The following is a 68,252-nucleotide window of genomic DNA, read 5'->3' on the forward strand; positions in this document are numbered from 1 at the left end:
ATTTAGACATCCTAAGAAAGTGACTAAAATGCTACTTCTCTATGACTAAGAGTATATGTCAAAGGCAGAAAGGTCACATTTTTATCAACATGATCATAAGCAACATTTTTTAATTAAAAAAAAGAACTGGAAACAAATTAGATGTGCATCTATTTGGAAACATCTAAGTAAATTGTTATACATAAATATAATAATGTTACTCTATTGTAAGGAAAGATAAATATGAAGAATGTAGAGAATTATGGGAAGGTTTATATGAACTGTTGCTAAGTGAAGTTAAGTAGAACCAGGTAATACACAACACACAAATATACATGTGGGTACAGAAATGCTTAAGTGTGTGTACTTACATGGCCTTGTACACAACAGACACAAACACACACACACACACACACACACACACACACACACACACACACAAATGAGTCTGTAAAAGACCAAAAAAATACAAACTGGATTTTGTGTAATTATAATGATCAAGCTTAGTCCCAAATTAAAGAAGAGAATATGTAACTTCTTTAAGAAGGTAGGAATTACAAGTATAGAACATTACGAAATCATAAGAATTAATTTCATAGAAATGCTTTATTAAAAAAAACAATTAGTGTTGGAGTATAAGTCAAGTCATCTAATATTCATCATTATCATTATCACTTACAGCCCAGGTTTCCACAGCTAGTAGGAATCTGAGGCCAAGTTTGAACTACAGTCTTCCTGAGTCGAGGTCCAGTACTCTGTGCTCTGTGGTTCCCTCTAGCCACCTAGACTATTAAGTAGAAGAAATAGTGTTGGAACTCAAAACATTTGACTCCAGACCTAGGGCTCTTTCCATTATGCCACACTGCCCAGATCTTAACTTTGTTTCAATAATTTTGATGGCTAGTAGCTATTTCCTTTTCCAAGATTTATTTCAATTTAATTATGTATTTATCTTATAATGATATCATTTCTCAACAGTTCTCCCCTCCTCACCCACAAAGAACATGCATCAACATAGAGCAAATAAGAAAAACTGATATGCTGAGCACCTCCAGCTACACATGCAAAATACCATATCTGTAGTCCACCACCTCTCTATGTTTCAACATGAATCTTTTGGGCTATAAATTGCATTGATAAAAATTCTGATGTCTTTCACTGTTGTTCATGTTCATTCACATTATTAAGGTCATAATGAATATTGTCCTTCTTGGTTTACTCAATTTTACATCAGTTCATTTAAGTCTTCCTATATTTCTGTAGATTATATCATCCTTACAGCATTCCCCAGCATTTATATGCCATGAATTCCCCAGTGAACAGGAGCTTTGTGTCTAGTTTTTTGCTACCATAAAAGGTACTTCTTCAAATTTTTTTATTGTTTTCAGTTGGGTCCAACTCTTTGTGAATCCATTTGGGGTTTTCTTGGCAAAGATACTGGAAACGTTTGCCATTTCCTTCTCCAGTTCATTTTACAGATAAGGAAACTTGGGCATCTGGGTGAAGTGACTTGCCCCAGGTCACACAGCTAGTACGTTATTTGAGATCAGATGTCAGGAGGAGAATGTCATCTTGAGCACAAGAGCTGATTCATTTTTGCCTTTGTATCTCTAGTACCTCACACAACGAATGGCCCATTTGCTGAGTCTTCTCAGTCCAAATCTTTATGACCCCATTTGGGGTTTCCTTGGCAAAGATGTTGGAGGGAGGGGTTTGCTATTTCTTTCTCCAGCCCATTTTGCAAATGAAAAACTGAGACACAGAGTTAAATGACTTACCCGGAGTCAAACAGCCATTAAGTGTCTGGTAGCTACAAAGGAGGTACTAAATAAATTGCTTGTTTAATTAGATTGGATGTCAGGAAGACAAATGCCTGCCTTCCCCGTCTGAGCAGGAAACCACCAACCATGTACAAGTTATTTTCATGAAAAACTAATACTAAAGTCAGAATCATGAAGCATTAAAATAGTAAGATCAATCCATCAGTATACTTTTATCCAGTGCTCACTATGTGCCCGGCATTGAGCTAGGCTCTTGAGATTCAAAGTCAAAAGTGAAAGTTCCTGCTCTAGCCCAGGGAGACAACACATATATACACCACCTCCTTCACCACCTCAATACAGATGATCATAGATTTAGAACTAGAAGGAACATCAGCAGCTGTCTAATTTGTACCCCTCACTTTTATAGAGGAGAAAACAAGGGCCCTGGCAGGGGAGGTGACTTGCACCAAATATTAGCCCCCAACACATTTCTTTTCCCTTCCTAGTCAGGGGCAGGGGGGGAGGTCAGGAATGATTTATTGCTATAGGAATTGCACGAATGCAACAATCCCTTCCCTCAAATCTGTCTTGATGAAGCTCAACATTATCCATTTCTGTTTTAGGGAGCTCCCTTTAGGGCATTGAGGAGTTAAGGAAATCACCTAGGATCCAACAGCCTGCCTATTGAGAGGCAGAACTTGGAATCTAGATCATCCTGACTTGAAGGCCAGGTGTCCACCTAGGGCCATGTCAGTGAATCTATGGCATGTGTGCTGAAGGGGGCTGCTCCCCTCAGGACATTTCTCCTATTACCCTCCCCTCTGCTCAGCAGCCCAATGGAGAGCTTCCTCCCTCCCCCGTCTGGGATAAGGTGGTGGCTCACATGCAGCATGAGGATTGCGATTTGGGCACTCAGTCTCTAAAAGGTTTGCCATCACTGATCTAGGGCATCAGGCTGTCTTTCTCCAATCAAAAGTAGCTTTTTAAAAATTGATTCAATATTTGTTGCATGGGCTTTGTTCTTTTTTTTTTCTTACCTCAGAGGGGAGGCAGGAAGGAGAAAAAGCAGGTGCTTGTTTGTTTATTTTAATCACATTTTATTTTTCCTAATGACATGTACAAACAATTTTTCACATTCCTTTTTTTAAAATTTTGAATTCCAAATTCTCTCCCTCCTTCTTACCTTCACTCCCTCCCCTCCCTGGGATGACAAACAACCTGATATAGATAACAAGTGCTAGTCAATTGAAAAGAATTCCATTTTAAAAACTGGCTGGGGATGATTGCCATTTCTAGGAAGAGAAACTGAGGTAGGCATTAGAACTCCTGGCTTTCTGTCCCCTTCCTTCTTTTCAATTTACTTGTCAAACTCACTAGAGCTCAGGCTTGCCCAAGAAGAAAACTGTCTAATGAGACTGATAAAAATTCACATCTCCTTAATTAAAAAGGAGATTTAAACAGCCCCATTCTTACATAATTATACCAGGTGCTTCTGGCTTATTCCATATGTGGGGAGGGAGCACAGGAGGATGGAAGCCCCAGAGGGCTACCCAAGCCCATCACCAACTACAGAGCAATGACAGATGAAGCCTCCAGGCCATAGCAAACAACCATCCACCTGCTGTCCCCAAAAGAGCTTCTTTCTAGTTAATTACTACAGCTCATTAATAAAAAGGCCAAACCTTGCATTGGTATAATGCTTCTAACCTCCTCAAAGTACTTTTAAGCTAGCAATTATATGGCACTTAAAGGTTTGCAAAGGGTTTTACATAAATTCATTCCGGTGGTCATCAGGATAACCCTGTGGGACAGATGCTGTTGTGACTTGGCCAGGGTTTTACAATTAGTAACTGAATGAATCAGAATTTGAACTAAAATATAGACTCCAGCTCCAGGATTCCCTTCATCGTGTCTGTCCCCTAGCTGCCTACATGCTAACTATCTCAACTGAGACTCGCATCTCCCTAGGAAGAAGAGCAGATGTTGATATACCTACCAATTTACCCAGAAGTATGCTTCATGTTGGCAAAGATGATGCCGGTCTCCTCTGGACTGCCCACAGCTCAGCACATGTAGCAAGATCACAACCTGAGAGCAGGAAATGATCTCAGAGGTCATATTTTCACAGGCAAGGAAACTGAGTCACAGGAAGAGCATGAGACCAAAAAATCATGTATCTAGAGTAGGAAGGACATCAGAGATCTTCTAGGCTACTCTCCGTATTTTACAGGTATGGAAGTTCAGGGCAAGGGGAATGAAGTGACCACAAACAGAATAAACTCAGAGGTATAATCTGAACCCAGGTTCTCTGATTCCAAAGTTAGATTTCCCATTTACTGGGCTGCCTCTTTCTCAATCATTCATTTGTTAAATAAATGAATGATAATCATTGACATTTATATAGCACTTGAAGGTCTGCAAAGTTTCTAAGTAATACAAGTGTGTGGAGAGAAAGGGGATCAAGGTGGAATGGTGGGAAATCAAATATTGATTGATTGATTGATTGATAAGCCCAAAAAAGGCCAAGTGACCTGCTGAGACAAACAGTTAATAAGTGCCTTACTGGGAATTCAAACTCATTTCTTCCTGAAAACAAATTCAGAGCTCTATCTGCTAACCAGACTGCTTCTAAGGCATATATCATTCATTCAGTCAAATGAACATCATCAAGTATAATATCTTGCCGTTCAGTTATTTCAGTCATGTCTGACTCTTCCAGACCTCATTTGGGCTTTTCTTGGCAAGAATACTGCAGTTTTCTCATTTCCTTCTCCAGATGATTTGACAGATGAAGAAACTAAGGCAAACAAGGTTAATTGACTTGCCCAAGATCATCCAGCCAGTAAGTGTCTGAGGCCAGATTTGAACTCAGGAAAATGTCTTCAAGTTCCATACTTATAAGACTCAAAACTTCACATCCTGACTCCCTCCCAGTTTCAGATTCTTTCTATAGTGTTCTTGAAATAAAAAAAATGCCAGTAGCCTTGCCAAGGAAACCTCAAATGAGGTTTTTAAAAGATTTTTTTTCAGTTACATGTAGAAAACTCAGAATTCTAACCAATTCGATCCTATATAGATCTAGAAACTGGTCCTCTAATCTAAACTCGCTCATTTTGCATAGGAGTCTGCACCATTCTGCCCTAAAATTTCACTGTATAGAAATGGCCAGCTTCCTGGGATTCAGAGTTGGAAGCAACCCTAGAAAACAGCTCAGCCCAGTCCCTTCATTTACAGATGAAGAAACAACATCCAGGAGAAGTGAAACAACTTGTCACACAGGAATAACGGATGAGAACAAATCATTCTGCCTTGCTATCTTACTGTCTTCATTCACAGTTTCATGCAATTTCAAGCTGGAAGCATCTTTGGAAATCATTTGTGTGTCTGGTCCTTTCATCTTACCAAAGAGGAAGAGAGCTCGGAAAGGGGAATGATTAAAAAAATAATAATTAACATTTTTAAAGCATTTACTATGTGCCATACAGTTTGCTAAGCACTTTACAAATGTCATCTCATTTGATCCTCATACCAACAACCCTGGGAAGTAGGTGCTATTTAGATCTAATTCAGCCATAAGTCAAGACCACTCCATGATGTCACTAGTCCTCTTTGAATCTAAGGACAAATAATCATAATCTCCATTTTACAGTTAAGGAAACTGAGGCAAATTGTGGTTAAGTGATTTACCCAGAATCACAGCTACTAAGTGTCTCAAGCCAGATTTGAATTCAGATCTTCCTGACATCGGGTCCAATGATCCACCTAGCTGCCTCTAGGTTAAGTGACTTGTCCAAGAGCACACAGGTAGGATTTGTCCCCTGAGCAGCCCAGGCTTTAAATTCTACGTTGCTTTTCCCATGCTCCTGGAATAATGTTCTTTTATTCTCTGGTAATAAAGATGATGGAAAGATTTCCTTGGGGGAAAGAGAAAAACAAAGTTCACAAAAGCAACATAAAAGGGAAGAGAAGATGCTCCAAGGAGAGAGGAGAGGAATGTTTCCTGGGTCTTCTCTCAGGATGTTTTGCCTGGAGGTTAGCCTAGTTCAATGTCAATGTGACTGGGGGAAAGGCTTGACTCCCACCATGCTGAGCCAGCCTCTCCACCCTCCCAAGATGTTGCTTAATTATTGACTCGGGTTGTCTGATCTGATTCTTACAGTTCCTGAGTCCTTTAGAAGTCAATAGATAAGCCCCTGAAATAAACAAAACCTTTGTCACTCGCTTGCTTACTCACTGCTACAGCAACATTTTTTACCCAAGGGTGGCCAAAAGTGATTGCAACAGGGACCTTTGGACAGCATGAACCCTAAGCAAAGTGATCTGTTTAGAAGACTGTCTTTGTCCAGCCATATCACTGCTGGGTTTGTTCCCTAAAGAGATCATAGGGAAAAAGTCTCGTACGAAAATATTTAGAGCCGCGCTTTTGTGGTGTCAAAAAACTGGAAAACCAGGATATGCCTGTCAATTGGGGAATGGCTGAACAAACTGTGGTATATGCTGGTGATGGAATACTATTGCGCTCAAAGAAATAATAAACTGGAGGAATTCCATGTGAACTGGAAAGACCTCCAGGAATTGATGCAGAGCGAAAGGAGCAGAGCCAGAAGAACATTGTCCACAGAGTGGTAAAATCGAATGTAATGGACTTCTGTACAGGCAGCAATGCAAGGATCCAGGACAACTATGAGGGACTTATGAGAAAGAACTGTGGGAGAAGAAATACAGAAGAAAAACATGATCAATCATGTAGTTCAATAGGGATATAATTAGGGTTTTGATGTTAAAAGATCACTGTACTGCAAATATTAAATAACATGGAAATAGCTTTTGAACAATGATACACGTAACCCAGTGGAACTGTTTGTCGGCTTCGGGAGGGGGGAGGAAAGAGCAGAGGGGGGGGATCATGAATTATATAACCATGGAAAAATATTCTAAATTTTAAAAAAAGAAGATTGTCTTTGCTTCCCCAGAATGCAACAGTAATTAATAAAATACAGTAACTCCAAAACTGTCTCCCAAGATATCTCCTCCTATCCAGCCCACAACTAGTGAGGAAGGAATTTTCTAATCATGTCTTCATCCAGAGGAAAGATAACTTACCCCGGCAGCAGAGAGCCTGGTTTCAAATCTCTCCTTTGTCATTTTCTGTGTGACCCTGGGCAAGTTGCCTAATCTCCCTAGACTTCATTTTCCTCATCTGAAAAAAGGCAGGGATGGGCTCAAGGACCTCTGAGGTCTAGTCCAGCTCATGTTTCCATAAGATTTTTTAAATTTTACTTTTATTTTTATTTTTAAATATTTTCCATGTTTCCATGATTCCTTATTTTTCCCTCCCCCCTCCCAGAGCTGAAAAGCAATTCTTCCATAAGCTTTTTTTTTTAAATATTAAAATCCTTACCTTCCATCTTCCAATCAATACAGTGTATTGGGTCCATGGCATAAGAGTGGTAAGGGCTAGGCAATGGGGGTTAAGTGACTTGGTGTTTTGCCCAGGGTCACATAGCTAGACTGTGTCAAAAGTGGGATTGAATCCAGTTCTTTCCATTCAGAGAACAACTTTCTACTTCTTCTCTTGCAGGCTTCTTTTTTTTGAGTTATTATTTTTTGAAGCATACTGTGTGAGCATCAATATTTTTCTTTCCCCTATGAATTTTTAATTCCCTCCTACTAAATAATGTGACATTTACCCCAAAGAGAAGATTGTAAAATTCTGGGAAGATGGCGGCTTAGATGCAGCAAAAGTCCAGATCTCCAAAGAGAAGGTTGTAGAAATGCATTTGTGGTGTAAGAGAAAGAACTCTGAATGTACCATCAGGAAACATGGCTTTCAGTTTGAGATCTGTCACATCCTAGCTATGGGAAACCAAACAAATCGTCTAATTTGTGTGAGCCTCAGTTTGAACATTTGTAAAATGGAGACCCTAACTGTGTAAATGCTTTAAAAGCTTATGGAGGGGGGCAGCTGGGTGGCTCAGTGGATTGAGAGCCAAGCATAGAGATGGGAGGTCCTAGGTTCAAATCCGGCCTCAGACACTTCCTAGCTATGTGACCCTGGGCAAGTCACCCATAGTGACTTAAGTAATTCATTAAGACAAATAATTGCAGCTCAGCACAAGTAGAGGGAATGGCCTCATCTGGAAGTTCCCCATGCCAATTAAATCACAAAGAAAGACCCCATAAAACCCCAAGCCAATGATTGAGAGTTCTTCCTGATTAAAGCAAAAAGGGCCAACAGGTGCTTTCCAGACACCAATCATCCACCATGTAACAGATATGAAGTTTATATCTACATCATCAAAGGCAAACCGCTCCAGCTGGCAGGTTCCTTCAAAACTGTGAAAGTAACACAGAGAAAGAAAAAAAAGGTTTTGTCTAAACCACCCAAACAGAGGCTTAGCTGAATGGTTTAGCTTATCAAAGTTAGGGGAAAACTCTGGCTTTAGAGTCCAAGAATCTGGATTCAAATTCTTCTTCCAGCACATACAACCCATGTGACTTTGAGGAAATCACCTAAACTCTAGGAGCCTCGGTTTCCTTATTTATTTAAAAAAAGTTGGACTTAATAACTTCCAAGATGTCCTCCAGCTCAAAACTCTATGAACCTGTAAATGCAGAAATTGGGCAGCCTGGCCAAGGAAGGTCCAGCTTTGGAGCATTGTCAGTGAGTGTTCTAGACACACACTGTCTGTCTCTGCCTCTCCGTCTCTCCTTCCCCACAACCCATGCTTGCCGGGAACTCCAAATGAACACGTGCCAAGATTTGTCCAAGATTAGCAAGGCAGGACTGGACCTCAGATCCGATTCTCTGCCCACTGGGCCACCTTGCTTCTCAAGGTAATCTCCAACTTCCCCTTCCACTGTAAAATTCTTAACTCCACTCTTTTACCGTAGCTTTACATGTGGAAACCCAGAAAAGCATCATGGACTTCAATCTGATGGGAACAAAGGGAAATAGGGACGGCTAGGTGACACAGTGGACTGAGTGCCAGACCTAGATTCAGGAAGACCCTGGATTCAAATCTGGCCTCAGATACCTCCTAGTTGTGTTACTCTACACGAGTCACTTAGTTCCAGTTGCCTAGCCCTTACCATTCTCCTGTCTTAGAATCGATACCAAATATAAGACAGAAGGTAAAGGATTTGTTTTTGTTTTTAAAGAACAAACAGAAATACTATGTGGTAGAAAGAGTACTAGACACAGGAAGACCTGGGTTCAAATTCTGTATGACTTCACCCCTCTGAAATTCAGTTTTTTCATCTGTAAAATGGAGATAATAGAAGCACCTACCTCACAGGTTGTTGTGAGCATCAAGTGAAACAACACATCAACAGCTTGGCAAACTTTAAACTACTCTAAAAATGTGCAGTTTATTTTATTATTTATTAATTAAATCAATTAACCATCAGTTATTTAATGCTTGTATAAGAGTAATAAAGTTGAATGAGAGAAGGAAGATCTAAGAGTCATGTTTTTGTTCTTTAAATCCTCACCTTCCATCTTGGAGTCAATACTGTGTATTGGTTCCAAGGCAGAAGAGCGGTAAGGGCTAGGCAACTGGGGGTTAGGTGACTTGCCCAGGGTCACACAGCTGGGAAGTGTCTAAGGCCAGATTTGAACCTAGGACCTCCCATCTCTAGGCCTGGCTCTCAATCCACTGAACCACCTAGCTGCCCCCTGGGGACCTTGCAAACATGGATCTCCCAAATTAAATCTACTTCATCCTGGAGAATGTTGAAATCCTGAAAAAGCAGAAACAGTAAACAGCAGGGCTTGGGGTGAGGCATGGAAGGTGGTTCCCCAAACCACCGACTTTTCATTTCCATTCTGCTAGAAATGAAATCAAGAAATTCTAAGGAAAAGGGTTATCGCTCGTTGGTGAAAAGTCATTAAGAAATGTGCTCTCCCCTCCAAAAGAATCCTCAACGGGAGTAAGTGGAGATGGAGGACCACAAAGCCAGAGTCATCAGAGAGCAATCAGGAAAACCTCACATTATCCTCCGGAATATTAAAGATTGCTTTTGAACAGCTTTGAGACCAACCACCAACCAACGCTCTCAAAAATGAAGCTGGGAAAAAATACTATGATTAAGTGAAAAGGCTCCGATGGCTGGTCTTGCTGTGTGTAATCATGATTAGCAGCTAAAAACAGAAGAGGAATAAGTACCATTAAAAGGAAAAAAAATGTTCTTTTAGTAAGAAGGCTTACCTGGGTCTTAGGGCTATTTATTCATAGTACTTCCTCAACCTTTCAATTAACTCTCCCCAAGGACTTTCTCATTATCTTTGTGGGGGGTTTCCATTAATGTTCACTTCACATTGAGTGGTCAGTTATAGGAAAGGTCTTGACAATTAAAAAATAGAGTTTCCTTTTCAACCCCCAAATATGGTTGTTAATCAGGCCTTGGGAAGAGAAAAAGGAAGTGGAATGGTTCTCTTCTGCCTGAATAGCTTAAAGTATCTCAGATCATACCCCCAAATCCATCAGCCTCCCCTTTGGGCTGTAAAAGAGACAGAAGGCAAAGAATGGTAAGAAGAGGAGGGGAAAAGGAAGGTGAGGACAAAGAGTGAAGAAAAAGGATACTAGATAAGAAGTCAGGAAAATACAGGCTCAAATCCCATCCCAGGGCATAGGCTCATGAATTTGCTTTGGAAGGGACCTTAAATATCTACTCCAAACTATCCATTTTACAGATATCAAAACTGAGCCCCAAAGACTTTAGTGACTTGCCTACAGTCAGTCAATAAATAGCCAAGCCAAAACTTAAACCTAGGTGCTGGAAAAACAAACACGCGACACTCCCTTTGGCTATGGAGATCATTCATTTTTTTTAATTTTTTTTTTATTTTAAACCCTTAACTTCTGTGTATTGACTTATAGGTGGAAGAGTGGCAAGAGTAGGCAATGGGGGGTCAAGTGACCTGCCCAGGGTCACACAGCTGGGAAGTGTCTGAGGCCAGATTTGAACCTAGGACCTCCCGTCTCTAGGCCTGGCTCTCAATCCACTGAGCTACCCAGCTGCCCAAGAGATCATTCATTTTTGCTGTCTCATGTACATCCCCTTGCAAATCTTTAAAGTCTCACCACTGGCAAAGAGGGCTCCAGGCACAGTCTCTGGCTCTCAACCTGAACTTTATACCAAAATAAGAACTCTGGCTTAGGCAGCAGCCAAGACCAATACAGAAAAACATTTTAACGACATTCCTTCCTCATCTCCTGGGAAAGTGTGAGCCTGGTTCAATAGAGAGGTCAGTTCCATTTGGCCTGTAACACAGTTAGGGAGTTGATGCTATCCATTTCCAATAAGGAATGGGGAAGAGAGAGTTCCCAAAGAGAGAAGGATGAAAAATGGGTCCCTTTTTTTTCCAAGTCTCCGCAAGTCAGACTTTTATATCTACACATAACTAAAACAACTGCTAGAAAAGGAAGAGGAGGAGATCAAACTCCCTTTTGACATCATAGAAAACCTCCACCAAAAATAATTAACACATTTTTTTAATTCAATTACCCCAATGAGTGTGTACACAGACATAAAATAACAGCTCACATTCCTAGAGGACGTCAAGGTTTACAATGCACTTTACGTGTATTGTATTATTCGATCATCACTGCAAATCTGAGAGGTTGCTGCTCTTATTCTCCCCAGTTTACAGATGGGCTAACTCATAAGATCTATGATTCAAAGGAGGGGAATACACGGATCTGGAAAGATAGGAATCTGAGAGGCGTTTGGTGATTCATCCAGAGTAATTAGGTTAGAGAGTGTCTTTGGGCAGAATTTGAACTCAGATCTTTCTGATTTCAAACATGGAGCTCTATGTGCTACTCTAATTAGCTGCCTCTTAAAGAGTATATAAAGTTATCCTATAGACATAGTATATCAGTTATATTCAAGTGCTTTGAATTCCCCAAACCACAGCTATCTTTTGTTGTTGTTTAGTCATTTTATAGTTATATCCAACTCTTTGTGACTCCATTTAGGGTTTTCTTGGAAAAGATACTAGAGCGGTCTGTCATTTCCTTTTCTAGCTCATTTTACAGATGAGAAAACTGAGGCCAACAGGGTTACATGAGTACCCCAGAGTCATATAGCTAGTAAATATCTGAGACTGAATTTGAACACGGGTCCTCCTGACTCCTTTGTCAGCACTCCATCCACTTTCCTGCCCCTCAGCTATCTGCCTAAATTTAAATGTAAATGCCAAAAAAAATTATATACACATATATATGTACGTATACATGTATGTATACATCTTCAAACTCATTCAAAATTATGTTTTTATACTAGCTGGGGTTATGAATTAGCTGCCCCCTTGTCCTCAGCAGGGAGAAGGCTGCCTCTGTCCATGGTTATACAATCAGTACTGAGATAAGACCATAAATTTGGTTTGGAACTGCCCCACGATTCTCTATTAGTCTAATAATGTTATCCTGAAAGAATTTATTATGCATGTGTGTGTATATGTACGTGCATGTCATTAAATTTTCCTTCAAGATAGCATTTCCCCTGTCATCTTTTTCCCTTTGTTCTCCCAAAGCATCCTTCCCCTCCTACCCATTCTTTTGGGCTCTGCCCTCCTTGCCTGGATCTATGTGTAGTGGCTGCCTACTGGCTTCCCTGATTCCAGATTCTCTCCCATTCCAAGCTGAATCACGCCCCGTCTTCTAGTAGGAGGGTCTATCTGGCTATGGCTGGAGAGCTGCTCTCTGTTCATTTATGAGGGCGTGTGGAACCTCGTTGGAACCCGCTTTGGGGAGCCGTCTTTTTCCATTGGACTACATGAGGGAAGAAGTGAGCTCAGAAATCACATAAGAATTCGGGCAGATCATCCAGAAGCACTGGGATGGCCCAAGTGAGCCTAGCCTCGCCCAGTGCACCCAGAACCTTAAGCGAGAGGATCCAGGAATGTAAAATGGGGTGAACTAGAAATTCTTGCATCTAGGGCAAAGGCATTGAAGGAAAGGGCCACACAAAGAACAATCCACCCCAAATGCATTTGTCCTCAGAAGAGAGAGAATACATCTCCCAGAAGGAATAGGCTGGACCAAAAGTTCCTATCGCCTCTCAATCTTGGAAAGTAAGGGTGGGGTAGGGGGTGCATCTAGGTCCCTGAGGACAAACCTTTTCATGACAAAGCCATTTTCAATGACACACGGCCTCATACAGTAAAGTACGGGGCCGCATGCCGAGGATGAAACATTTGTTGTAGTGTAGTGTAGACACTCTGTGCCAGAGATCTGTAGGCCAAAACAACTGTCACTAAGCAGGTAAGTTAAATAATTAGTTTTTGGTTTATTAAATAGAGTTCTATATTACAATCATACATCTTTGTTACTTAAACTATAAATATTGTGAAATTGTTTTTTTTTTCCTTGAAGTAACACAGCACCGGAATTATGCTTGGGTTTTTTTGGTGAATTTTGACATACCAAGCTCAAAAGGTTACCCATCACTGATCTAGGTCCCAGAAAAGTGAACCAAAGCAGCAGGATGTGGAAGGAGGGTGGCCGTGGGCTAGGCAAAAGAGCAGGATGGTAGGCAAGACAGTCACAGTGAAGACAAAGCACACTCCCTGGAGGAAAGTCTTTTGAGACAAATCCCGGGTTTACATTACTGGTTAGGCCTGGGATTGGAAGAGCTGGGATTGAGTGATCTGACCTAGAAGGGGCCATGTGTGTTGGGAACAATAAGGTAGCCAGACACTCCCAACCTAGAGAGGACCATAATGGGCCAAGCTGGTCCTAGAGAACTTTAACTTAATCCTCAATTTACAAATAGGCTAACTCCTAAGATCTATGATCCAAAGGAGAGAAATATGGAGATCTGGAAAGAGATGAGGCTGAGAGGTATTAAGTAAGTTATTTGTCCAAGCCAACAAGGTCATACAAATAACTTAAGAAGCTGGAGTGCCACCTTCTCTTAGAGGAGGTAGATTTCTTTTACATGTTAATTGTCTTATCCTGTTGTATTACTTATAATTTATTCTTCTATTTTCTCTTACAAATACTTCAAAGACTCCCAATTCCACTGAATGTGTGAATGTCCTCCACTTACACAGACTGTAGATTCCTTCAAAGACACAATCTTAGAAAATGGCCAGAGGAACAGGCAGTAAGTAGCAGAGGGGAGAGTTGAACCCAGGTCTTCTTGACTTAAAGCCCAGAACTAAACCTAATGCCCCTCTAAAAACCATTCATACAGGAAAATAAATTTCAGTGCTCTGTGTTAAAAGGATGCTTAAGAGGCAGTTAAGTGGTACAATAGATAGAATACCAGGTCTGGAGTCAGCAAGACTTGAGTTCAAACCCTATTTAGATGCTTACTAGCTATGTGACCCAAAGCCAGTAGCGACCTTTGTCTGCTTCAGTTTCCTCATCTGTGAAATGGGGATGACAGTTCCTGCCTCCCAAGAATGTTGTAGGGATCAAATAAAATAATATTTATAGTTTAGAATAGTAAGCACTATGTAAATGCTTATTCCTTATCTTTCTTCTATCCCCTTCCCCAACACTCTCATAGATCTAGCCCTGGAAGGGATCTCAGAACTCTCTAGTCAACCCTCTCATCAACCCTATAATTTTACAGATAAGGAAACTGAGGCCTTGAGAGATATAAACAATAGGATCATTGATTTAAGGATCGTTGATTTAGGGATAGAAGGGATATCTGAGGCCAGCTAGTACAATTCATTCATTTTATAGATGAAGAAACTGAGACCTCCAGAAAAACAGATAATAAAATAATAGCTTTAAAACTAGAAGATTCATTCAAAACTCAACCACCTTATTTTATGGATGAGGAAATGAGGTCCACAGACAGGAAACATCTTGCCCAATGTCACGCAGAGAACAAAACACAGAACCTCCTAACAAGTTTGCTTTCCACTGTAACAAGCTACCTAAGCGCCAGGGCTGCATCTTTTAACCTACTCTGATAATCTTTTCTAAACACTATTTTCACTACCTTAATCATCTAAAATACCTACTTATAATAGATCCTCAGAGGCCATTTTGTCCAACACAAACCTGACCAAGATTTCTCTCCACAATATTCTTCACAAGTGACCTTTTGGCTTCACTTAATGGCCTGCAGGTAAAAGCCTTTCAAGGTAGTTTTTCTGCTTTTGAATTAATACCCTAAATCTAAACTCCTTTTCTTGGTTTTCAAGGACTCTCATAATCTGATCCTGGGCAGCTAGATGGTGCAATAGTGCTTCCTGAGCTCATATCCGGTCTCAGACCCTAACTGTGTGACCCTAGGAAAGTCACTTAACTCTGTTTGCCTTGGTTTCCTCATTTGTAAAATGAGTTACAGAAGGAAATTGCAAACCATGCGATTATTTTTGCTAAGAAAACCCCAAGTGGATATGATTGGGGATGTAGACTCTAAACAATGACCCTAGTGCAAATATTAATAATATGGAAATAGGTCTTGATCAATGATACACATAAAACCCAGTAGAATTGCTTGTTGGCTACAGGAGTGGGATGGAAGGAGGGGAGGGAAAGAACATGATTCATGTAACCATGGAAAAATATTCTAAATTAATTAAGTAAATAAACTTAATTTAAAAAAAAGAAAGAAAATCCCAAATGGGGTCACACATCAGACATGACTGAAAAATGGCAGGATACTACCTTTTGATTCAACCATACCACTGCTGGGTTTATAACCCAAAGAGATAATAAGGGAAAAGACATGCACAAAAATATTTATAGCTGCGCTCTTTGTGGTGGCAAAAAATTGGAAAAGGAGGGTATGTCCTTCAATTGGGGAATTGCTGAACAAATTGTGGTATCTGCTGGTGATGGAATACTACTGTGCTCAAAGGAATAATGAACTGGAGGAATTCCATGTGAACTGGAAACACCTCCAGGAATTGATGCAGAGTGAAAGGAGCAGAACCAGGAGAACATTGTACACAGAGACTGATACACTGTGGCACAGTCAAACATAATAGACTTCTGTACTAGCAGCAACGCAATGACCTAGGACAATTCTGAGGAACTTATGAGAAAGAACGCTATTCACATCCAGAGAAAGAACTGTGGGAGCAGAAACACAGAAGAAAAACAACTGCTTGATCACGTGGGTCAATGGGGACATGATCTGGGATGTAGACTCTAAACAACCAACCTAATGCAAATAATAATATGGAAATAGGTCTTGATCAATGACATATGTAAAACCCAGTGGAATTACTTGTTGGCTATGGGGGGGACAGGGTTGGGGGGAGAAGGGGAGGGAAACAATATGAATCATATAACCATGGAAAAATATTCTAAATAAATTAATTAAATAAAATTTTTCAAAAAGAAAAGGAAAAATGACAGGACAATATAATCTGACCCACTTAGCTGCCCAACTTTTTCCCCAGGACTCCCTAATAGGTACCCTCCAGTCTAGAGTTCTTACTGTCCCATTTATAGGTCTTTGTTCATGCTGCCCCCTTCCCTTGCAATCCTTTCCTTTCTTCTCATTTCCTATTCAAATTCCACCCTCTCTTTGAGCAGCCAGCTCAAGTTCAATGTCCTCCATAAAGCATTCTTTATCTACTGGCAGGTAGAGGACCATGGTGGGAAAAGTGATGGATCTGGAGTCAAAGTATCTGGGTTCAAATCCTGACAGCCATTCCATTTATGCCTGTGAGACCTTGGGAAAGTCACTTTAACCTCTGTGCCTCCGTTTCCTCAACTCTAAATTGAGCAGTCAAAATTCGATGATCTTGAAGGTCTTTTGCAGTTCTAAATCTATGATCTTATACTAACTTTCATTATCTCTTCCTTTGGTAAGCCAACAAGGTATAATGGAAAGACCACCAGCCCTGGAATCTGAGGACCTGGGTTCAAATGCTGCTGACAATACTTACTTGACATTGGTCAGGTTATTGAATCTCCCTGGGCCTTTTTCCTCATCTGTGAAATGAGTGGATCAAACTCTGTGCTTTCTGAGGTTCCAACCAGCTATAGAAATATGATCCTATAAATTCTAGCATTTAGTTATTCTTGTGGTATCCACTCTTATTTTATGGATGTGTATGTGTTTGGTGTCAGGGAAAGTGTCTTCCCAGCTAGATTGCAAGTTCCTTAAAGGTAAGGACAGTATCATATTTCTCAAATCCTCTCAGTGCCTAGCATGGTAACAGACTCCTGATGGGTGGCCATTAAGTTTTTGATTGAAATGAGGATGATTTGGGGGCTATATATGACAGAAGCATGTTATAAATCCAAAAGAATTGGGCATATATTTTTAATCCTTATTGTGGTAATTTGTTTGTCTATTACAATATCCATATGATGTTTTTTCTTCCATGATATTCCACATTTTGGGGAACAATATACTATTTCAGAATAGTAAACAAATTTCTAGGAATTGCTCCCTAACTCCCATGCCCCCTCTACTTCCTAATAATGATTAAGTATCTTACCAGACCCCCAATTTAATTTTTTTAAGCTTCTTTTATTCCCCTATTACCACCACCTCAAAAACCTGCCTAGGTCCAAAATTCTATAATGTCATTAATATTCATTTGTCATCTCCCCTTTCCTTAAATTCTTCCTGATTGCTCCAGGACATCTTGTTCCAAATGAACGTCTGTGAACCTTCCTTCCCGTCTTTGTAAATGTAGAGAAATATAGGTAAGAAATATCACATAAACTGTAGTTCTTAATTCTTTTGAACTGTTTACTCCTTCTTTATTCTTTGATAAAGGGATTCTTTTCTTAACTTCATTTTTTTCTTTTTCTTTTTTTAAACTCTTATCTTCTGCCTTAAAAGCCATCCTAAGTATGTTAAAGGCTAGGTGAAAGGTCACTTCGTCTCTGGATTTCACACATTGAAAACACCTTCTGCTCTTCAGCCTTTCCCTTTGATTGAGCAACTCCCCCAGAATTTCCATTTTAAGAAGAAACTTAGGTTAATCATGTCTCCATTCCTCTCCCAAACACTCTCCTGACTCTCTGGTTTTTCTCTACCATTGTTCCCCTCCTCTTACACATACCAGGATCCCCACCCCTCCCACTTCACCTTCTTTTATGAGTTGTTTTCTTCCATTAGAATGTAAGCTTCTTGAGGTCAAGAACTGTCTTTCTTTCTGCCAGGCATGCAGTAATCACTTAATAAATGCTGGTTGCCTGACTGGCTAGAAGAGAAGACAAGGATATATTCATAAATGAAAGTGATATGAAAACAAAGAACTTTTGCACATGAGTGGTCATACAACTGGCCACCATATGGAAAAACATGGCCAAGCAAGTAGACGGGACAGATACAAATATTATCATCTTTCCAATATATTCATAGAGCAAAAGACATCACACAAAAATGTTTCTTAATTTTTTAATACTACTAGTCTAGGTTTCTGTAACAAATTGTGAGATCCTAAAATGAGTTTGTTTAAATGAGATTTTGTCTCCAAACTTGAGATTCCTATATGTATTTCAATGATTTAGGTGATTGATGAGGACAACGTTATATTATGGCCCTCAACGGAACCCTATGGAATATCATAGGATTAGAAAAAGAAAAGTTTCATCTCGTCATTTATTGTTCGAACAAAACATAAAGTATTTGAAACCATAAATTACAAAACTTTTATCAGGAAAACAATACTATTTTTTTTATTTGTCACAATAAATTGTCTACAGATGTTGAGGGGTTAAAATAATACAGCATGCTTCATTTTCACCCTTAATACATCCAAGGATGGTTGTCAATCTTAAAGTTGCTAATGACGATGAATATACATATGTATTAATGATATGGAGCATTAATTCATGGATATTTAGCCCACTATGTCAAAAAGACTTTCTTTAAAACATTCTATTTCCTTTGGTGCAATTTTAGAGACCAGAAATGTGGTACAAGTTAAATTCTGAACTAAAGGTAAACATCACCTTTGGCCCCTCAGGATTATACTTTTCTTTGGAAAATAGAAATGGAATTTTAACCAATAATAAACATGAAAGTTCTTTTATTTTTAAGTAATATACCTCTTATGACAACACAAAAGTCTTAGAAGAAACCCTAGATAGAGTATCCATTTTATTGCCTTACAAAGTCTCCCTGGGTGAAAGACTCCATCATGTTAGGTGAGCCATTAACCACACGTGGACAGGAGTTGAACAAGATGAGAAAGCATGGCTAGGTTACATTTGATCCTTTGGGAGAGAATTCTTACAATTAGTGAGATGGAGAAAGTACGTACAATTAGTGAGATCAAAGGTCTATAAAAGCACAACCACACACATGTCCTCTAGAAAAAGTACCAGTTAATGTTTTCCAAGATGATTAATGTCTTGTACATTAAACATCTTCATGTAATAAATTAATATGTGTGATTACTGTGCCTTTAAAGTTTTCTGGAAAATGGTTGTTTTATTTATTCTGCCTATGTGAGATCTTTCCTGGTTCCCTCAATTAATAGCAGTGGTTTTTTTTTCTATATTTATTTATGTACATGTCTTATCTCCCTTATCCCAACTGTTTTCATTTATGTCTCTCTATCCCCTGTGCCTAGCACACAGTTGGCTTTTAACGATGGCTCACTGAATTTAGTTGACTGACCAAATGTTTATTTTAGAAATCAATCTATGATCTTCAAATTAGAATCATTATAGACAAAGTGTTTCATATGGGATTTTGCTTATTCCATTTGTTCTTCTGTTGAGCACCCAGCAGAACAAATTGAAGAAATAAAATTTAAAAAGAGAGGAACTTTGAGGAACATCTCACCCAGGGCAGAATATAAAGCTGCCACTCAATGTGTCAAATCCATGAACTTTTCTTTTTCTTTTTTCCTAAACATCTAGGGCAAGGGGCATTTGTTCAGATAATTAATAAACATTTAAGTGCCCACTATTTGCCAGGCACTATGCTGAATGCTTTGGATACAAAGAAAGCAAAAGACAGCCCTTTCTGTCAAGATGTCCAGTGTAAAAGGAGTCATATTCCCTTTGTCATATCCTTGAAATGATGAAGAGGTAAGGTAGGCAGAATATCTGGGCTTTGGTTCTTTACCTTTTATCTTCTGCCACCATGACGCTCAATTTCCTGAGCAATTGGCCTCCTAGATTGATAAATCTCCATCTCTACATAAGCATCAGAATCTTGAAATCTGGAACCCATCTGAACCTGTCTTCAACTCCAACTTTCTTCTGAAAGTATGAGTCCTACCACTCAAAAGTTGAATACTAGCATATCAAATAACCCTTGTCATAAACTGAAGCTAGTAGGATAGAGTCTAAAACCAATTTAGGGGATAAATTAAGTCCCAGAACAAAACCAACACCCTAACATCATCCCAAATATCCAGGGAATCACCTAATCTCAGAGTTGTAAGTAACCTTTGAGTTTCTGTTGCACCAAGAATTCCTTCTACAATAAACCCAACAAGAGGTCACCCAAACTTTGTTAAACATTCAAGCGAGGGGAAACTAACCTATTCCCTAAATAAAGTAGAATAATTTATTAAAAGAAGGAATCAACCCATTTCCTACATAAATAATGGGCAGAGTATTCCAAAAGACTTAGTGAAATTGGAAACCATTAAATCTTAAAACTTCACTGAGACTTTTGGGAGAGCATATATATATATACTCAGAGAGTCAGAGCAGATCTCCATCTATCTAGGTTTATTTACATATTACATAATACCACATTTATTTGGGGAATAGGTTAGACTCTATTATGAAGGAAGGAAGGAGATGAAGGAAGGAAGGAAGGAAGGAAGGAAGAAAGAGAGAGAGAGAGAGAGAGAGAGAGAGAGAGAGAGAGAGAGAGAGAGAGAGGGAGGGAGAGAGGGAGGGAGAAAGGGAGGGAGAAAGAAAGAGGCCAACCTATATCCTAAATAAATACTAGAGTAGGCCTGTGATTTCATTGGCATAGGGAATATCTATTATTGGGAAAATTCCCTCTACCAATGTGGATGGATGCTGGCTTTGCACCTTTAAGTCTTAGAGAATTCCTGGGGCAATGAGTGATTGAATGACTTTATTGACATCACAGAGCTAGTGTATGTTAGAGGCAGGATGGGAACCCAAATCTCTGAAGATTCAGAACAGATCTCTATCTGCTAAGCCATGCTGCCTCTTCACCACGCATTTGGCCCCATCTCTTCCTTTTCATCCTTTCCATATATATAGCATTTAACCTCTTGGCAAGATCTGCTAGGAAGAAGTCAATAGCTATGAATGCTCTACTGGCTGGTTTTATGGTGTGAGGAGGCCTGGGTTGATGAGATGACTGGATTTTTTTCTTACACTAGGAATCATCTGGAAAGTATCCCTCTTCGTACTGGTAGGATATCTGCTCTTCCTCATTTACTGTCAGTCCCCTCTGCCCTCTCCATTCCTGTCGCTGGATTTCACTATTCTGAGTGGTTGCCCCATAGGACATTTTCTTCCTTGGACAAACAAAGGTCTCGTGGTTCAGTTCCATCTCTTCCACCAATTGATCTTGGTCAATGATGCCACACTTTTCCTCACAGAGGTTCTCTGGATCGGCCCATTCCTGTTTTTCCCCAGAAGCAAAGACACCATAGAAGATCACACCACTGTAGTGTACCAGGGCAGCTATGAGGAAGACATTCTGCCATTCTTCCCGAGTCTAAACAATTATATTAAACATTGTTAGATATTTCAAGCCAAAAAAAAATCTCCATTAACAAGTTTCTACTTTTGACACTTCTTTGGTATATGACCCTGGATGAGTCATTTAACCCCATTTGGCTAGAGACCTTACACTTCTCTTAAAGATGTTACTAAGATAGAAAGCAAGAGTCTTTTTTAAAGCAATAGTTTCTATTTTCCCTGCTATTCTTTGTTTTTGACACCCCAAAAGGTAAGGCAGTGGGAACTCTATATTGTGAACGATAGGGTACAGGGAAAAGAGCACAGACGTCAGTGTACCTAGGTTCATCTCCCAGGGCTTTCTATCACAACTTTCACAGAGCCATTTTTAAACTGCACAATGCAGAGCTGGAAATGGGCCCGAACTTAGAGGTCACTGAGTCCAACAGTCTTATTTTACAGATGGGGAAACTAAGGCATAAAAAACTCAAGTGGCTTGCCAAGGTTATATAGCTAGTGTGTGATGTTACATATATATATATATCTCCTAGCTATCCTCAAATCCAAACCCAGTTCTCTACTATATTTTGTTGGTCCCCAGAGGTCATCAAATCTATTTCCCTTAATTCACAGACAGGAAACCAAGGACCAGATGATAGGAGAAATTCGATCAAGGTCTCTCAGAAGGGCAGTGAAAGAGCTGGAACTAGAACCTCTGTCTTTTAACTCCCACTCTGGTGGTTTTCTCATCTTCCCATCCTTGTTTCCCAATCTAAGGATAAAGGAAAGAAAAGGTATTTTTGGCCAGTCCTTGGCACACCAAGGACACTCACCTTGTGTTTGGTCATCGCACCAACAATAAGGGGACAAACCATTCCAGAAAGGGTTCCCACACCATTGGAGATCCCCATGAGAATGCTGGCGTAGCGCGGGGCAATATCCAAGTGATTGACATTAAATCCTAGAACAAAACCAACACACCCAAGTCATATGTCTATGTGAGGCCAAACACTTAAGGAATCATAGAATCTGATTTGAAAGATAAGTCTAAGGCCATGTCATCAAGTCTTTTCCTGAACAAGAATCTCTTTGATCTATATATCCCACAAGAAGTCAGTCTAGACCATGTCATACATTCCAAGGAGGATGGAACCAGCTTCCTCCAGATTGAGTCCATTCCAATTTCAAATACCTCTAATTGACTGGTGGCTATAGAATGTTGAACTCAGAATCAAGAAGACATGAGTTCAAATCCCACATCAGATGCCAACTTATATAGCTCTGGGAAAGTCATTAGAGACAGGTAGAAAGCAAAATAAATAGAGCATTGGATCTGAAGTATGGAAGTCCTGAGTTCAAATGAGGGCTCAAATACTTAATAGCTCTGTGACCCTGAGTAAGTCTCTTCACCTTTTTCTGAGGTTGGTTTCTCTCCTGTAAAATGACAATAATAATATCATCTGTCTCCTAAGATTATTATGAGAATCAACTGAGATATCTGTTAAGAGCTTTGCAAATCTTAAAGCATTATATCAATGCTAGTTATTATTTTTATTCATTTCTCTGAATCTTAGTTTTTTTCCTCTGAAAAATGGAATTGGATTTGATTACCTTTAAGGTCTTTTTCCAACTTGAAATCCATGAATTATTGGGGCATTTCTCCATTTTCATTATAATTCTATAAATAATATAGAAGTGTGGTAGTGTTGGAGAGAAAGTGCAAAGGGGAGAGAAGAAAAGGAAATGTATCAAGAAGAAGAGGGAGAGGAACATTGAAGGCATTTGTAATTTTTCCTGGGGTTAATCCTGCCAGTAATATGATAATTGTATGTCATTGATTTAGCACTTTACATACATTATCTAATTTAGCCTCACAACAACCCTCTGAGGTAGGTACTATGGATCATAAAGAAAAAAAAATTTAAGAGACAACTGAAGCTTAGAGAGGCTAAATGATTTGTCCGTGGTCGCAGTTAAAATGGTCAGAGGCAGTATTTGAACCCAGCCCTTCCCAGTTCTAGTTCCAACCGTCTATGTACTTAGCCATGCTTTTCCCTAATTTGTTACAAGCTAGATTAACTAAAAGAACAATAATTTGAGACATGGTGAGGACAAGGGATAGGTCATTATCTGAAGGATAAACAAGATGCTAGGAAGTAGAGAAAGGCTCCAGTGTTTCATTATGGTGCCTCAAGAGATCATTCGGAGAGGTAAAAACAGTGGGAAGTTATTTTCTCTATTAATACTCATTTTCATGGGCCCAGCTATGCCCAGAGATCACACTCAAAGCTCCAGGTTGGTTCTTTGGGCCATAATTACACTTTTTAGGTTGAAGAGAGACCTTAGATTCCATGTAGTCTAAGGTCCACAGAACATGTGAGTCACCTCTACATCATCTCTACGAGATCTTCCACAAAGAGTCACCCAGCTGCTCAACGCCTCCCATTCTATGCTGGGAAAAACTGAGGAAGCTCTTAATATTTGGAAATGTTTACTTACTCCAAACTGAAATCCTCTCTGAAGATTCTACCCATTCTCTTAGTGCTGCCCTCTAAAGCCAACCAGAACAAATCTAACTTCTCTTCCATATCCCATCCATCTCGCCATCTACCATATGCTGCCCCTCTTTAGATCAGCTCCCTCCATTTTTAGCTCCCAGAGCCCTTTCCTGAAATCAAACCTCTGGGGAAGATGATCCGTTCATCTCTGGAGAACCATGTTGGCTAGGCACTAAGTGAATGGGTGCTATCTAAGCCCACAATATCTTCTTAGCACCAAGACCATGCTTCAGATCACACCTATCCAGATGTTCAAGAGCCAGGAATTTCCACCTTCATTTCTCACTTCTTTATCTAGGGACAGAAATCAAACTAGCACAAACATTGCACTCTCACTTCTTGTATTTTTTATCTTTGGCATGAAGCATGGTACCTGGCACATAGTAAGTGCTTCATTCATTCATTTGTTCATTTACACATCCCCACACAATAGCCTTTTGACTACCTGAGGCAAGTCACCATTTTCCTCTATGTCTCAGCCTTCTCTTTTCTAGCTTAATTATTTACATTTCTTTCTACCAGGCCTTGTATGTCATAGTCCCTAGTTCCCATGTTGTCCAGACTGTCCTCATCTGGACACCTTCCAACTTGTCAATGTCCTTTCTTTCTGCCTTGGTTTCCTCAATTATAAAATGGGGATAATAATAGCGACTAGCTCAAGCTTGTTGGAAGGACCAAATAAGATAATATTTGTAAAGTGCTTAGCACAATTCCTGGCACAAAGTAGATGCTTAATAAGTGTTCCTTTCCCCCAACACCAGAACCAGAAATCATATTTGTTTTTTTTCCACACATCAGTGTTGCCCCCTACAGAGCCTTCAACAAAATTTTTTAAATCCTTACATTCTGTCTTAGTACCAATACTGAGTATTAGCCCCAAGACAGAAGAGCAGTAAGGGCTAGCTAGGCAATGAGGTTAAGTGATTTACCCAGGGTCACACAGCCAGAAAGTATCTGATGCCACATTTGAACCCAGGACCTCCTGTCTCTGGGCCTAACCCTCTATCCACTGAGTCACCCAATTGTCCCCTTAGCCTTCAGCAATTTGCCAAAACTCCTATATCTTTTGCATATGAAGCCTAGCTACACCTCCACCATTCTGTATTTGTGGCCTTGATTTTTTCAAACACATGTCAGAATTCACATCTAAGCTCATGATATTTCATCACATTATCCAAAGCCAGTCAGATTCTTTTGGATTCTATTCCTGCCAGCCATTATATTAGCTCTCAACTCTCTGTCCTCCAAATCTATGCTTTCAACCAGGTCAAAGCTTAGGGGTATCCGGGTTTTTAAAAATATTTGAAAATCTTTTCTTTCTTTTCTTTAACCTTTGCTAACTATCCATAGTGCTTGAAAAAATTTATGGAAAAAATTATTTTTCTGCCCTGCTTCTTTTTTAAAACCCTTACCTTCCATCTTAGAATCAATACCGTGTATTAGTTCTAAGTATTAGTTCTCAGGCAGAAGAATGGTAAGGGCTAGGCAGTGGGAGTTAAATGACTTGCCCAGGATCACACAGCTAGGAAGTGTCTGAGGCCAAATTTGAATCCAGGACTTCCTGTCTCTAGGTCAGGCTCTCAATCCACTGAGCCACCTAGCTGCCCCTCTATTCCTCTTCTTGATCCCCTTTCCTGACCTCTGCCTATGGGGAATTTTAAACAATTCTTCCTGCCTTCCCCCAACTCCTCTATTTTTTAATAAACACACCTCCTCTTTCATGTCAGTATGCCAAAGGAGCAGACAATCAGAATATAAACTAGCAGTGAGATTAATTACACCTACTGCCTGATTGCAATGTGATAAACACTTTATTAGAAAAGAGCCCAGAGATAAAAAGCAATTAATATGATTGTCAAGCATTATGCTCAGCCACAAAGACTGTGCTTTGCTTTTAGTTAGAGATAACACAAAGAAAGTCTTTGAGACTTTAGAACATATCCTCTGGAGCTTGAAGGGAATTAAACCATTAGGCACCCAGAGGTGGTGAGAAATATCTGGTCGAATATCTCTTGGACCTGCTCCCCACCAGCTCTGAGAGGGTTAGAGTGGAGGTCCAGTTTTAGCGATATCATTTATTAACTGGGTAACCTTGGGCAAGCCCTCAGCTTCCTCCCTTATAAAATTAGGGGTTGGATTGCATGATTGCCAAGAGCTCTTCGCACCTTCTTATGCTGAGAGGCTATTTCTGTCACCAAGGGGAAGCAGGCTATAGTGTATCGAGTGGCAGATGTGGCATTAAGAAAACTTGGATTTGGGGTGGAGGGGGCACCTAGGTCACTTAGTAGATTGAGAGCCAGATCTAGAGAAAGGAGGTCCTGGGTTCAAATCTGACCTCAGACATTTCCTAGTTGGAAATGACCCTGGACAAGAAATGTCCAGTTGACCCTGGACAAGTCACTTAATACCCATGGCCCAGCCCTTACCAATTTTCTGCCTTAGAACCAATACACAATATAAATTTTTAGATGGAAGGTAAGGAGAAAGAAAGAAAGAAAGAAAGAAAGAAAGAAAGAAAGAAAGAAAGAAAGAAAGAAAGAAAGAAAGAAAGAAAGAAAGAAAGAAAGAAAGAAAGAGAGAGAGAGAGAGAGAGGGAGGAAAGGAGGGAGGGAGGGAGGGAAGAAAAAGAAAGAAAGAAAACTCGAATGCAAATCCTACCTTGGATTCTTCCTGGCTACTTGACCATGAATAAGTCATGGGATTCTGGGTCTAGAGCTAGAAGGGAACCTCACAAGCATCTAGTCCAACCCCTTCATTCTACAGATGAGGAAACCTGGGCTAAGGGAGGTCATATTATTTGTTGTCCAAAGTTAAACAGACAATAAGCATTAGATGTGGGATTTGAATTCTGGTCTTCTGCCTCCAGAGTCAATGGCCCTAGCTAGGATGTTTCCTACTTAGAATTATTCTTAAGACTTGTCATAACTATGCTCAAAGGACTTTAAAAGATCCAGCCATACCACTGCTGGGTTTGTACCTCAAAGAGATCATAAGGAAAAAGACTTGTACAAAAATATTTATAGCTACACTCTTTGTGGTGGCAAAAAAATTGGAAAATGAGGGTATGCCCTTCAATTGGGGAATGGCTGAACAAATTGTGGTATCTGCTGGTGATGGAATACTATTATGCTAAAAGAAATAATGAACTGGAGGAATTCCATGTGAACTGGAATGACCTCCAGGAATTGATGCAGAATGAAAGGAGCAGAACCAGGAGAACTTATACACAGAGACAGATACACTGTAGTAAAATCGAATGTAATGGACTTCTCTACTAGCAGCAATGCAATGACCCAGGACAATTCTGAGAGACTTATGAGAAAGATGCTATCCACATCCAGAGAAAGAACTGTGGAAGCAGAAACACAGAAGAAAAACAACTGCTTGATCACATGGGTCGATGGGGATCTGATTGGGGATGTAGACTCTAAGCGATCACCCTAGTGCAAATATCAATAATATCGAAATAGGTCTTGGTCAATGACACATGTAAAACCCAGTGGAATTGCTTGTTGGCTATGAGGGGGTGGGGCAGCTAGAAGGGAAACATGAATTATGTAACCATGAAAAACTGTTCTAAATTAACTAATTAAATAAAACTTTTCAATTAAAAAAAAAGACTTGCCAGGTGCAATTAGAATTAATGGAATGATTTCCTACATTCAGCATCCCCTAATCAGTGGAAATTACAGATCCTCCATGGAATGACCATCACCCTGTCTTTCTAATGGAATTCCTAGAAACCTATGTATGGAATGCTTCCTAAAATGGGCCCCATCTCCTTTTTTTTCCTCATACCCCATCCCACAATCACACATATACATCAAAACATCAAGGATCTATGATTTCACTCATACAGGGAATATTTCCTCTGAAACAAATCACAAATCATCTAGAATAAGAGTTCTTAATCTGGAGACCAAAGGTTGCCAAGGTATCCATCCGTTGATAGATTTCTAGTCATTTATGAATTTGGATGGGAGACAAAAGCACATTTTTAACAATTGGTTTTCTTCATAATCTTTATTTGATACATTTAAAACCATGATTCTGAAGTGTGCATAGCCTTTACCAGACTGTCAAAGGGGATCCATGACTCAAAAAAAGATTGTTGAACCCCTGATCTATAATTTATAACCTCAAAGTACATGAGAATCCTAGAGGTTTCAGAGTAATAATTAATAATAATGATAATTCATAGTCAGAGTAGCTAATAATTAAAAATAACTAATATAAACAATAATAGCTAATAAAAACCATAATATGCCTTTAAAGTTTGGAAAATATGTTATCTCATTCGATTCTCTTAAATACTATATGAGTTAGGTAGATACTATTATTATCTCTATTTTACAGGTGAGGAAACTGAGGCTAAGTGAAAGGTTAAATGACTTGCTTAGGTCATATGGCTAGTTAGTAAGTTCAGGGAGTTGAACTCAGATTTTTCTAACCACAAGTCCAGTGCCCTATCTAGACACCATGCCAACTAGTTGCCCTGGGTCACAAAGCTTGTTTGTGTCCAAGGCAGAATTTGAACCCAGGTCTTCCTGACTAGAAATTCAATATTTTATCTACTATGCTTTCTTGCTTCTATCACATTTACAAGCCTCCTTTTAATCTTACATATCTAGACACTCTAAGGCCCTATTTTTCCATTTTGTCCTAACTTCTTACTACTCACCTACCCCTAAATCTGCCCTTAAACCTGCCCTATCCCTATTTCTGTTCAAGAGAGATGAGAGAATAACCAAGCCTCACCTGTCTTACTAACTATGGCCAAAGGCTCCACTCAACTCTGGAGCTGTGCTATTTTTCTCCTCTGATTATAATTCTATGCAACCCAGGCTCCTCAATGGCGCAACCATGAACAAATTGATATCTTTGAACACAGGAAATGAATCTCTACCACATTACTGAATTCTCGCAGAGTGAGAGACCATCTACGTCACTCTGCTTTTGATAGCATCTTAAAGGTGGGAGAGTCCTCAGAGATCACCTAATTCACTGCCTATTCCTTCAATAAGCATTTATTAAGCTTGAGAACTCACTACTCCCCAAAGCAGATGACTCTAATGATCAGAATTATCTTTCCTTATATTAAGCCAACTTAATTGGCCTTCTCAAAAACCTAAAACTCCTGGTCCTACTTTTGCCTCAGGCGGTCAAGAAGACCAAATCTGAATCCTCTTCCTCCTCAGGATCATATTTGAAATATTTGAAGATATTGATAAAATTATTATCCATAAAAACATAACTCTTCTCTCTAAATATCCCCAGTTCCTTCAATCTACAAATCATGATTTTAGAACTGTAAAGGACCCTAGAATTAATCAATCAGCCAACCATTTATTAATTACCTACTACAATGGATCAAGCACTGGGGAAGTCACTCGGTCCAATACCATAATCACTGTCAAGTTCCCCTATGCTGATTGCCCTCCTCTGGTCTCATACCAAGTTGTTGATGTCTCTGAATTTAACATTTAAAGCTGAACTTATTGATATAAATGTGGCCAGACTTGAGCAGAGGACTGTGAGACTGTCACCCTCTCTCACCATATGTTAACAACTCAGCTGAAGGAACCAAGACTGTTTACCTAGGGGAGAAGACTCAGGGGGTACCTAATAGCTATCATGAGGAAGAGGAGTTAGATTTGGTCTGTTTGCGCAGGAGGGGAGAAGCAGGAGCATCCGGTAGAAGATGAAAGAGATCAGTCTAGGCCTAATGTTAGGAAAAACTTTCTAACAATGGGAGCTGTCCAACAGTGGAAAAAGCTTCTCCCTCAAAAGATTGGGTTCCCCTTCTTTGAAAGTCTTCTGGCAGAGGATGTATGACTTGTTGGGTATCTTAGAGGGTTCTCCAACCAAATGGCCACCAGTGTCATAACATCATAGCTTCATAGCAAGAAAAGAACTTCCACTTTACTCTCCTTATTTTACAGATGAGGAAACTGAGGTCCAGAGAGGTTAAGCCTTCATTTACATAGCTGGTGTCTAAGAGAAGATCTGAACCTGAATTTCTCTCATCAAGACCAATGTCCTATCTCCTATACCAAGGTGCCTCTTGAGGTCCCTTCCAGCTTTCAGATTCTGTGATTATGTCAATGTGGCTTCACATCATATTTCATTTTTTTGGCTGTCATGTTATACCATTGAATCATGTTGAATCTGAAATTCACTAAGAATGACAAGATCTTTTTCATATGCATTATTTACTAATGTAACTAGAAATGAGAAGCAAGCAAGTCTTCTGTTGAGTTTCCACTCTCCTACATCTTCAGCCTATCCCCAGTGAGTTCATAAAGGGCACTCCAAATAGGGCCTCCTTTACTCCAACACAGATCTAATGTTTTACCTGAAATGGCAAAACCGCTGAACCCTACTGCCAACACCAGGAAGGAGATGGCCACGCCTTTGGTATGAGAAAAGCCAACCACCAAGAGTAAGGTGGCTTCCATGCCAAAACCTGCAAAGGGAAAGGAAAAAGGGATAAATTTAATTCTATTCCAGTATCTAAGTATAGGCTATCATCATGTCCACACAGACCCCACATGATTCACAAGCTCTGATACGCTCCAAAGGTATTCCATGAACCTACTAGTCTTCAGAACTTTTTCTCTCATACTCAGGGGCTCAGTTGTTTCTTATTCAGTTTCTAAGTGTTTGTATTTCAATTCTGTGACCTTGTTGGTGTGGGTACTCTCTCCAGCGGCACAGATTCCATCCCCTCTGGGTCTTGGTCTGTGAGAGATGACATGGCTGCAAAATTCATCAACCTATAGCCCACCTGGTGGTGAGTCTTTCCAAGCTCAGAAAAGGGAGCTGGGGTGGAGACTCTCCAAACTAGGAATACCAGTGAAGGATTTTGAACAGAGGAATGCTGGGATGAGACCTAATCCAGCACCACTAGGTAGGATGGAATTGAGAATGGATAAATTGGAATTGGGAATACTGGTTAGGAGACTATCACCTCTTTTTAAAAATTAATTCTAAATCTCTAATAAAATATGAAAAACAGTGGCACAGTGGAGTAGAAAGAACCCTGGATTTAGAATCAAAGGAATGGTTCAATTCTCAGCTTTGTCACTTTTTTCCTGTGTCACCTTGGTCAAGTCTCTTGATATCTCTGGGTTTCTTAGGATCATAGATCTTGAGGGATAAGGATCCTCAGAAACCATCTAGAATAACCTCCATATTCTACAGATGGGGAAACTGAGTCTTAAAGAAGTGAAGTGACTTGGCCAAATCACACAAGAAGCCCCAGAGGTGAGATTTAAATCTAGATCTTCTAACTCCACAGTCAGTGCTCTTCTCGTTCAGTTTCACCATCTGTAATATGAGGATCTTTAGACTAGAAGACCTTCCAGTTCTAAATCCAAAAAGTCATTGGGGCAGGGATTTGAACCTGAAACGTAAAAGATATAGAGAACTCACAGATGAGAAAATTTCCTCCAACAATACAGCTCAGCATTTTCTATGCAATTTAGCAAGACTCCATGAAGTGACTTGCCCAGGGTAACACAGTTCAGAATGTGTCAGAGGGAGAACTTGAACCCAAGTGAACCCAAGTCCAAGACCAGATTTATATCCACTTTCTCATGTTCTCTACACTCCAGTCGAAGAAACAGTATAGAATGATTCCTTCCAGCTCACTTATTTAGCTATTATCAGCAAAGTAGTTTCTCTATCATTGTCTTCATGCATGAGAAGCAATGCTGTGATTAAAGTTCAACCAGAGATGCCACCTCAAATAATTTAGATTCAGAAGGGACCTTAAAGACCATTGAGTCTCATCTTGCAGATGAGGAAACTGAGTCCCAAAGAGATAAGTGAATTTGGGATCTTAGATTCATAGGTGCAGAAACCTTAGAGGCCATCTAGTCCAACTCCCACCATTTTACAGATAAGGGATCCAAGGCAAAGTGAAGTATCCAAAGTCAAAACTAAGATTCAAACCCTGAACTTTTGGCTTCAAAACCAGTTCTCTTTCCACAACATCTCACACACACACACACACACACACACACACACACACACACACACACACATTAATTTCAAGGCTAGGATAAAATGAAATCAGGTTCAATATTCAATAACATAGATTTAGAATAACAAAAGGAAGAACTCAACTATAATGGATGTCAACAACTTTTACAAGAGGGGTGAGCTGTTACTTCTCTTTGACTATTAGAGTACACCTCTATCTTGATAAAAGAAGAAGTGAATGTCCTTTTGGGGGGCTGTTTCAGGCCAACCATTCTAGAATTCTGACTTGGATCCCCATGTGCATCCCCATAGCTATTGTTAATATTGCACCTTTGGATTTGCAAAAAGGAATACATACATGTGTGTATGTACACACATATATGTAGGTATGCACACATACATCTATACATCTATATATGTATATCTATATAGATATGCATGTATGTATACATGTGTATGTGCATGTATGTATACGCGTATCATTTGCTCCATCAAGAAATCTGAATACTCCATTTGAAATAAGCTGTTTCATACTTTAAACTCTGCCTACATATATGTTGGAGGTGGTTTCCTTTAGGAGGATATATGCTCTTTGGGGCACCTTCATTTTCTCTTTTAACAGGAGAGCTGTCCCCAAGATGCCATTCTCTACCCCACTGTCTGTCCTCCAGCTGCCTTGGTCACCGTGCTATCAAACACATCTGTTCACAGCCTTATCCCTGGAAGGCCAGAAGCTAGACTCTCTGGAAGAATTCATTCTCAGATGCAGAAGCTGTGTGAAAATCAAGTTCGAGGTGGGGAGGAAGGGAAGGAGGAGAGCTGGCACATCATTAGACCTTCGGAAAACAAAACCGACCCCTGAAGCCCCACAAGTCTCAGCCAGATGCTTAGCTGAGTTTTCAAAGGCAGCTTAGCAGCAACTTGTGAGATTTGTAGACAGACCCCAGGAGTTGTGACATCTCCAGTGTGACTGAGGGGTCTTTGGGTTTAGGGTACCAATCAGAGAGCTAAGGGAAATCAAGAGATGCTCATGGGAAAGGCTTGTCAAATGGAATCAGAACCAGGCATGAAACCTAAGTTGAGAGTTTCTGCCATTTGATGATGGAAATCCTAATTTGGGTTAAAAGAGCTTCAGAGTGAGCCAAGCAGCTGATGAGGTGAGAGACAAGACCCTAATAATGACAGAAATAGCAACTACAACAATAATAACAACAGTACAAGGCACTTCCAAATTGCAATGGAATTTTACATGTTATCTCATTTGATCCTCACAACCACCCTGCAACAATAATATCCCCATTTTATAGTTGAGAAAACTGAGGCAGATAGAGGTGAAGTGACTTGGTCAGGTTCACAGATCATGCCACCTCAATGTCCAGAAGCCAAAACTATGTGCCTCCTAGATACAGGGTTGAGGAACCTTTTCCCAGTTTGAATACCCCGAGGGCAAATTCAAACTGTCAGTGAGCCCCCACATTACCAGAGAGAGTTGAGGGAGAAAGTGCTTGCTTTGGATGGCTAGACAGAGGGGTGGGGCATGCCAAAATGTCCTCAGTCACTGGGAAGAGGGGGAATGGAGCAGCTCCCCAAGTGCCGACTGTGTATGCATGCCACAGCTTCACAAGGTCCTAGAAATTCAACTGAAATGCCTTTGTACACTGGAGAGACAGGTTAAGGTAAGGTGCTTACAAAGAGTGGTTAAACCAAAAGGACTGTTGAAATTCAACTGGCAAAATGGATAGAATATTATACTTGGGGTTGGGGAGATCTGAGTTCAAATACTGTCTTAGACACATAATAGCTGGGTGACCCTGGACAAGTCATTTTACATCTCCAAGCCTTAGTGTTCTCATTCATAAAATGGGGATAATAATAGCATCTCCTTGACAGGGTTGTTATAGAAGGCCAGCTCTATATGGTAGGGGTCCTGAGCGGCGTTTTACGGCGTCGGATTGCTACGACAGGAAAAAGAACTGAGAACAGCCAAACTAGCGGTTAGCCCATGCCGATCCAACGCTATGGGATTTTGGACTTTATTTTATACTGGTTTCAAACAAAGAACACAAAGAAAGAATCACAGCTGTGAAGGGGTTACAAATCATACACAATTCATTAAAGTCTAAAAAATAGAGATATGGGTGCAAGGACAAGGGCCAAATTCCAACCCCCAATTAGTAGGGGATAATTCTGGAAACAGAAATAAATTTCATGGAGATGTTTACTAATTGTGTTCTGCCTTGGTTTACAGATCTGCACCTGGTCAGATAGTCTGGACTAAATCGTCTGGCTCCAGTCCTTATCTAAGTAATATATTTTTTAGGTTTCAGGCTTCTTAATTATCAAGGAGAGAAATTGTCAAGGAGAGGAATTGTTAACTTAGTAGCTGCTGGTCTGGTTAAGGACTCAAAGCTTTCCAATAAGAATATTGAGAAAATGTGGGGATCTAAAAATGAGTCAAAAGAGGAGCCTCAGATTTTTACCTTAGATGGTCCATTCTATCTGCATCTGACATGCAGTGCAGAAAAATCATACACACAGTTTTACTTGCCGATGATTTTGTAATGGGATCCAGATAAAACATCTATTACAGACTCTGTTTCTCTAAATGACTCCTAATAGCCTCTTGGAGGGGTCAAGTTGTTTTTGGATTAATCTACCTGCTGGTACCAGAGCTTTTCAGGGCTCAGGTGACCAGGACCAAACACAAAGACTGCCTCAGCCTGGATTGGTCACGTAGGGAATCCAGATAACAGGCCCTAAATTTGACCCTATTTCTCCAATTGGCTCTTTACATCCAACGGCTTTCAACAGTTTGTGGTGAGGATAAAATGAGATTATAGACATAAGGTATGCTGCAAACCTTAAAGCATCATATATATGCAAGCTCTTACTATGTTATAGCAAAATCATATAAATTATATATTTATATACAAATTATATAAATATGTCATAAATTGTTATTTATATCAAATGTATATTATTAGTAGCAGCAACTGAACAGCCACTATTAGGTTGTTTTGTTTTGTTTATCTTTTTTTTTTTTTTTTTTTTTTTTTTTTACGAGAACCTTCCTGGGACAAATAATTTGAAGGGCTCCCTAGGGTAAAACAGAGACTAAGACACTGGCACACCAGCAAGGAAGGAGCAGCTACTGAAAAAACAGGAAGAAAAGGGTAGTATGGGGGAGAGATCACTCCAGTCCATCATCTTGGTATTTTCCTATTGTAACTAATTATTCATGCTAAACTCTATTGTTTATATTTTATTAGAAATCTCATTAGCACCTTCTAAATTCAATGCCCTGAGCCAAAACCCTAGCCACCCAGTCCCAGTTATGTCTTTTAACACAAAATAAAAGGAAGCAATTAGCTCCTGGGCATTCTGTTTATTTTAAGTAGGTGTTGCCTTAGTTATTGTTTAGCTGGGAGAAGAGATGGAAGAGAGCCCACCCAGGTTTCTAGAGAGCCAAAAGCAGTCATTAGTAAGAAAGACTTGTTATTTGCTAATTTTTTAAGAATGTTGAGCCAACTAAAATTCCTCAAAAGAATATCACAACGTAGCTTCCTGTTAGAATAGATCCATCTGATCCAATTAAATTCTTCCTTTGTGTCTTTACTCCATGACCCAGCATAGACTTTGTGAGCAGAAAGGCCACCAGAGAGTGACAGTTTTTAGCCAATGATTCATATGAAAGAGTTCTTGGAATATTAAGGACCCACATGATTAATAAGCATCAACGGTAGAATGTGGCAGCCAAGAAATCAAGCATAATCTCTGGCAGCATCATGGGCTAATATATCGTGGCCTGTGAATTATTAGTAGGCACTTAAAAATGTTTTTGGACAAATGAATGAATGAATTGATTTTTCTAACTTGGAAATTAATAAGCCAAACTTCAATGTATCTCTAAACTTGTCAATATGGGCAACCCCACAGATCATCCATGTGTCCATCCATCCCAACCCATCTCGTTCTAATGGATAATGTCTTTCAGTAAATCTTCTATTAGAAGGAGGAGCTACAAGCCTCAGGGGATGGAGAGTGAGGTCTGGAAGCAGAAGGTCCTGGGTTCAAATCTGATCTCAGATACTTCCTAGCTGTGTGATCCTGGGCAAGTCACATAACCCCCATTGCCTAATTCTTACTGCTCTTCTGCCTTGGAACCAATACATAGTATTGATTCCAAGATGGAAGACTAGGGTTTAAAAAAAAGATCTTTTAGGGCAGTGATTCCCAAAGTAGGTGCTACCGCTCCCTGGCGAGTGCTGCAGTGATCCAGAAAGGCAGTGATGGCCACACTGTTTTTGTGTTACATTCTATTCTGAGTTCATTAAATAGTTTCATAATTTCCAGTAATATTTTTTCTGGAAAGGGGGCGGTAGGCCAAAAAAGTTTAGGAACCACTGTTTTAGGGCTTCATCCAATATGGCAGTCTTCCTCTAGACTTCTTAGCACTGTGTAGATTCCAATGGAGGAGAATGACTACCTGCTAATTCTCCTCTGCTCTCAGGACAAGACCAGCCCACCTTTTATCCAGGAATAGTTTCTTTGTACATTTGACTGAACGGTTTGTCACAGTTTTCATTGGTGATACACTGAAGCCTGTTCATGCCTGCCACATGCTACTATTTTGCCTCTGAGGCAACGTGAATCCTCCATAGACTCACATCCATTTAGCATCATTGAGAAATTACTGCTAATAAAGAAATGGGCTTTCGTTTCAGTCCTATTTTACCATTCATTAATAGATTTATTATTATACAATATATAATTTTCAGAATGTTTCATAATTAAGCTAAGATTAATTTTGATCCCATGTAGGTTTCGTGAAACAGTTCAAGGATCCACAGTACCTCCACAGTTCATGATTTTGCGAACGGCTGTCGTCGTTAAAATCTTTCTGCTTCTTAAATAATCGGCCAGCTGTCCTCCGATGGGCACGATGATTGTCATGACCATATGCGGGAGTGCAGACAGAAGGCCCACCTGGAACAGAAAAGAATCAATTACTCAGATTTCTATCTACTTGATTTGCTTCTTCGTCCAGCATTCACTTATTCTTTATTTAGTCTTTCACTCTGAAAATGTAAATCAGATTCTGCTTCTGGGCCCAAACTCCAAGGAGGTCAAGAGGAGGGGAAAAAATCCTCTTAAAACATCTCTTTTTTGTGGTAGCAAAGAATGGGAGACAAAACAGGAGCCCATTGACTGGGTGATGGCTAAATGAATTGTCGTACATGAATGAAATGAGAGTTAGGTGGTACCCTGGATAGAGCCCTGGGTTAGGATTCAGGAAGATCTAAGTTCAAATCCAGCCCTTTCTTTACTAGATGTGTGACCCTGACCAAGTTGCTAGATACTTCTGCCTCAGTTTCCTCATCTGCAAAATGAACATAATAGCATTTGCCTTTCGGGATTGTTACAAGGATAAAATAAAATAAAATATGTGAAACAGTGGCTGGTACAGAGTAAGGACTATCTAAATGTTAGCTATTATTATTATCTGTTGTTATTAATGGAATCTTATTGGGCATGTAAGATATGATGGAGGTGATGAATACAGAGTGTTGTGCCTTAAAATTGACCAAAGCATATCTTCTCTCACTAGAGCCTCACAACTGCAGGAATTATTATCCCCACTTTGCAGATTAGAAAATCAAGGCTTAGAGTGTCTAGGCAATTTGCTCGATGTCATCACACAACCAGAGCAGTAGCAGGTCTGGGAATAGAAGCCTGACTTTCTGGATCCAAATCCAGGACATCCCCCACCCGACACTACAGAAAGGAATTTGATCCTGAGTGTGGCCCTCCCCAGGGCAGAGGATGGGAAAGCTGGCTGCTAGAATGAGTAACGGTCCTGGGATTCCAGCCCAAGTCTTCTCTAAATGGTTCCCAGAAGCATTTCCTAAGCGTCCAAGTTGTGCTTTTGCTTTTCACCTTGCTGATTGCAAAGCCGAAGACCTCTTCAAAGTAAGCCGGCTGACTGATCAACAGCAAATAGAAGGTCCAGCTCCGACAAAAGTTGGCCACGATGATAGCGTAAACAGGCATCGACGTGAAAAACCGTTTCCAGGGTGTGTTAAATTTCTAGAAAAGAAAAACCATGAGGTTTTTGGTGGGGAGAAGCCTCTCCCTCTCAAGGGAGCTCTTTAGGCACCAGCAGAAATCTTCAGCTGGTCATTAGTGATACTTACATTTAGACTGACCAGGTTGGTGCCTTCTCCTATGCTCGTCTCTATGTAAGTGCGCTCTTCCTCGGAGATAGTCGGGTGAGAGGCAGGACATTCATAGGCATGCAGCAACCAGAACATGTACCAAATAATCCCAAACATCCCTGTGTGGAGAAACAATGGTGGACACAGAATAACACTCACTTCTCATTTCCTTCCATTGCTTTTAAATAGTCAATTTTGAAAACGCTTTTTAATAGTCCCAAACAATTTTGCACAGTATTGTCAAAATTAAAAAGCCAAGGTGGGGAGTGAGGGGCAGCTGGGTGGCTCAATGGATTGGGAGCCAGGCCTAGAGATGGGAGGTCCTGGGTTCAAATCTGGCCTCAGACACTTCCTAGCTGGGTGACCCTGGGCAAGTCACTTGACCCCCATTGCCTAGTCCTTACCACTCTTTTGCCTTAGAGCCAATACACAGTATTGATTCTAAGATGGAAGTTTAAGGGTTTAAAAAAAAAGAATTGGAACTAAGACAGAAGGTAAGGGTTTAAAAAAATTAAAATGCCAAGGTAAACTGTTTTGTGGAATGAGAAAGTAGAAGCTACTGTCGTAGCTCCAGAAAGGGTCTCTGCCACTCTGCAGGCAGTTTATGGAAGCAAAGATCTCCCAGGCTCCTGGTCTCATGTTTCAAAAATTGGTCCTTAGACTATGGAGCTAATTGTATAGATAGGAGGTGGAATGAGAGAACCAGGGGAAAAGTCTTTGCAGCAGATGAGTCTAGCTCTAGGAAGAATGGTTACCATTGTGGCTTTCCTTGGGACTCTCACTGTGGCTTCTTATGGTGTGTGTGTGTGTGTGTGTGTGTGTGTGTGTGTGTGTGTGTGTGTGCATATTCCTAGGAAGTGTCTCATTCATCAGACTATAGAGTAAACTGCTGAAGTTTCAAGTATAGAAAGCCTAAAAATGGCGAGGCTGCCATGACCAGGGAACCAGGCCATCGACAACTGCCTCCTTGATGACACCTGCTAAACTGTTTCCTGTTTTCTCAGCTTTGCCTGTGTCAGAAGTTGCAGTATCATGACAGTCAGGGGTCATAGGACTCTTTTATTTTTTTTTAGATTTAAGTATTTTATATTTTTAGAAAAATTTTCCATGGTTACGATTCTTGTTTTTACTTTCCCCTTCATCCCCTTCAATCCCCAATCCATATCCAATGCACATTTCCACTGGTTTTAACATGTGTGATCAGTCAAAACTTATTTCCATATTATTGATAGTTGCAGGTCTCTTAACACTTAACAGGAAACAGTTTATTTTTGGTGATCTGATACAGAAATAAAAATACTTCTGTATTCATTTCAAAATGTCTAATTTCAATATTCTTAATTAATTAATTAATTAAATGAGCTTTTTAAAAAATCTTTTTTAAATGTCCAATTGGATACTTAAAATACAAATCTTTAGATTGTCTTTCTGTTGTATGACAGGTTTATACCATATATGTAATGAGTTTTTCCTGAACTATTCCTCTTTTTCAACAGTAGAATCTTAGATAAACACCAAATAAAGTGAAATGTTGCAAGGATCCAGAGCAAGGCTGAGGGACTTATGAGAAAGAAAACTAGCCACATTCAGAGGAAGAACTGTGGGAGCAGAAACACAGAAGAAAAACAACTGCTTCAACACATGAGTTGATGGGGGTATGATTGGGGATGTAGACACTAAACGATAACTCTAGTCCAACTATCAATAATATGGAATTAGGTCTTGATCAATAATACACGTAAAACTCAGTGGAATTATGCATCGGCTAAGAGGGGTTAGGGGGGTTTGGGGGAGAGGGAAAGAACATGAAATATGTAACTATGGGAAAATATTCTAAATAAAAATTAAAAAATAAACAAACAAACAAACAAATAAATAAATGAATGAATGAATGAATGAATGAATGAATGAACTGAAACATTATCTCTTTGAGCCAATAAGGTAAACTGATGAAACAAAATAACTCACCGTAAATATAAAAGACTGAGGACCATCCAATGTATTGCACTAATACTCCAGCCAATGGCATGGCGACCACTGCCCCAGCATATGAACCTAGGGACAAGAGAACAATGGGAAACACAACCTTCTAAAATTATCAGCACTTTCTAGGTATGTTGGGTCAGGTCAGAGAAACGCAGAGCTGCACTGAATTCTGAGCAACAAGGCTTTATCACTGGAGTGCTGGCCAGGCTGACTCCCATGACACCATCAAAGAGGGATTTCAAAGATGGAAAACCAGCACTGCCCCCTCAGATATCATTCACCTCATAGAGGGTGAGGAGGGTAGGGAAAGTATTTGGAAGGAAGAAAAGAAATTAAAATGTCGAATAAACATTTCAAAATACACAGAAGAGAGCAAAAAGAAGTTCAGAAGGGGATACAAGCAAAAGATTACATTGTTACACTTAATGGACACCTTAAAATTTTTATTAATCAATAAAAAAGCATTTATTAAGAGCCTAAGATGGATTAGTCACTGTAGTAAGGAGGGAAGATACAAAGAAAACACAATCCCTACATCAAGGGCTTATGTTGAAATGGAGAAAATAACATAAATATATATATATATAAATGTATATAATATGTAAATATATAAATAATAACTTATAAATGGGTTATATAATGAGCGTTGTTCATCGACTCTTCAATACTCCATTTGGGGTTTTCTTGGAGTAGCTCGCCATTTCCTTTTCCAGCTCATTTTACAGATGAGGAAACGGAGGCAAATAGGGTGAAGTGATTATACAAGGTCACCCTGCTATTAAGTGTCTAAGACCAGATTTGAACTTGGGAAGATGAATCTTCTTGGCTCCAGGCACCATACTCCTATCTACAGTGCCACTGGGCTGCCCATTTAAGTTAATGATAAAAAATAGATTTAGTTTTTTAAAAGTGTTGAGCCTAAATATTTCTGAATCTACCATAAGATTACTTAACACTAACCATTCCCTCTCTCCCTCTTCCTCACCTTCTCTTGTATCACCTCAGGGCATGGTCTTCATCCTCCTTCATTGTTCAAATAGAAACACTAAGTTTCCAGGGACCTGATGTGCTGCTATGCAACTTGGGTCTTTCCATACAAAAAGAAGAAAGGTGTGAATTTCCAAACTCATTGGCTTCCACTTTTTCTGGATTATTTTAGTCTTCTGGGGGACTAACTACTTTTAGGATGGAGCACAGAAACAGGCATACCCCTTAAGAGACAGGTTTCTAAAAAATTGGAAACAGTGAATTTTCATGAGGGTTTCCCAAAGACATATATGGGAGTTTCAATTAGGTGATCTTAGAGGTCCCTCCCAGCACTAAATTCTGGGGTCGTCTCATCTTCATTTTTATTAAATGTTTATTGACTCACTAATCTTAGATGCTTACTAGTTGCATGACCCTGGGCAAGTCACTTAACCCTATTTGCCCCATTTTCCTCATCTATCATGTATTAATCTGGAGAAGGAAAAGACAAGCCACCCCAATATCTTCACCAAGAAAACCCCAACTCACAAAGGGTCGGACACAAGTGGAAAATAACTGAGCATCGTCATTGACTGTATGAATTTTTTTTTAATGCGCTTAGGGAGATGTTATAAAAATTTGTTTTTCTATAGTGCTTTAGCATCCTCGAAGCTTTCTTCATGGTCACCTTATGAGATGGGTAGAAATATTTGTGGCCTTAAAGTGCTGATAAGCAACTTAAATTTCAAAGAGTTTAAGTCACCTATCTAGGGTCCCTTTGGGGATTCAAATTTCAAAGAAACATTTTAGAAAAATACATAGAAGAGAAATTAGCTTAGAAGGGGACACAGTAAAGCAGAGAAGTTTTGTTACTACCCTATTAAATTAAATCTATTTAGGGAGCAGCTGAATGGCTCAGTGGATTAAGAGTCAGGTCTAGAGACGGGAGGTCCTGGGTTCAAATACGACTTCAGACACTTACTAGTTGGATGATCCCATTGCCTAGCCCTTACCATTCTTCTGCCTTGGAACCAATACACAGTATTGATTTCAAGATGGAAGGTAAAGTTTTTGTTTGTTTTTTTTAATTAAAGCTATTTAGGGGACAGCTAGGTGGCTCACTGGAGTAAAAGCCAGGTCTAGAGATGGGATGGAACCAATACACACTATTGATTCTAAGACAGAAGGCAAAGGTTTTTGTTTTTTTTTAATTCAACATATTTAGATATGGACTTATGCAAACATATATTTAGACGTATAATTTTTGCTAACTTCAAACGTGGGACTCACTGATCATAGTTATACAGTAGCCTCTTTATCTCCTCAGCTTCCTAAGATCTATCTCCATACCATGACCCCTGTCAGTCCATAAACCTTGAGCCACATTTCCCAAAGGGAATTTTTTTTACCAGAACCTTGATATATGCAAATAAGGATTCCATGAAAAGATCTGATTGGTCAATGACCAACCAGCCCCATTGCTAACTGAAGGCAAGGGAGGGATGGAGAGAAAATAAAAGGGAGAAAGTCCAGAAGCGATATTAGGAAGAGAGGGCATGTGCTGCTTACCGAGGGCCCCCATGGCAGGTGAATGAAGCTTCCACTGGCTCTCAGAGGGTTAGGATTATGGCTATCCAGTGGTCCTTTCCCATTCTCTAAGTGGCAGTCCAAATCCTAAAGCCCTCCCAAAATCTCTGCCTCTCCACCATCTCTTCCTTCTATGATCTACTTCATCATCTTTCCTCAATGGTATCCCACCAATGGTGCCTTTTGCACTAACCTCCTTCTCTTGTGGCAACCAGTATTCATAAGAAGCACAGTATAGAGCTTAGAATGCTGAACTGGGAGTCAGGAAGATCTGGGTCACAATCCTGTTATGTGACTGTAGGCAAATTATTTTACTCACCTATACTAGATATTACCTATAGTATCTATACATATCTATAAATCTATACACATATACTTATTATATACTTATATATTCATTTTGGGGGGAAGCTAGTTGGCACAGTTGATAGGGCCTGGCAGGGCTTGTAATCAGTAAGAATCACTTTTGTGAGTTCAAATCTGGCCTCAGACAGTTAGCTGGCTCAGTGACCCTGAGCAAGTCACTTAACCCTCATCCAGAAAATGAGCTGGAGAAGGAAATGGAAAACTTTTCCAGTATCTCTGCCAAGAAAACCCCAAATGGGGTCACAAAGAGTCAGATATGATTAAAAAACACCCAAACAACTCATTTCCTCATCTATAAAATGAGGAGAATAATGTGTACTTTTCCTAGTGTTGCAGTAAAGATCAAGTGAGATGATGTGGATAAAGCATTTTGCAAATCTTAAAAGTTCTATATAAATTTTGGCTATTATTAATATTCTTAAGTCATAGATTTATATTTGGAAGACCTTTTGGAGGTGGTCAAGTCCAACCTCCTCATTTTATAGATGGCAAAACTGAGGTATGCAGCAGGGAAGTGACTTACTTAAGGTCATACCACTATTAAGTGTCGGAGTCAGAATATAGACTTATAGACTTGTCACTATAAGGGACTTTGGTGGCCAGTGAGTCTAATGCCTTAATTTTACAGAAAAAGAAACTGAGCCACGGAGAAGTAAAATTACTTTCCCAGCTAGGAAATACGTGAGGTGAATCTTGAACCAAAGTCTTCCTGACTCCCAGGCCAGCACCCCAACCACTTCATTGAGTTCATCATTCAAGTGTAGCATTCCTTCCCATGCAACCTGCTTATTTCACCATTTAACCTGGTAAATACTTATCTCTTCTGGCTCTTTATCTTGTCTAGACAAGATTGTGAGTCCTACAGGGCATTGATTCATTTTCCGTGTTCTCTTAATACCATATTTCCTAGCTTAGTGATGGGTATCCTGTGAATTTCCAATAAATATTAACTCAATTGAAAAACTCTAATCTGAGACTTACCCTTGACCATGGATAAGAAGTATCTGACTTTCGAAGAGCAAACAACAATGAAACTTGAAAGGTTCTTCTTACTTATTGATTTCCTCCATTCCCATAATTCTGATCTCTTATTTTGATTCATCTCAAATCTCTATCTCTAGGTCCTATCTCTATCCCAGTCTCAAACCCCACAATCCCAAGCTGAGAATTCATGCCAACAGTTGGCAGTAAGCAGATCCACAGATATGATTAGGCAGATGATTCAACTTAAGCCTATCTTCCTAAGTAGGATCCAATCTTCTGTCAAAGGTATAGTTAAGAGCCACATGCTCCAGAATATCTACTACAAGGCAATGCAAATGTTGTCAAGGACTATTGGGTTGGGACAAGGCAGGAATTCAAGGAGCTTCCCAGAAGAATGTAAAAGGTCTCCTAGTGAATGGGAGCAAAATACCTGGCATATAATGGAGACAGAAGCCAAAGAACAAGGGTTTGGAAAGGTGTTAAAGACAGATAAGCATCTCTTTTAAGAACTGTAGTGAGATGGAATGGGAAACACACATACTCTTGGTAGAACTACTAGCCTACACATTCTGGAAAATATTTTGGAACTATAATTCCATATAATTCCATATAAATCCAAATTACCAAACCATCTAACTCAGCAACACCACCACTAGGTCTATATTCCAAAAATATATTAAAGTAGGAGGAAAAGGACCCATGTCTACAAAATATCGAGAGCAATTCTTTTCATAGTAGTCAAAACCTAGAAATTAAGGAGGTGCCCTCCTATTAGGAAATGGTTAAATTGTGATATATGAATAAAATGGAATATTATTGACCATTGGAAATGACGAAATGGACAATTTCAGAGGGAAATGAGAAGACCACTATGAACTGATGCAGGGTAAAGTGAGTAGAACTTGGAGAACACTTTATCCAAGGCAAACAACACTAGAGAGAAAGACAGCGCTGAAAAAACTCTAACACTGATCAATGCAATGTCAAACTATGAGTCCGGAGGACTAAGAATGAAACACAACACTCAAAGAGAAGATGGACTGAAAACCCAGAATGAGACATGCATTTCTGGACAAGTTTTGTTGAACTAGTCATGTTTGTTATGAGGGATTTGTTTTTTCTTTTATTGTTCAGTTGTGGGTACGGTGGAAAGGGGAGACAATAAATACTTGTGAAATAAATACTTTTTGAAGAAAAAAGAAGTTAATGGAGCAGCTGGGTGGCTTAGTGGATTGAGAGTAATGTCCAGAGATAGGAGATCCTGGGTTCAAATCTGACCTCAGACATTTTGTAGCTGTGTGATCCTGGGGAAGTCACTTAACCCCCATTGCCTACCCTTACCACTCTTCTGCCCTAGAACAATACACAGTATTGATTCTAAGACGGAAGGTAAGGGATATTTTTTTTTTCAAAAAAAAGAAAAAAGTTCATCAAGTAAGTGAACTTTTGGAACAGAATTTAAGAATATAGAGATAAAGAATTTTTTTAATAGAGAGAAGAGAGCATATTTCAAGGGAGATGGAAAGAAGCTAGTAAAGAGGGAAAGGCTGAGGATGAAGAAGGGGCAATTGGAATCATGGATTAATAATAGTTAATCATGCATTAAGATTTTGAGTTGAAAGGGACTTTAGAAGATCCCCTCATTTTACATATGAGGAAGTTGAGGCTGAGGGAAGATTAGTGATTTGCCCAGTTATGTTTTCAGATCATGGACTTAGAGTTGAAAGAGATTGTAAAGGTTCTGTAGTCCAACCTCCTCATGAAGAAACTGAAGCATGGTAAGGTGAAGTGACTTTCCCAGGTTAGACAACTATGAAACAATTATGTTTAGTCGTGTCTGATTCTTCATGATCTTATGGATCATAGCACCTCAATACTGTCAATACAGGGGTTTTGGGGGCAGCTGGGTAGCTCAGTGGTTTGAGAGCCAGGCCTAGAGACGGGAGGTCCTAAGTTCAAATCTGACCTCAGACACTTCCCAGCTGTGTGACCCTGGCCAAGTCACTTGACCCCCATTGCCTAGCCCTTACCACTCTTCTGCCTTGGAGCTAATACACAGTATTGACTTCAAGATGGAAGGTAAGAGTTAAAAAAAATACAGGGGTTTTCTTGGCACAGACACTTGGGTATCTCCAGAGGCAAACAGAGATTCAATGACTTGCTTAGGGTCACACAGATGTAAGATGATGAGGAATTATTGATTAAAAGTTAAAAGTGCTTTTGGAGATCATCGAGTCTACTGAGCAAAAACATAGAGATTCTGCAGCAGAGAACGGCAGCAGAAGGAATTCAGGTTAGATAGCCTCGATCTCAGTAGAAGGTATAAGGTCACCTGCTAGGAATGGATCAGGTGATGGAGCCCAAGGCCCCAAGGAAGCTGGAGAGGAATAAAGAAAGTACTTCATGGAATGGGATAAATGGATGATAAGAGACAAATGACTGGCTTTCCCAGATTAAAAAGGTGGAGAGGGGGAAGCCATTTGAGATTCAGTAAATTGTGATTATAGAGGACTTCACTGACATAATAAACCAACTTTTCTCCAATAACTATAGAGTAAAAACATAGACATCATACAGTGGAAGCTCTTTAGAGCTGGGGACTGGCAAGGCAGGATTGGCAGAAAGTCCAAGGATTCTAGAGTGGCAGCAATTTCATCAATGAATTAGTTGACTATGTATGAGGTGCAGGCCAGGTAGAGAGGCAAATAAATCTAAAATCGAGATGGTTAATTATTAAGAATTAAAAAGACCAGGGGCAGCGAGGGGGCACAGCTGATAGAGTGCTGGTCATAGAGTCAGGAAGATCTGAGTTCAAATTCAGCCTCAAACACATATTAGCTGTGTGATGCTGGGCACAACACTTAACCTTTTTTGTCTCAGTTTGCCTCTCTATAAAATGAGCTGGAGAAAGAAACAATAAAGCACTACAGCATCTTTGCCAAGAAAACCCCAAATGGCATGACTGAAGTGGATGAGCAACAATAAAAAAAAAACTAGAGAGCTTTATGAGGCTGAAGAATAAGGTCAGTTGGGACGACCACCAATTTTCATCCAAGAGGAGGATTTTGGTGTTTCAGAACTTAATAGGTTGCTATGAGCCTGGAATAAGGGTTGGGTGAGATGGCTTTGGGAACATTTCCAGTTCTGATAATGCTTTAAGATAAGGCCACACCTTAGCCAGAACATAGCAGGCACTTGACCTTTGCTTAATAGTTCTTCTCTGGAGCTCAATCATTTTCTAGGTCTTCCCTTTAAAAGGCTGCGCAATGCAGCCAGGAGGTAGGAGTGGTTGTTGGTAACTCCCCTTTAGTCAACACAGAGCAACAAGAGACATACAAAAGAAAGTCTATGGAAGAAATTATATATCAAGGGTCTACTTGAGCTGAAGGGCAGGTGGAACCCAATGGTACTTTCCATATGGAGTTGGTCCTGGGCATAGATCATTCTAATTAGAAAGGATAAGAAGCAAATCGGTGGTTTTATTAGCTTACGGAGCTATCCAAGTGAAGAAATGCTCTCTATCGATAGAGGTGGTACGTGCTTGGCAGGGGCAGCTAACTGGTGCGATGGATAGACCACCAGGTCTATAGTCAGGAAGACTTGAGTTCAAATCCAGTCTCAGACACATACTATCTGTGTGACCCTGGGTAAGTCACTTCACCCTGTTGGTCTCAGTTTCCTCATCTATAAAATGAGCTGGAGAAGGAAATAGCAAACTACTCCAGTGTTCTTGTCAAGAAAATTCCAAAATGAGGTCACCAAGAGTCAGACATGACCAAAATGACTTAACGAGAAGTGTCTGGACCTTAAAACCAGATCTCTGGGTACCATACCACACTGCTTCTGTGGAGAAGAATCTAGACAGCAAAAAGTTAAAAAGGGACTTAAAAATTAACAGGGACAAAATCCCTGCCCAAATGCAAAAGTGAAAAAAGCTAGGAGAATACATAAAGAAACCTGACATGCAGGTTCTCTCTGGAATGGGTCACGAGAAGAGATTCCATTTGCATTCCAATGAGCATTTCAAAACATTCCCCACTCCAACAAGAGTATGGAAGAAAACATGAAACATTCCCTCACTGGAATAAATAGAGTTACTGCCCAAGCAAGCCCTTTGGGGGGCACAGGAACACTAAGGTGACTGGGGAGGCTACTTTCTGGAGCAGTGGTTAGGAGAGGAGGGACTTCCTTCCTGTGGGAGTGGGGGATTCCAGCTTAAAAGTGATTCCCCCTGTCTAGGGTCTTGCCAAGATTTCCTTTGCTCTTTATTTGTGCTAAATACATCAATGGAAAAAATATTAAAATACCTTGAAAAATAATAAGAATATATTAGAAATATAAAAGTGTTGTGCAAAGAACAATGGATCGAGGGTAAGGATATCTGGATTCAAATTCGAGCCCTGCTACTAACTCTCTGAGACATGACTTCATGGGATCTACCTTGTCATTCTACAGGTAGGGATACTGAGGCCCAGCATGAGAAAAGAGTCACCTATATGAGCCAAGCAGTAAGTGGCAAAGGTTCGCACCTCCAAATCTAGAGCTCTTTTCCATCATCCCACACTGGAGTCTCTTTGCCAATTACTTACTCTTTTGGTGCCTCAATTTCTCCTTCTGTAAAACGAGGGGGCAGCTAGATGGCACAATAGATAAGAGTGCTGGGCCTGGAATCAGGAAGACCCGTGCTGGCCTCAGACACTGGTTAGTTGTGTGGCCCTAAGCACTTAACCCTGTTTGCCTCAGTTTCTTCATCTGTAAAATGAACTGGAGAAGGAAATAGTAAACCACTCCAGTATCTTTGCCAAGAATCTCAAATGAGCCCAAGAAGAGTAGGACATGACTAAAACCAACTAAACAACAATAATGAACTCATTGATTTCTAAGGTTCCTTCTTAGTTCCACAAGAACCTCCTTATACTTCAGAGAAGTAGGAAGAGACACGTATGAATGGATACAAGGTGAACTAAGCAGAATGAAGAATAGCATATACCCAATGACTGTGGCAATATTGACAGGAAGAATAAAAACTGAAAGCAGACATTGTTCACTCATATGGACCAAACATCTTGGTCATGACAGAGTAGAGAAAATGTTCTTCTCTCTTTCCAGAGGTAGAGGACCATGGTGGAGAATATTATCTATACTGTCAGTCTCCCCTGATGTTTTGGCTGATTTTCCCAGACACTCACTCACTTCCTCTCTCTCTCTCTCTCTCTCTCTCTCTCTCTCTCTCTGTCTCTCTTATTCTTTGCTAGAAAAGATGGCTCACTAGTGAAGGAAGGAGAATAAATATACTTGAAATAGACAATGGAAAAAACAAAATGATGCCAATAGATACTTTTTAAATTTTTTTTCATAATCCTAAGGTACTTACCGCAGAACGAGGTAGTTGCCAGTCTGCTTCTTTCCAATGGGGGTGCCCACTTACTCCACATCCCATGGCATGCTGGGTAAGTGACACCCTATAAAATATGTCAAAAATGCATTATTTCATTTCATTCCATTTCACTTCTTTCCTTTTATTTTTTTTAAAGCTTTTAAAACTTTTTAAAACTTTCTCTCTTGGAATCAATTCTAAGACAGAAGAGCAGTCCGGGCTAGGCAATGGGGATTATGTGACTTGCCTAGGGTCACACAACTAGGAAATATCTGAGATTAGATTTGAACCCAGGTCTTCCTGACTCCAGACCTGGCACTCTATGCACTGTGCTATCTGGCTGCCCCCATTTCACTTATTTTCTAACTTCGTCTCCCCTTTATCTGACACAAGCCATTAATTTTAGACTATGTCAAATACTCAGTCATTCCATTTTAATTATTATCAGCTCACAAAAACAGAAGCTTATGTGTGAGGAATACTGAAATGGAACTGGGGGCTTTGCTTAATTTCTCTCGGCTCCATTGCTTAAATGAACAGTTGGACTTAAATGATATAAACACTGCAAAGATCCCTTCTAAATATAACAATCGATGCTTTGCAGAAACATTCTTGTACTAGCCGAGTGCCTAGAGGAGTGAGTGCAATTCTGAGCACCACATCTTAATAAGCTAGAAAAGAAGGCAGCTTAGGTGCAGAGAGGTCATACTTTGAAGGATTGGGGGATGCTGGACAAGAGAAAATTCATGATAGTCTTCCTCAAGCTTTTGAAGAGTTATTATGTAGTTGATTCATTCTGCTTGGCCACTTGGGGAGAACTAGGAGCAACTGACTAAAATTTGTAAGAGCATAACTTGTGGAGCTGGAAGGGACTTGAGATGCCACTGAGTCCCACTCTCTTTTTAAATATGAGGAACATCAAGCAGAAAGTAGTTGAATGTCTTGCAAAGCGTCACAGGAGAAGTAGGTGGCCCAATGGATAGAGCACCAGCCCTGCAATCAGGAAGATCTGAATTCAAATTCAGCCTCAGACATGTACTAGCAGTATGACACTGGGTAAGTCATTTCACCCTATTTGCCTCAGTTCTTCATCTATAAAATGGGGAAACACTGGAGAAGGAAATGGCCAATGTAGAGTTGGACATGACTGAACAACAGCAACAATAAGGATCACACAGCTGCATGTGTAAGGCAAGATATGAACTGAAGACTTATTGATGCCAAATTCAGCACTTTATATACTCTACTACCTAGCTCCTGAGTTATGGAAAGGCAGATGTGACACAATATATGGAAGGAATTGGGGAAGGTAGCTTTACAAAGAGGATAAAGAGCTAACCTGAGTTAGGAAGAAAGGGATTTGAGGACTATTTCTGAAACAAATTGGTTTTGTGACTTGGGCAAGTCAATTGACTTCTTTTAAAATAAAAATGAGCGTGTGTGTGTAGATACAGATTTAAAACTCTTAAGTCTGTCTTAGCATCAATTCCAAGACATAAGAGTGGTCAGAGCTAGGCAACAGGGGTTAAGTGACTTGCCTAAGGGTCACACAAGTAGGAAATATCTGAAGCCATATTTGAGCCCATGTCCTCCTGACTCTAACTCTATCCACTCTGCTACCCAGCAGCCCTTTGTCAATTAACTTTTAAAACCATACATTCCCATCTCTGATGCTTATCATATGGAAAACTTACATACCTAACTTAATTTTTAATTTGTTATTAATTATTAACTCAATTAAAATAACTTACATTTAAAAATATTTTAAAAATATTTAAAAATAAATATGGCCTAAATTCCCTTATCTATAAAAATGAGTGGGTTGAAGTATGTGAACTCTGACATTCCATCCAGCTTTGAATCTTTGGTCTTCTGCTATAGAAGAATTGCTGAGATGAATTAATAGAGGGAGTTTCTTCATTGGTGGAAGTAATTTCCTCACTAGGGACCTTCCCTACCAGTGAAACACAAGTCCTGACCAAAAAGAGGAAGGGCTTACTAACAATTAAAAGAGGCCAGGAATAAAATGGGCAGCCTCCAGCTATGGTGAGCTCCCCACCACAAGAAATGCCCAGAGAGAACAGATGATCTCTCTTTGTTGTAGAAGGGATTACATTATAGGGAGAGGGCAGAGAAGAGAAGAAAGGGAGAATTAAATGGCACCCAAATCCCTTCTACCTCTAAAGGCTGGGGGCAGCTGGGTAGCTCAGTGGATTGAGATCCAGGCCTAGAGACGGGAGGTCCTAGGTTCAAATTTGGCCTCAGACACTTCCCAGCTGTGTGACCCTGGCCAAGTCACTTGACTCCCATTGCCTACCCTTACCACTCTTCTGCCTTGGAGCCAATACACAGTATTGACTCCAAGATTGAAGGTAAGGTTTAAATTTTTAAAAAAATTGCTATGGTTGTGGATCCAATCTATGGCCCAGAGCAAAGAATGTTAAATTCAGAGTTGGAGGATCTGAGTTCAAATTTGATGTTCATCCTTCATTTCAAAGAGAACCAATGACATCTTGAGGTGTTGGATTTAAGTGCAGCAGAGCTGCAGAAAGTCTCTACCTAGATTACCATGGCCAAGTTACTCCAGAGACCTCAGTTTCCTCATCTGTAAAAGTGAGAAGATTAGGCAAGGTGGCTTTTGAAGTTCCTTCCAGTTCTAAATTAATGATACTATGTGAAATGACCATTCATTATGTTTTATCTTAGAATGACATTTGGAGATAATTTCACTTCTTCAATAATATTCTTCAATAATTATTCAATAATGGGGAAAAAAGCAGAGAAATGGCAAGCAAGTATTTATTAAATACCTTCTATGTGCCAGACAGAATAAAAGACAAAAGTGAAACAGATAGCAAACCAGAAAAGCAGGCATGGAATTTCCATCTTAAAATCAAATCAAAAGGGGCCAAGAAGGGGGAAAGGTGAGAATTTGGCTGAAACTTTTTTTTAAATGAAGAATTTGGGGCATCTAGGTGACTCAATGGATTGAGAGCCAGGCTCAGAGACAGGAGGTCCTGGAGTCAATTCTGGCCTCAACCACTTCCTAGCTGTGTGTCCCTGGACAAGTCCCTTAACCCTCATTGCCCAGCCCTTACCACTCTTCTGCCTTGAAACCAATACACAGTATTGATTCTAAGACTAAAGGTCAGGGTTTAAAGCAAAATTGAATCAAGACACCAAAGATGGCATTTTTTTAAAATGTCATTATCCAACGAAATATAAAAGCATTAAAAAATGGATCTCGTACCTCCACCAGCCCCTGGAGAATCCTGACCAGCATGACACAGCCATAATGTACTCGGGCTGCTGAAGGGATGAACATATTCAGGGTGGAAGTTAAGAAAACAGCAGCTCCAAATACCCTACAAAGAGAAAGCAATAAAGAGAGACTTGGGGTTAACAGACATGGTTATTAGAAAAAAATACTCTGGAGGGAAGAACAAACATCTGTATCACATAAGAAATGAACCCAATGGAATACAGATTCTAATGCTCAGGGGGGAGGAGGGGGAGGAATTTACAGTTCAGAACCAAGATGCCTACAATATGGAGAACTTTGGGAATGTAAACTCCATTCACCCGTGAAGATCGACAACTCATCTATAAATGTTTGTTTTTGTTTAGTTACTGTTCAGTTACGTCTGACTCTTTGTGACTCCATTCAGGGTTTTCTTGGCAAAGATCCTGGAGTGAGTCCTAGGTTCCAGTGGGACATGGATGAGGAGGATGAGAATAATAGTGAGAATACAGATGATACGGCTCAAGGATGGTGGCCAGGGCAGAGCAGAGTGAAACTATAGCCAAGAGAGACGAAGTAACTCAGGCTTAGCCATAAGATTCATAGATTTAGAGCTGGAAAGGACTTTAGAGCTCAGTTAGTCCAACTTGTTCATTTTACAGATGAAGATACTGAGACCTAGGGAAGTGACTTTCCCAAAGTCACACAGCAAATTACTGACCCAGCTGGATCTGGTCCCCAGATGTTCTCCTAGTTCGATGCTCATTATAGTAAATACTAGTCAGAGAAACAGGATAGGAGAACTACTTTAGCTAGGGAAATATTGGAATTGGATATCTGGGAATCACAGCTAGGTGGGGCAGTGAATAGAGGGCTGGGTCTGAAGTTAGGAAGACTCATCTTCCTGAATTCAAATCCAACCTCATTCACTTACTATCTTTGTGACCTTGGACAAGTCACTTAATCTTCTTTGCCTCAGTTTCCTCATCTGAAAAACAAACTGAAGAAGGAGATGGAAAACGCTGTCGTATCCTTGCCAAAAAAAAAAGCACCAAAAGGGGTCACAAAGAGTCAGATGCAATAAGAACAACTGAACAACAACCACAGTCTGGGGACTAAGTCTTCCAGGGAGCCCCTAGCCTCTCTTTGATGATTCCGGAAGAGAGTGAGGCCAAGGATTTTGTATAACGCTGCTTCACTTCAATCCAGCTCATAGGCAAGTCAAGACATCACCCTCTGATGTCAATAGTCCTCTTTGAAAGAACTGCTAGAAAAATACTGAGGGAGGACTGGGTGGAAATACTTTGTGGCCACAAGAAGCTAAATTTAAAACTGACAAGTGTGTTATTTCAGGATTCTTACCTGTTTGCAGCAAATTTATTTGAGATGAAGCCTCCTGGAATTTGTGTCACAATATAGCCCCAGAAAAAAGATCCATGGATAAGTCCTACTGTCTCTGGGTCCCAGTTAAATTGTGCTTTCTGTGAATGAGAAAAAAATAACAGTCGGGGATTTGTTTATCATCAAAAGCCTGATAACCACTTTCACTGACTGGTCTATTTGGGGAATTTTCACCAGGGGACCACAAACCTGTTATTAATATCCTGATAACTTCATTTCATCATAGGTATTTCCTGGGTAAGCCTAGGTATTTTATGTTCTGCATTAAAAATGTGATTCTGTAGAATGATCTAGACTAGAGGCTTCACTAAATTTCCAAAGGAATCTATAACATCAGGAGTAGCTAAGTGGCACCAAAGTACACAGAGAGCCTGGTCTAGAGTCTGAAAGACTTATCTTTCTGAGTTCAAAACCAACCTCATTCACTTACAAGCCTTGTGACCCTGGATAAGTCACTTCTTTGCCTCATCTGTCAAATGAGCTGGAGAAGGAAATCGCCAACCACTCCAGTATCTTTGCCAAGAAAACCCCAAAAGAGGTCATGAAGATTCAGACATTCCTGAACAAACATGACATCAAAAGGTAAAGAAACACAGAGTGACTCAATGAGGTTAGGAGTTCAAAGAAAAAACACAAGTCATAGACCAATAGATCTAGATCTAGATCTAAAAGGGACCTCCAAGACCATTCAATTCAGTCTTCTCATTTCACATACTGAGACTCAGGTAAGTTAAATTACTTGTACAAAGTCATACCTGAGATCCAGCGCCTCAATCCCCTCATTTGTCAAATGATAATTAATATTCATCTTTAAGATACTTTCTGACCTCATTTGGGGTTTTCTTGGCAAAGATACTGGAGTGGTTTGCCATTTCCTTTCTATCTCATTTTCCATATGAGGAAACTGAGGTAGAGTTAAATGACTTGCCCAGGGTCACCCACTTTTTAAGTGTCTGAGGCCAGATTTGAACTCAGGAAGAGGATGGGCACTGTGGTGCCACCTAACTGTCCCAATCCTACCTGTTGTTTGATACTTACCTGCTGGATTGAATTGAGAGTGCTACAGAAATTCAGGGTATTGGGGGGTAGATCAGCCTTAAAATGATCCTGAACACGCAGCTCTGGGTATTCTAAACTTGCCTCACATTTTATTTTATTTTACATACTTGCCCATGAGATTTAAACAGAGAGTACCCAGAGCAAACACTGGACTGAGCTGAACTGACTAATAGTCCAGAGCCTGGACGAGACGCTCTTCCCATGGCTGGGTCCCCGGGGTGGCGTTTCTCCTCCTTTCTGGACGGACTCTAGAAAGGATTTCAGCACAAACCAGCCAAAGGAGACGTCAGCAGCTTCCCAGAGCCCTTCCTCTCTCACTTAGACATTTCAGGCTTCATTATGAGGTTGAACACGTTCCATTATGGCAATGAAGTCATTTTGGTTGCTGTCTGGTTGTGAGCCAGGACTGTCTTCCCCACCCCACACCCAGGCGCAATGTCCAACGTCCTTGGCTAAATCGGACCCTTTCTTGTCTGCTAGGCTTGGCAGAAATGGATCTTCTTCCAATGCCTGAGATTTGTGGTCAGGAGGATTTGGGGGGCTAAATCCCAGGTGTGGCTGGGGTCAAGTGACTGACCTCCACCAGCCTCGGTTTTCTCATCTATGTAATGGAGCTAACAATAGCACTCATGAAGAGTTAAACTGGGAATCAGAAAGATCTGGGTTCTAATCTCACCAAAGATGCAACCCTGAGCAAGGTGGCCCAGTGGATAGAGTACATCTCTAGATCAGTAGATCTACTGAGATGAGCAGATGCATCTCAGACACTTACCAGTTAGATGACCCTGGACAAGTCACTAGACTCTGTTTGCCTCAGTTTCCTCACAAGGAATCATAATAGTACCTACCTCTCAGAGTTGTCATGAGGATCAAATGACTTAATAATGTATAAAAAGCCACTTGAACTCCTTAAAAGGCTACTTAAATGTTGGTTATTATCATTCACCAAGGCATCCTGGCACCATACAAGGGGGGTTCTTGACCTGGGGTCCACTGGTCCATCAATAGACTTCAGGGGATCCATGAACTTGTATGCGAAAAACAAATCTTTATCTTTATTAACCTCTAACTGAGACAGAATATTTCTTTGAATTATGAATCTAAACAACAAAGCCTCATTCTGAGAGGGGGGTCCATAAGCTTTCCCACACTGCTAAGAAGATGTATGATGCAAAAAAAGAACCCACGGCAAGATGCCTAGCATTCTAGTCTTGGAAAGACCCAAGTTCGAGTCCTGCCTCTAACACATCCTAGCTGTGTCTTCCTAGGCAATTCACTTAACCTCTAAGGACTTTAGACCACACTCTAAGAACATAAGTCTCAGAGAAGGTAGTGATCTGCATTGGTGAAGGGAGGTTCCTCCCCTGGGAGCTTTTTATACCAAGTTACAGGCAATTAGGTCGCACAGGCCTGGAGTCAGGAAGACTCATCTTCCTGAGTTTAAATCTGGTTCTAGACACTTCTTAGCTGTGTGACCCTGGGCAAGTCATTTAACCCTATTTGCCTCAGTTTCCTCATCTGGAAAATAAGCTGGAGAAGGAAAATTACAAACCATGGCAGTATCTTTGCCAGGGAAACTCCAAATGAGATCACAAAGGGTTGGAAAAGACTGAAAAATGACTGAACAGCAACAAGAATTCTAGTGAAATCAAAGGTCCAGGCTCTATCTCTATTATCATTCACAGGGATGTTAGGACAATCAGATGAGCTAAAATACAAAAATTCTACACAGAACTGAGGGTTCATAACCAGAAAGTCCATCTAGTCTAACCCTTCCTCCTCCTTCCATTTTACAGATGAAGAAACTGAGCCCCAGAGGAAGTAAAAGAATTTGCCCAGGGTCACCTACCTAAATGTGAACTATCCTCATCCTTATCCTTATTATTGTTTATTATTATCATTTGCCTCTTTCTTTGACATTGTCAGTAACGATGGTAAAGATAATATTGAAATGAATGAAGGAGGAAGACCACCCTGGATCCCCGGGGGGGGGGGGCAACAAGCCTCCAAAAGCATCCAAAGCAAGAATCGGATTCTTGTTCTCAAAATATTACCAAGCCTGTGGCTGAGACCCTGAGAGAGGCTGGTGGAGGATACTTAAATTAGAATCGGCTTTTCCAGTGGAGACAAGGGTGGGGGGCCTGGAACCGAGGAAACCGAAGAGCCCCCACTGGCATTGTTCTGGGGGGCTTATCAAAATGGCTTTCCACAAAGCCATGCTATTGATCCCGATCTATCTTTCCAGGCAATAAACAAACACAAAGCCACCACTCCTTTTTCTTGGGGCTCAGCAGAAGGCTTTTCATTAGGTGGGCTCGCTAACAAAGGACTGAAATAAGACATGCGATACACATCTGAAGCCACGCTAATATGCACGAGCCTTCCAAAAATGCCTACGATGCAGTTCCTAGAAGGTGGGATAAAAAAACTGGCAGCTGGAAGGCTCTCTTTGTTTTTCCTTGGCCCGGGCATCTCATCACCCCCAAACCTGGGACCGTCTGGAATAAAGGGTTTCCATATCGAAACTCTAAGATCCTTTCAACATTTCTCCTTGCCAGCCTCGGTTTGGGGACAGCCATTTCTGGCTGAAGACAAGGATCCTGGCTCCCCCTTCCCCTCGCTGGAGAAGTGGGCAACTACTCAATGAAAATGGTTTGGTTTTTTAATCTGTTGTATTTTGAATAGAGCACTAGCCATATTCCCATACATATTTCTATATATTACATATACATGCAAATATACAGGCATACACATATGTAGACATACGTGTCTATAGATGTGTCTGTACATCTATTTAAAATATAAATATAATAAATAAAATATTTTTAAAATAAATATTATTCAATAAAAATAAAAACAAATAAATGAATGAAATAAATTTATTGTGTTTTATTTTATATTTTATTACCTAATAAAAATAAATTCAAAGATAGAATATATAAAGTAATAACAAGAAACTTCAAAAGGGAGAGAGTCTGACACCTAGGAAATCCCCCTATGGGAGGTGATGACTGAGCTGTGAGTGGAAGGAAGCTAGAGATTCTAAAAGGCAGTAATTAGGACGCAGGGATGGGAAACAGCTTAGGCAAAGGCATGGAGGCTGGAGATGAAATGTCAGGTGTAAGGAACATTTTACATACAAGGGAACATGGATTGAGGTGAAGGGTCTTCAGCAAGATCACAGATAATACATATCAATTACCATTTGACACAGATTCTATGATTCCAAATTTAATATTCTTTTTTACGATGTGACTCAAACTCTCAGAGCCTACCTAACCACTTATGTGCTTCCTTCAAGTCTTAGTTAGTCTCACTTTGTATAAGGAACTTTTCAAGATTCCCCCTTAATACTAGCTATCCTCCCCATAATTCCCAATTTATCTTATACGCATATCTTGTTTGAACATGGTTGTTTGCCTGGCGTTTTCCTCATTAAACTGTAATTTCCTTGAGGGGAGGGATAGTCTTTTCCCTTTCTTGTTTTCCTAAATAGTTCACATAATTTCTGGTACAGAGCAGCACTTAGTAAATGCTAATTGATTATCTTACCAATTTGCAATGAGGTAAGGCCGAATTTGAACTCAGGTCTTGAAGGCAGGTCTTTCTGACTCCAGGACAGCTAAGTGGTGCTGTGGATCTGGTAGATCATTGAGGTTGAAATCAAGAAGACTACTCATCTGTTCAAATCTGACCTCAGACACTAGCTATGTGACCCTGGGTAAGTCACTTAACTCTGCCTCAGTTTCCTCATCTGTAAATAGAGCTGGAGAATGAAATGGCAAACCACTCCGGGATCTTTGCCAAGAAAATCCTTTGGAGTCATGAAGAGTTGGACATGACTGAAAAACAACTGACCTGAACTTTCTGACTCCAGACCCAGCACTGTCAGAATTCTGAGTCATGTACCTGCCCACCACTTACTATATGCTCCCTTTAGAATGGAGGAGTAAGCTCCTCGAGGGCAAGGATGCCCTTTCTGTATCCTTAGGGCTTTGCAAAATAGCTGTGTTGACTGAATTAACAACTCTGGTTTATCCATTTTTTTAAAGACAGCCTCAACTTAGACTCAGATACTTCCTAGCTGTGTGACCCTGAGCAAGTCACTTCACCCCCATTGCCTAGCCCTTACCACTCTTCTGCCTTGGAACCAATACTAAGTATGGATTCTAAGATGGAAGGTGAGGGTTTTATAAAAATATTGCCTCGATTTAATGCCTTGCTCTAAAAAAGGCATCAAATTGCCATATTTTAGGTTCCTTGTCCTTTCCAGATCTAAATCGGTGAGCTGTGGTCAACATGACCTGCTTTCCAGTCCTGTTGAAACATAGGGACTTCCAAGAGAAAAACTTCCCTCTATCGATGTAGGTCCCTTTTTTTTCATTTTAGAGATTTGCCCAGAGAAAGCAGTAAAACGACTTATCCAGAATCATACTCCCATATGGTATCAGAGCTGGCACTTGAATTCTTCTTCTGTCTTCCTGGCTTTCGGGTCAGCTCTCTTTCCACTCTACCACACTGCCTCTGGCTCGTAGCAGAAGCTTAATAAATACCTTTGTATAATAAGTCAAACAAGAAATGTTCTTACCTGTGCAGGTGGAAAGTTTGCCCCACCTGAGCTGCATTCCCCCCTCAGGTACTTTTAAGTGGGATGGGATAATCAGTGGAGCCCTATCTTTCCATAGAATCTGAATTGCATTCCCTCTCATTATCTGGATCTTATCAAAGGGATCCAGTTTGAAACTGGTTAAGTGAGTGTGAGGACTTTGATGACTCTGGATGGTGACTTTGAGCAGCTCTGCCTCACTTGAATCCAATTTATACTCAAGTAAAAAGGCATCACCCTAATGATGTCATTTTAGTCTTCTAGTATGAGGGGCAACAACCAACCAGCCACTCCAGGAGGAATGAATTTATGCCCTAAAACATGTACCTACCTGGACTTCTGGCTTCCCATCTACGTACACAGTACTGTTGTTGACCATCTCCACAATGGCAACCCCGAGGTTGCACCGAATCCCAAAGGAAATGCAGAAACCCAGGCCACTCATGATGGCAATGATGTAGCGCTTGGGTATCCCACAGCAGTAGCAGTCGCATCGAGTGGGGCTCTGAGCTGGAGCCTGCACTGGCCTCCCCTCTTCATTCAGCTCAATGTTGTCTTCTTCCACATTGGTCCCATCGATTTTTCTGAATAGGAAAATGAAAGAGGAGGAGAGAAGAGGAGGTTTGGTGAAGGTTTAGTGAAGGGAATGACGTTGGGCATGGAAGGAATACCAGGATTCTAAGAGTGGGAGCAGGGCCATCTTCCCTGGACCTAGGCAGCTAGTGGCCTCATGGAGGGACATGAATTAGAGTCAAGAAAACGAAAGTGCACATTCTGCCCTTTCACACTTGTTAGCTCTGTGACTCACCACCCAGTCACAATTCTCAGACCACTTCGTGACCTATAAAAGTGATCTCCAGTAGCACCTAGTAGGATTAAACACGGTAATACATGTCAAGTGCCTTGCAAACCTTAAAGTATAATAAAATGACTAGTTATTCTCATTATTATTACTCTACTTTTTTGTTTGCATCCACTTTATCTCCTCAGTTAGAATGTAAGCTTCTGAGGGCAGAAACCATGTTTTCTTTCACCAAAGCCTTTCCCTTAAATCCCCAGGACCTGGTGCATAGTAAGCCTAAATAATTACTGATTGAGGAAGAGCTCCTGGGAATAAATTCTACCTTCCCAATAACGACTCCTAAAGCTTTTAATGCTCACCTCCTTCTTCTTAGTACTTAAATGATGACTCTACGCAGGGAATGAAACTTTTGTCGTGAATCCCTTCGGATGTGTTGGTTTGATTTGCTTTAATTCTCAGATATAAGTCATTTATACACACCACTCAAATGAACTCGTGTTCATTTTGTATAGACAGGATGTCCCAAAAGTCATAGTGCCATTTGAAGCTTTACAGTAATATCAAACGAACACAAGAAGCTGGAGGATCATCTTACATTATCAAACATTCCGGCGATCGACCTGCTATCGCTCGTTACTGTTTGACCAGCCTGTCTCCTGCTCCCAGCATCCCTGATGACATCTCTCCCTCCCATTCAGATCACTGACCCTTTAAAAAAACCCAAAGACTTTTGGGACACTCCATATTTTGTAGATACTGATAGGGAGAAAAGTTTTCTCCTCCAGTAGAACATAAGCTCTGTGAGGGCAGAGACTGTTTCAGGGACTGTCTTTGTCTCCTCAGTCTAGCCCAATGCCTGCACTAAGCTCACAATGCTCAAACATAGATGATCCATGGATAGACGAGGTTTCCCATGATGCATATGGTGACCCACTCATGCCTGAGGATGCTGTGGGACACTTGTCTGGGTTCTTCCATAGATCCGCCATAGGACATCTGCCCCAAATACTAGAGGGCTTCGATTTCTTCTGGCTCAACTAATAAACTAACAAGCACTGTTGAGCACCACCTCTATACCTGTCACTGTGTTAGGCCACTCTGTTAGACACAGAGACAAAAATTAAAAATCCTGGCCTCCCCCCACCCCCACCCCTTAGAAGGTCTCCATTCACTTCTGTACTAGCAGCAATGCAAGGCTCCAGAGCAAGGCTGATGGACTGATGAGAAAGAAAACGAGCCACATTCAGAGGAAGAACTGTGGGAGGACAAACACAGAGGAAAAACAACTGCTCGATCACATGGGCTGATGGGGATATTATTGGGGAATGAAGACACTAAACGATAACTCTAGTCCAACTATCAATAATATAGAATTAGGTCTTGATCAAGGATACGTGTAAAACCCAGTGGAATTGTGCGTTGGCTGGGGGGGGAGTTAGGGGAGTTTGGGGGAGAGAGAACATGAAACATGTAACTATGGGAAAATATTCAAAATTAAAATTGAAAAAAATAAAATAAAAGGTCTCCATTCTAAGACAACAGTAGATGCAAATGTAAGTCTATGCAAAACTGTTAAAAAATAAATACATAGACATTTGGAGGAAGAACTATACTAGAAGATGGGGAAGAAGGAGACCATCTGATATCACAAGAGTGCAGGGGAGCACTCTGATTGGCCCCCTACTGTCACGTACACTTGCCACCTGAAGATGGGCTCATCTTCTCTTCTCATCATACATTTCCCAAATGACCTCCTTCAAGCAGCAAGGTGGTACAAGTGACAAAGATCTGAGTGCAAATCCAGCCTTAATTGCTGGCTGTGTGACTCTGAACAAGTTATTTAATTTTTGTCCACCATAGTTTCCTCAACTGTAAAATGGGGCTAATAAGAGCACCTATCTCCCAGGGTTCTTGTGAAGATCAAATGAGATAATACTTGTAAAACTCCTACCACAGTGCCTGGTACACAGTAGGTACCACATAAACTCTTGTTCCCTTCTTCTCTTCCCCTAGACAATCCCTGCTCTCAAATAGTTAAAATTCCTCTTTTAAAACCCTTATTATCTATCTTAGAATCAATACTGAGTATTGGTTCCAAGGCAGAAGAGAAGTAAGAGCTAAGCAATGGGGATTAAGTGACTTGCCCAGGATCACATAGCTAGGAAGTGTCTGAGGTCATATTTGAACCCAGGACCTGGCTCTCAATCCACTGAGTCACCTAGTTGCCCCAGTAGTCAAAATTCTAATAGAGGGAGATGACACAGTGAGGACCAGGAGTGGCCAAGGAAGAGGGGAATTTTGATCAAAAAAGTCACCTGGTTGGTTGGTGGGGCCATAGAGGAGTAACTTGGCACACAACTTAAGAATTCAATCACAGGGCAAAATGTTCTGGAATGCTGCCATTCATTCCCTTATAAAGATAGTTCAAATTGATTAATTGCTTCTATTGTCTTCTTTCTACTAAAATTATCTGGTTGGAAAATTTTATAACAGAAGTTTTTCCATAACACTGTTAAGAGTTACTATATCAGAAGTATGCTGCCTGATGAATTATTTCATATTGCATAATTCAATATTTGAGAGGCAGAGTGATATAATGGAGAAATGGCAATTTAGAGGACTGGATTTTTCCCCCTTTTATTTGCATCCCAATTGGAGGACACTTTTCCAGCTAGAGAGAATTCTTTTTAAAATCCTTATCTTCCACTATAGACTCAATACTGTGTATTGTTCCAAGGCAGAAGAGTGGTAAGAGCTACACAAAGGGGGTTAAGTGACCTGCCCAGGGTCACACAGCTAGGAAGTGTCTGAAGCCAGATTTGAACCCAGGACCTCCCATATCTAGACCTGACTCTTAATCCACTGAGCTACCCAGCTTCCCCTGAGATTTTTTTTTTTAAGAAAAATCTTGTGGCTCAGTTGAGATACTATATACATTGCAGTTCATTCCATTAAGAAAGCATAACTCAAGCTACACATCATTTATCAAGAATGAAAGAGGGAGAAGCTAGGTGGTTCGATAGATAGAGAGCCAAGCCTTAAGATGGGAGGTCCTGGGTACAAATCTGACCTTAGACACTTCTTAGTTGTATGATCCTGGGCAAGTCACTTAGCCCTTATTGCCTAGCCTTAACCGCTCTTTTGCCTTGGAACCAATACGTGGTATTGGTTCTAAGATGAAAGTTAAGGATTTTTAAAAGAATACTAAAAGAAATTGTTGTACCTTTTAATACTTCTTATTGTATGTATAGAAATGTTCTCATCAAGGTTTTGTCCTGTTAACTCTTTCTCCTGCTTCACAAATAATCACTAGAGAAATTTAAAACTGGTCCTCTTTCCATGGTAAGGAAGCAAAATAGTTAAGGAAAGAGCTGATTGACCAGCCAGTCTTTCTAAGGCCTAAACTTGGCAGCTCGCCATGCTCCCAGCAATCAGCAGCCTCCAAGAACGTGTTCATTGGAACTAGAAGATGGGGACATTTGCCCAGATCTATACACTGTTTATTTTTTCTTCCTGAAAGAATCTAAGTCTCCTTACAAATCCTGGTCATTTCAGGCATTGCTTTGTGTCACCCCAATGTATCCCCGTAGGGCCCAAATGAATGACAATCAACCATAACAAGAATAGAGCAAATGAAGCCCTCGCCCAGGTCTTGAGAGGGGCAGAAAGTATATAAATATATATATTTACCATTTCCAATCAGGCCATGCAATTGGCATCACAGAAGTCATATAGTCCAACCTCCTCAATGTGTAGGAGGAGAAGGTAGGACCTGGGGAAACTAAGTGACTTGCCACGATCACACAGATTCTACCTGTCAGAGTTGGGATTTGAACTCAGATCTTTGGACTCCAGAACCAGCTGCTCTTTCTGCAAAGGCAATTTCAAATTCTCTCCTTTAATGCAAAATTAGGTCGTTATGGAGCTGTTGGTAATGTATCACTTTAGTAGCAATTTGAGCCTGGACCCTAAATGAGCTTCCCCAACACACACACACACACACACACACACACACACACACACACACACACACACGACGGAGCATCCCAGTAGGTCAACAAGTCCATCCACAGCCAACAACAGCTCTGAGTCATTCTGTTGTGCTCTTGGGCTACTGATGAAAATCCACTCTATCGCTTCCCTTTTTTTGTTGATAACTTTTGTTTTGTTTCACCTTCATCTCCATCAGTATCCCCTTTCCCTCCCCTCCCCAGTGAGTCATCCCTTTTAACAAAGAATAAAAAATAAAGAGGGAAAAAAAGCAGCTGGTCAAAACTAAATGATATCTATTCATTTCAAAGGATTGCAGAAATCTATGAAAAATCACACTCATTCCAAGGATACCCTTGGGAAATCCTCAAGTGATGAGGCCCACCAAACACCTTGCCCAAGTGAAAACCACTGGAAAGATGACTTCTGGGCTGTTAAAGGATGACCCCCATCAATATTTCCATCATTACAGCTTGAGGTTTGAATGAAGTTTAGTCCTAAGGAGAGAAAGGGAGGAGAAGAAGGCAGAGGAATAGAAGAAGCATTTCTTTCAAAAAAAAATGACTGCAGAGGAAAAGAAGGGAAGGAAGAAAGGGAGGGAAGCAGGAGGCAGGGAAGGAGTGGGGGAAGGGGAAAGGCAGAAAACTGACCAGGGAATAGCAATTAAACCAGTTTGGCTAGAACACAGGAAGGGTTAGATCAAATGGTCAAATGGAAAATTAATCCAGAAAGGTTGGAGCTTTTTGCGAAGAGCTTTAAATATCCAATAGAGAAGTTTTTTGGTTGGTTTCTTTTTTACCTTAGAACCAATTAGGAGCCTCTGAAGCTTTTCTAAGAAATGGAAAATATGATTAGATCTATATTTTAAATAGCACCTACTATGTGTCAGGCACTATATTAAGTAAGCACTTTATAAATACCTTTTTTATCTTCAAAACCCAAGTTGCTGTTATAATCCATTATACAGATGAGGAAACTGAGGAAGGGAAAGGCTAAGTGACTTGCACAGGGTCACACAGTAAATGTCTTTGGCATGATTTGATTTCAGTTCTTCACGATTACTCTCTTCACTGAGTCTCTTTACTGACCCGTATGCAAAATAACACAAGGGAATAAGAGAGAGGAAGGACATTAAAACCCTGGGCTAAGGCAAGGGGTGGGTTGTGGAAAGGAAAAATTTGACGGCTTCTAAGGTCCCTCTAAGATTCTATGTTTAATAGTCTGAAAAATCTCCAGGGTTTGAGAAGGGGAATGTAACATGGAATGATTGTACACTGGAAAAAAGGAGCCGTGCTGGATGGGACAAATCCTTTCTCTAACGCTTGCCCCTCACACGTGATCTGGGGCACCTACACTTCTCTGGGTCTGTTTCCTTAACTATAAGAGAGGGTTGGCCTTCCCAGTGTGATAAGATACTGCCAGAGCTTGGCTTAACCTCTGAAAACCCAACATCATCCCAACCCCGTGGTGAGTCTAGCCAGGGCTTTGATGCAGGGCTCAGAATTTTGAGGGTGCTGATAGTACTTGCAAGTCCTTCATCACCGGGGTGAGTTCCTCTTTCACCCCACCCATGCTTACCACCCCACGCAAGGTAGCCTAGGATTGATGTTTCCTTATGCCAGCACCCTTGGCTGACGGCATCTTTTATGCCACTTGCCTAGAGACCAAAGACATCTGGTTACCATTTAGAAATGAACTTCTTTCCTAAGAAATGAAGTCATCCCCTCAGTCAATCAACATTTCTTAAGTGCCTACTATGTGCCTGGAAAAGATACTCCCTGCCCACAAGGAGCTTCCTGGATGCTTCCTTGTCCTTTGATGCCAGTAGGTCTTTTGGTTTAGATTCTTTTCAAAACTGCCAGGCTATTATTGTTCCTCTAAATACAGGCTAGGCAGGCCTAGAGATGGGAGGTCCTGGGTTCAAATCTGGTCTCAGACACTTCCCAGCTGTGTGACCCTGGACAAGTCACTTAATCCCCATTGCCTAGCCTTTACTGCTCTTCTGCCTTGGAACCAATACACAGTATTGATTCTATGATGGAATGGAAGGGTTTAAAAAAAACATACAAACAAATAAATAAACTAATTAATTAATTAATTAATGCAGCAGGCAAGGGAGCTCTCTGTGGGCTGCTTTAGTGTGAATGGTCCTTCTTCCCAGACAAGTGTTTTATGGCACTGGGGAGCCCAGTTCTTAAGGAATGCTAATGAGTCATGTGCTTTAGCCCTTGGGTGCTGCCAGAAGAATTTACTCACAGTTCAAATGCTCACAATAATTGTGGAGAAACTTGAAAGAAAAAAACAATCTGGCCCCACAGTGAGAGATCACTTCCTTTTGTTCTGGCAAGTGTGCTAACTTACCTTTAACGTGACACAGCTGACTGTCCATCCCTACCTTTGGTTCATCTTTTGCTTAGGCACAGCAACGATGTGCAGAGGGAGTCGGGTAATCAAGTAGAAAGAATTCTGACTGACTGTTGGATGAGAGGGCAGCCAAGGCAGCTAGTGGATAGAGTGGTAGGCTTCGAGTCAAGAAGAACTGAGTTCAAATCCTGCCTCAGACACTTACTAGCTATGTGATGCTGGACATGTTGTTTAACTCTGTCTTAGTTTCCTCACCTGTAAATTGAGTTGGAAAAGGCAAAGGAAATCACTCCAGTATCTTTGCAAAAAACAAACAAACCCAAATCTGGTGACAAAGAGTCATAAATGACTGAAAAACAACTCAACAACAATTTATTTATGAGGCAATGTGGTACTAGAGAAAGAGTGCTGAATTTAAAGACAAGAAGACCTGGATTGGAATCCTACCACAAACACTTAAGAAGTAGCAGTCATTATCTCTAGGAACCTCAGTTTCCTCATCTGAAAAAGAAGAAATTGGACTGCATAGTCTCTAGGACTTCTTATCATTCTAGAACTAAAGCTCTACATGATGCCACTACCTCTTTCAGCCTCAGTTTCCTCCTTTGTAAAATAATAAAAGTATCCACCTCTCAGCCTTAATGTCCTCCAAAAGCCCTGTATTTTAATGATTTTAAGTCTCAACTTCCAGGGAGGGTATAACAGTAATTCTTTTACTCATTGCTTAAATTTTGACATCATTTACTCGTAAGAGATTTTTGTATTGTTGCTGTTCAGTCAAATCAGTCATGTCTGACTGTTCATGACCCCACTTTGGGTTTTCTTGGCAGAGAGAGTGCAGTGATTTGCCATTTCCTTTTCTAGCTCATTTCATAGATGAGGAAACCGAGGCAAAGAAGTCTAAGTGATTTGCCAGGGTCACACAGCTAGTAAGTGTCTGAGGTTGAATTTGAATTCAGATCTTTATGACTCTAGACCCAGTGTTCTAAACCATGCCATCTGGCAACCTAACTATATTAAATAGGTTGGGGAGGTTTTTATGAAGAGGAAATGACTACCTGTCCATAGTTGATATACATATTGTGTTCTTCCCCTTTAGGAAGATTCTAGACATGAGCTAAAACCCAATCTTTAAGTATTCTTTGTCCCTGGGAATGTTAAGAGGTCAAGAAAGGAAGTCTAGGGCACAGCTGGGTGGCTCAGTGGATTGAGATCTAAGCCTAGAGACAGGAGGTCCTGGGTTCAAATCTGGCCTCAGACACTTCTTAGCTGTGTAATTTTGGCAAGTCACTTAACACCCATTGCCTACCCTTTATTGCTCTTCTTGTCTTGGAACCAACACACAGTACTGATTCTAAGACTGAAGGTAAGGGGGGAGAGAGAGAGAGAGAGAGAGAGAGAGAGAGAGAGAGAGAGAGAGAGAGAGAGAGAGAGAGAGAGAGAGAGAGAGA

General features: G+C 40.4%; 1 protein-coding gene across 1 annotated transcript; it reads right to left on the reverse strand.

Annotated features, from left to right (window-relative positions):
* Positions 1-21,005: 21,005 nt before the first annotated feature.
* Positions 21,006-60,189, reverse strand: SLC17A8 (solute carrier family 17 member 8). The gene is made up of 11 exons (XM_044679156.1): positions 59,977-60,189; positions 53,942-54,060; positions 52,589-52,703; positions 49,336-49,423; positions 40,041-40,127; positions 38,052-38,191; positions 37,795-37,944; positions 36,711-36,843; positions 30,227-30,337; positions 22,147-22,274; positions 21,006-21,350 (listed from the first exon to the last, which is right to left on the reverse strand). The coding sequence occupies exons 1-11, from the start codon at positions 60,088-60,090 to the stop codon at positions 21,006-21,008; spliced, it is 1,530 nt and encodes a 509-aa protein (XP_044535091.1). The 5' UTR covers positions 60,091-60,189.
* Between the last annotated feature and the right edge of the window lie 8,063 nt (positions 60,190-68,252).

The sequence above is a fragment of the Gracilinanus agilis genome, chromosome 5 (genome assembly GCF_016433145.1).
Source record: "Gracilinanus agilis isolate LMUSP501 chromosome 5, AgileGrace, whole genome shotgun sequence".
In the NCBI taxonomy this organism is placed as follows: domain Eukaryota; kingdom Metazoa; phylum Chordata; class Mammalia; order Didelphimorphia; family Didelphidae; genus Gracilinanus; species Gracilinanus agilis.

What these genes read in the sequence shown, in the direction of transcription:
- SLC17A8 (XM_044679156.1), bottom strand. Translation starts at nt 60,090, where the DNA reads ATGAGTGGCCTGGGTTTCTGCATTTCCTTTGGGATTCGGTGCAACCTC. An exon ending in ATGGGAAGCCAGAAGTCCAG is followed by an intron (nt 54,061 to 59,976) that starts GTAGGTACATGT and finishes TCTCATTCACAG; the next exon opens with AAAGCACAATTTAACTGGGA. An exon ending in GTGCGATGACCAAACACAAG is followed by an intron (nt 21,351 to 22,146) that starts GTGAGTGTCCTT and finishes ATAATTGTTTAG; the next exon opens with ACTCGGGAAGAATGGCAGAA.